This window comes from Arachis hypogaea, chromosome 16, assembly GCF_003086295.3.
Source record: "Arachis hypogaea cultivar Tifrunner chromosome 16, arahy.Tifrunner.gnm2.J5K5, whole genome shotgun sequence".
NCBI classification, from domain to species: Eukaryota; Viridiplantae; Streptophyta; class Magnoliopsida; order Fabales; family Fabaceae; genus Arachis; species Arachis hypogaea.
The window spans coordinates 138,431,758-138,494,417 of NC_092051.1; the positions used below are offsets into that span (position 1 = coordinate 138,431,758).

Consider the following 62,660-nt stretch of genomic DNA (forward strand, 5'->3'; position numbering starts at 1 on the left):
CAATGTAAAGTTCTATCTTTATAATACTATTCATACTTTTGCAGAGTTTCACGCTTGATGGACAACATATTAAAAAATCTGGTATATCTCACACTCATATATATCATATAAATATCACTTGTAAAAACAATGTTTTGATCTGGTGGAATTCTTTTGTCTTATTAATTCTGATATATTTCAAAAGCACTCCTTAATTTATCAAATAAAAAATACACTTACCTTACTAATCAAATGCTTGTTTAATCTAACCATATCTTAAAGAATACAGACCATTGTATAACATGAAGTTAATAGATTTAAATACGTTGTTGAATGATGGACAATTATAAAATTGTTAACATTACATTCTTTAGATGGTGAAACCTATCTTGGAGAGGTATATCTAATTATATGCCAAATATCTTTACAAAAACTATCTTTTTATTAGATGCTGAATTTCAGTCACTCAGCATAACTATTCTATTCGAAGTTTTATTTACGAATGGTAATATATACTTAGTCACTTAAAATATACATTTGGTCCAGTGGAATTGTTTTAATTAGTTTTTTTATTTTTGCCAATATTCCATATATGTATATCATATCTATGTCATAGTATAGACTTAGTTCTATTTCTTTGAGATATATAAAATTTTCTACATATATATCGGCTATATATAACATTTTTAAAGGGATTTAAAATGACAATGACCATTATAACCAATTTATAGTTGTACTACACCAACTTCTATTTTTGTATTCTTATTGTCTTATTAAGTTTCAGCTGCTAGGCTCCCATAATGAGATCCTTTCTATTTCTTAGAAGTATCCTGCCCAGCTCTATTATTAGCTTTTTTATTTATCACTTGTATCTAAAATTTATTCAACTTAATCCTTAGAGTTTATTGACATACTTGACTAGACACAAATTCATACGTATGACCATCAAATCAATTCCAATAATTCTAATGGAAAACACCAACTTTTTCTTTTTGTTCGTCACATTGTTTCCATTATAAGCTAATATCCTATAGGCCTATACAATACCCCAAAACTGTATCTATAATAATGTAAAGTCTTGAATAGCTTTGCAAGTAATGCCTATCTTCAAATCATTGTGATATAACAAATTTCGACAGGATCCTCCTGGCTCATGTTGTCTTCAGTTGATATCTTCCCTATTATAGTAGTTCAACTTTGAATTAAACAAAATTAATAGAGTAACCATAATGTAACAATACCTAAGTTTATCTTTTGGCGTGGCGAAAAAGTCTTTAAATATTTTTTAAGTATTTTTTAATTATTTGACATAAAATTTTGATGGTATGAAAATTATATAGTAACTATAAAATGAAAATAGTTAAGTATAACTTTAGTTAATTATAAATATTTTCAATAATTTTTTCACAGTTATTTAAATTTTTTTAAGTATTTGCCTGTACACTCATAAATATATTGGCATTATATAATGTCAACGTTTCATATTTAAACTTCTAATTTTATATATCACCTAATTTTCAAAAACATATTTATTTGGTTTGGTTTGACTTTTTCATTTCTTATCTAATGTTTTTAAATTAGTTTAAATATTTATTTTGATATTGTCTTTTATTGCTGGTCATCAAACAATTCCCATACTTCTATTGGGACACACATTATACGTCTTTATGTGATTATATAGTTTCTATTATAAGCCATTGAAAAAAATTTATGTACAATAACCCAAAATGTGCACCTTCACTCATATATATTTTGTTCAAAATTAATCAATTTTTCTCTCATAAAAATGTAACATGTTTCCACAATGGCATTGTTAAGTTCAATCTTTTTCATTTCAGAACTGTCCGGTTTTCAATATAAGCTTTCTTTTTACCTTTCTCTTGACTTTAGGATTTATGTCTCCTATAATTTAAGTTGAAAAAAAATTTCAAAATCATATTTAGAGGATCAGCTTGTTGGTAATATTTTGACCAAATTTATTTGAATCGTTTTTGAGTCTCTCAACATGTGCGGTATTTTTTCCTAATGTTTAGACCTTAATTCTCCCATTGTTTTTTAATTTACCAATAATGACAAAAATACCCTTCTGATCTGGCCCAGTCTATGTTATCACATTTGGCTCTATATTAATAACTAAACGCGACCATGATCATTTCAAAAGACAGACAATCTGTAACACCTCAATTAACCCAAGCCTTACCTCTAGCCATAAGGCAAGGGTTAATCAAAAGTTACGACAATTCTAAGGATTATACATATTTATATAGAAAGAATAATATAATGTAGAAGCCCGATGAAGGAATAAAGCTCAAAAACAGGATTTGAAAAGCGCAAAACGCGTAAACAGAGCAACTAACTTAAAGCACAAGAAATAGATACAATTTATATCAAAATATCATAGTATAATAGCATAAGGATCTAGCCACGACTCGCGGAGTTTAAGCCGGCTAGCCGTATACAGACCATACATGAAACCAGACAGTAAAAACAGCTTATACAAATTTTGTTCTCTCAAATAAAAGCCTCTAGGCAAAACAAAATACAAAAGTGAGAGTACAAGTTAAAAATAACCAAGATGACAACAAAATAGAATAAGATCCTCCGCTCTGCTACCATCACCCAACTCACTGCGGTGGGTCGCGACCTGCATCTGAAAAACAACAACGTATGGAATGAGAACCGGAGGTTCTTAGTATGGTAACAGTACCCAATGATGTAAGATGTAAGGCTCCGGGACGCCGAAGGCAATCCTAGAACTTCACATCACATACTGATATTCAAGCTTAGAACAAAATACATACAAGAACTTAAACCATAAAACAGGGTTATCTAATCTTAAGGGAATTCTAACTAAACTAGTCACACCGCTGTATCCCACAACCCTCGTCAACCTACCCTCCGCGTGATCCCATCGTCACCGCCTACCTAACCTCCTCAGCACCAGACAATCACAATATAAATGCAAGCAAGCTAAGTAAAACACAAGTAGAAGCATATAGAGCAAGTAGTTTAAGTAAGCAAATAGGCATGTTATTCATTTAGGCATACAATTACAAGTCGGCAAAGCATACAAACAGATAGAAAATGCACATGATGAATGTCTATCCTATTGGCTCGTGATATCACTTGTCGGTCCATAAATGCCAACCCGACACATCCTTTCAGATGTTGCTTTTCTGCCGCACCCACGAATATAGTGTCGGGCACACTCTATTGACCCACGGATATAGTGCCGAGCACACGCTATTCACCCACGGATACAGTGCCAGGCACACTTGCATGCATAACCCAAGGATATAGTGCATGGCACACTCTTGCAGCAGAAAAGATTATCAATCATAAGTTAATCTCAGGGACATAATTCCCTGCACACTGTCATTAGGGGTGGCAAAGCGGGCCGGCCCGCCCCAATCCGCCCCGCCCCGCCTAGGCCCGCCACATAAACGGGGCGGACCGGCCCGCCCCGCCAACTAAAATGGGTTCAAAATGCTAGCCCGCCCCGCTTTATGGCAAATTGGCGGGCTAGCCCGCTTGACTCTTTTTTTTTTTTTTGAAAAATAAAATTTATTAAAATTAACCAAAAAATAATAATTAAAAATCAAATACAAATAAAAAATAGTCAAATTATAATATAATTTTTTTACTATTTTTTTTAATTTTTAACTTCAATAAAATTGTTCAAAATAATATTTGTCAATAGAATCATCTTTATTTTAAAAAATAAGTCACATAATTTGAGCATATATACGAAATTGTAAAATAAAATAAATAAAGTTAATAACTCAAAAAAGAATAAAAACAAAAAATGAAAAAAAGTGTTTAAAAATTCTATAATTATTAATTTTATAATAGTAATCACTCTTTTATTTAATTAAAAAAAGAAAAGTAAAAATCTTCGACCCGGCGGACCAGCCCGCCCCGCCCCGCCAAAACCCACCAATTTGGTGGTGCGGGTTTGGCGGGTTTTTTTAATTTGGCGGGCTCCAATTCCTAGCCCGACCCGTCTTTTTTAGCGGATTTAGCGGATCGGCCCGACGGGCTCAACCCGTTTTGCCACCCCTAACTGTCATATTCAACCTAAGGATATAGTGTCTGGCACACTCTCATTATTCAACAAGATCATCATCCCAAGGATATAGTGTCTGGCACACTTTCCACATTCAACAAATCCATCAACAACCCCAAATCATCACCAGTCATTACCATTCCTCATCTCACATCTCCTTCAATTATCCATTTTCAACATTCCAAGGATATAGTGCCTGGCATACTTTACCTCAATAAACATCAAGCTCATAATACCCATCATCAGTTCTTAATTCCATTCCGAACTCATTAGTTCCTCAATTTCTCAATTCATTGTCAGTACTCGTCAAGTTCACTACTCTTCCTTCTCTCGCAACCACACTCATCATCCATACCCCAGAAACCTAGACCTCCATCTGCTAACTTTTCAAAATAATCACCAACTAAAACCCTTAGCTTATCTTTCATACTCCCATACTCAAAATTATACCCAAAAGCCTTAAAATGGTGTTATATAAGATTACAACCTTGTTGGAAAGGTGAAATAGTTGAAAACAAAGTTTAAAATTATGAAACAGGATGTGTGCGTGCGCACAGAGGTGTGCGTGCACACGCCCAGGAAGATTTTGAAAGTGTGCGTACGCATAGGGGTGTGCGTACGCACAGGTACGAAATTCACAAGCCTGTTCACTCGCACAAGCTGTGCGAGCGCCCCCAACAGACGACCCTTCCCGACTTGTGCGTGCGCACAGGGTTATGCGTCCGCACAGGTCGTAATTCTTCATTGATGTGCGCGTGCACAACCTAGGCTAGCGCTGCCACCAGAGCCCTTTTTCCTGCCTGTGCGTACGCACAGGTCTGTACGTCCGCACAGAATAACATTTTTACAGGGTTGTGCGAGCGCACAAGGCTGTGCGTGCGCACATATCAGAAAATCTTAAAATTCTGCAACTTAGCAGAATTTCAGATTTTCTACACCAACTTCGAATGTTCATAACTTCCTCTACAAAATTCCAAATTTCACAAACTTTATATCGATTAAAAGGATTTTCAAAGATCTTTAATTCTAGATTAGTTTCATCAGATTTTGAAAACCGAGGCAAAAGTTATTATCAGACAAAGTTCACCAAAAACCCACTTTTATCAAGAATCTCAAAACCTCAACATTACCAACATTTCCAACCAAAACCACTTAAAAAACCTAATTTCTATCATCACCTACCCTTTATAGCATATTATACCATTTCCAACCGCCAAACCTCAACTATATGATACCAAAGTCAATCCTCCACCAACACTTTCCTCAATCATAATTCAATCATTATCCAATATCAAAATCAACCCCATTTCATCCCAATTTCAATCTCTCACACCATCCTTACCAATTTCAACATCATAAATTCATCAACATATTCCAAACTCATCAACTCATCATAATTTACATCATGTATCAACAATCTTAACACTCACCTTCATTATACCAACAACATCACTAATCACCATCAATTACCAACCACATCAACAACAATAAATTACATATCCAATATCAAATATCATAATCCCTCAATACCACCCATCATTATCAAATTCACATATTTCTCATCAACTTTCATAATCATTAAATACCAACAACCTCATCAAATCATATAATTAATATTACTAGTATTTGAATTCGTTTCACACAACACCACCACTTCATTTATCAATCCTCATTAACAGCACCAATCATCAACACTCAATAACACCAACAATTTCCAATAATCATCATCAACCACAATAATCCAATACAACCCACAATTATCATCCATTCACATATAAATATTCATACACCAACAATATTCAATCCTATCTTAGGGTCAACTAACCTAAGTGTCCATGAACATTACATATTACATAAAGGAAACTGAAACCATACCTTGGCGATTTCCAAACGCACTAAACACCAAATAGAAGCCACCAAGCTTGATCCAAGGCCTCAACCAACACCAAAGCTCAAACTAACAATACATATATATACCAACATCAAAATCTAAGATACATAAAACAACTAAACACAAGGGTTTAGTGAAACCTTATCTTATCCAATGTAAGTAGGGGTAAAATCCAACAATTACCCGCTACTAGAGATCACCTAAACAACCAAAACTACAAAATCTACTCAAAATCATAACCCCAAAACGCAGAATTCTAGGGCTGGAAACTAGAAAGTGAGACGCGATTTCTTACCAGGTTTGATTATAGAGAAACGTAGAGCTCGACGAGAGCTTCGCGTGGCCATAAACGGTTCGTCAATCGGAGCTCCGTAGCTCAAGTTATGACTTCCGGAAGTGGAGGATGAATAGTGCTCACATGGCTTCTCTTCTCTCTTCTCTCATAACCGAACTCTCTCTCTCTCTCTTTAATGAAAATGAGCTGAAAGCTCATTAAAGGAGACTTATATAAGTTGGACTTGGGCCCAACTTCAGCCCGGTCCAATCTGTTAGCGTTTTTAGCCCGTTTGACCCAACTTTAGGCCAAACCTTTAACACTAACGCCCGGTTTTCCATTCCTAATATTTTTTTAAGGTTTTCGACTGTTTTTCACTTTTTCTCGCACAGTACCGGGCAGACTTGAATCGGTTCAACCGATTTAACTGCCGATTTGCAGTTTTTTACGGTTTTCGCAGAAAACACATTTTCTGACTCGGAAAGACCTACTGAGTCCAAAAATCATATTTAAATCCCCAAATTCTCATTTAACTTTCCGGAACTTAATTTGGGTATTTAAATTATTTTATTCGTGAAAAACCCGATTCTTACACAATCCATCCTTTCGCACATTAGACACAACAAAATTACTTTTTCAACTGGTCATTTGACGGTTTTCATTGCACTCTGATTGAGTATTTTCACATAAAACAACCCCAATATACCCTTTTAATCATCTATGCTACTACTTTTATTTTGCAAGTAATCCCTGCTCCAATACTATTATAGTATAAAAGTTGTATAGCCTCCTTAGACCATATCCAGTAGGAAACTCGTCCCAATTTCTATTTATGGCCCACATGTCATAAAAAGTAACTACACATCAGTTTTTGCATCATAAACAGTAAATAGGAACTCAAAGTATCTCTCTTTTTTTCATGACGAGAAACTAATTTTAGTCCCTATTATGACTCTACTTAATTAATTAATTAAAATAATTAAAATGAATGTAGTTACTATTTTTTTATAATAATATTATTAAAATTTATAAATTCAAAAATAATTTACTATTAAAAAAATATTAATATTAAAAAAAATTAATAACTTCGTATATAACAATAATACACAACATATAACTCGAGATTAAACGAATTTATAAAATTACTTACTATAAAAAAATATAATGGAGATCTATAGTTGACGACAAATATTATGAAATTAACATATGCGTTCAATCAAGTCTTTTTTTATGTAAACAAAAATAATTAATTATAATTTAATATAACAATATAAATAATATTTAATATTAATTTATCATAATTATTTATATTAATTATAATTTAAATAATTAAATTATATTTAATTAAATAAAGATATAATTATCTAATATAATTTAATTATTATTTTAATATATATGTTATATATTTTAATTTATTTCTTTAATTAATTTGTCATGTGTCAAAGCTCAATTAGATTGCAAGAATTCCTCTGAAGAGGGACTTTCCTCCTTGAACTCAATTCCTTTCTACTCAAATGCTTCAAAGTCCTTGTATGTTAGAAAAGGGACTACACTTTTACACTATTAGAATTGCTCTTAGGACTCATCCTTGCTTTAGCTTTTATCTTTCCTAGGTTGAATACTTCTTACTTATACTAAATAAGAAAATTTGTCTTGTATCCATAATGACATTGTTAATTTCAACCTTTTTGAACTAAAAAATGTCTAGATTTTAAAATAAGTTTTCTCTCTCGTACCTTCTCTTGCACTCAGCGATTATCTCTCCTATGATTTAAAATATTATACAATTCAAATGCATCTATAGAGATTCGATTATGATCCATATTTTTTCAATAACTCAATTATTTCTTACCTCTCCTGCATCTTGTCTTACACATTCTTGTTTGCTTTTTTTTTTTTTTTATCACCTTTGCTTATCTACATAGACATTTATGTGAGAGTAGACTCTCTTTAAGGAACTTCATATTTAGACCCTAATTCTCATTGTTTTTCAATTTGTCAATAATGACAAAAGTATCCCTTTGATCTAGCTCAATATATATTATTACATTTGGTTCTATATTAATAACCAAACGTGATAATGATCTTTTTAAAGATAGATAATCCATCTTTTCACATTAGACAACAAAATGAGTTTTTTAATTGGTCATTTGATAGTTTTCATTGCAATCTAGTTAAGTATTTTCATATAAAACAACCCCAAATGTACACATCTAATCATTTATAGTATTTACTCGTATTTCAGAAGTAATTCTTGCTCCAATAATATAAATGTATAACCAATTTTATAGCCTCCTTAGAACTCATCCTTGCTTTAGACTTTATCTTTCCCAGGTTGAATACTCCTTGCTTATATTGAATAAAAAAATTTGTCTTGTATCCATAATGACATTGTCAACTTCAACCTTTTTAAAATCTGAAATTTTAAGATTTCAAAATAAGCTTTCTCTGTTGCATTTAGCGATTATATCTCCTATAATTCAAACTATTATACAATTCAAACATATCTTTAAAGGCTCAATAATGATCCACTTTTTTCAATAACTCTCTTAAATATATATTTCTTTCCTCTTCTGCACTATGTCTTGCATACTCTTGTTTGCTTTTTTTTTTTTTATCACTTTTGTTTATCTATACAAACATCTAATAAAACATTTTTTTTTATTGTTAGCAAATGTAATCCATATTTAGACCTATAATCATATTTTATTTTGTTTTACAACATTTGCAAGTAATGCCCACTCCCACGCTATTATGATACACCGAATTCTCTAGTCTCTTCACGACTCGTTTTGGCTATTGAAATTTTTCCTCCAACGTAACATTTCTTCATCACCAAATACAGTCACTATCGTATCCTAGATGTCAAAGTTTCTATTACATATCTGTCTCTTATACACTCTGTTGTTTTGAGGTCTCATAAAATTTTTTCAGGATAATATTTGATTTTTTTCTAACTCTCTAACATATCCAATATAATTTGTCAATGCATATCATCAGAATAATTAGCTAGGATTGGCTTAGAAGAAGTTAGAGCTCCATAACGACTCAAGACATACTTTCTTCCACTCATATTTAAACTTTTTTATATATAAATGCACATTGATTTTAATCTTTAGCTGATCCCATGCAACTGTATATCACCCTGAGTTCATAACATAGAAAGAAGTGTATAAAACATATTTTAATTTAATGCAAATTGAATTCATTCCTTTCAAAGTGATTTTACCTCTTCTATGTTCGTGAATAATATCAGTTCACTACCAAAATATCACAATCATATAATTAGTTGTTCATGTAATAATCAATAGGGATGATATTCCAAGGCAACACGTTTAATACCAAAACACTAATCCGAAACATAGACAATATGCAAAGCTTTCTAGCCTTAGTAGCTAACAAATGAAATCCAAATACATACCATAAACATCAACAAATTTGTTGCTTCCATCGCTTCTTGCTGAATTTGTTAATTGATAACTGACCATCTTCATCAATCTCATTCCCAGATTGGGAGCCACACTTTAAGCCATTGGAAGGTCTTTTCGCTGGTGTTTTACATTTGAGGCTTGAAATAAATTTATCCATAGCATCCTAGATAAAGATAGATAAAATAGAGCATAGACATTAACAAATACATGCATACTTTTTATGCAAACATATCATGAAAGCATAAGCTATTTTTGAAAAACGACGAATAATCCACCACATACCAGATTATACTTAGGATCACAATCATTCTTGAGATTAACAACATTCCCTGAAACATGCACCGAGTTGCTACACCCACCTTCCTACACAATATCCATCATATTTTTTGGTTATAGATTATAAGCATCATCTTAAATGGAAAGCAATATAAATTAGTTTAGCAAATAAACAATAATTGGACATACAATGTTGTTAGTGGATGGTTCAGTTGATAGCACACTTTACATGTTCTTTTCAACAATCTCTTCATCATCACATATTTTCATCATGGTATAAATCTGATTAAACTGTTTTATATTCGCAGACTTTACATTTAGCTTAAGTAGCAATTTCCTGTCCATTATGTTATTGAGAGTGGATGGATACTCATCATCAACCTCGGGTTGCACAAATATACATTACTCAGCCAAACTTGTTATATACTATTTTGACTAACTATTTTGAATTAAGCAAAACGTACCTCTTGCTCCTTAATCTGCTCTGCTCGCTTACCGCACAACTGTACAATTTTTCTATCCCAAAGTAGTAGACTGATGCTTCCAGTACCATTATACACCATCACTTCAACCTTGAACCTGTTATTCAACAAGAAAGAAACAAATAATATATGATTTAAGTTAGCCATCATTTGCTTGAATCTGATTATATATTCATAATTAATTAAATACTGTTAGGCTGAGAATGGTTTGTAGGAATATAGCCGTAAATGTCACCTGAGTGCAGCACTTTCATGAGTATGGCCATACCTGCCACACTCATATCTATCCCCAATGGGAGTATCTACTTTCTTCGGATAGTTTTTACATGACTTGTAATACCAGTCTTTTTTATTAGTGTTAATAGTAATAATGGTTCCAACAATTCAAACAGGTCCTTCCTACAAAAGATTAATTTATTAAAAAAAAAAACTATCTTTCTAAATCTTGAAATTTGCATCACATGGTGAAAGTGTTTACCTTTTCACAGTGAATCACTTGTTCAATAGTTTTCACTGCTACATTACCTTGTGTTAGTTCATCAATAATAGTCCATCCGCTTTGTGATGAGATCTGGCTAATCCTGACTGAAGAAGTTGCTGGTGCATCACTAGAAACCTAGAACAGATTTAAAAAATTAGTTTTCTTGATTTAATTATTTTATTATAAGAAATTGAATATTCCAGTAACTAATTATTATATGTATATGCATATAATTTTTAACATTGATGGAACTTTTTAATTCACTTTATCTATCTATCAATCGATCCACAAATGTATATACAAACCCTTTTGGTACAATTCATGCTTATAAACTTGCAGATAGTTTCTTTTTTTTTTATGAGCATCAAGCACTACAAAAAAATGCCAATCACTATAAATACATAATAGAATTATGTCTCTACCAACTTGCTTCTAAAAGCCTCAATCTCTTTTAGATGTGAATCTTTGACACCTCAAAGTGACTCTGTGAAGAAGTTTTTCCTACATTTTGACATTATGATATGTTGGTCAAAAACATACTTGAACAAATATTTCATAACACAGATTAATGAAAAACAATCATGCAGGATATACCATTCTATCGTATAGCCTTGACGAATTGTAGCAGAACAATCATAGGTTCCCTAGTTCCATCCTCAAGGTGTGGGAGTATTTGATCAACCATCTTTTCAAACAAAATGCAGTCAATTTTATTGTGCCTACAAAAATTACCAAATCAGGTGAGAGATGCGTCCCAAGTGTTTTGCAGATAGAAAAAATCACCAAAAAAATTGTAATAAGAAAATATTAAAGTTAATGTATTGAATACATACTCTAAGTCTTCTAAAACAACTGCCAAACGTTTAGTCTCTTTTCCCTTAGTGGTAACTAAGTCTCTGGGGTCCTCCTTACCAACCACCTCCGCAATCACATCTTCAGAAAAAAAAAAGGAACATTAAAATGTACCCTAAACATCCCAGCTGTATAAATAGAAAGATTATTTATATCGATTAGGAGTGGAACATACCAAACAAATCACTCGGGTGATTCTTATCAACGTTGAGAAGCTCAACTATGGTTCTAAATCTAAAGGCTTCCAGTGGAAAGCTTGGTTCTTGAATATAATTTACTGTTGTCCTATGTGAAAATGTCAGTATCCACTGACTTGGAATTGTTTGTGTTATTCTGGTGTTCTTCACAACAATAAAATTGCTCATGGCATACATTTGGAAATGAACAATCAAACTACTCCACTTTTGGACCAGTGCCTTAGGTATTGAAGCAATCATCCTATTTCATTGGCATTTTACAAAAATACAAAAATTGTACGAGTAAGACATTATAGGTAAATGATTTTTATCCTTTTTAAATGCTCTACATATGTAAAATGCTCACCTTACTATCTTGTGGGATCATCTCAATGCTTTGCACTTCTTTCTCATTAAACTTGCTTAGAAGTTCCCATATCCTAATGATATAAACTTTGAAACTCCACCAAAACTTCTTTGTATTAATATCACCTAGATAGTTATAAGATTTTGCCATCTTAATGAGATTTTTGTTTTTAGATCACCAAATGATATACTCTCTCTTACTCCGACAGGAGATCTAATTTTTTTGTGAACAAATCAAAGTAGATGTATGCCTGTGTATATATAAGCACATTTGAAAGAAAATGTTGTTAACAGCAGGTAATTTTTTATCCATTAGGTTCTGTGTTAGTTGTCCTTATTTAGGTATATTTGAGATATAAAGAAAAAGTATAGGTAGACAATGAGAATACTAAATAATGTAAATAATGTTCAATTCAATAGGTATGCAGATAATTATGTTCATTATTTTTAATTGGATGGTTATTTTTTTTTATTCGATTTACTCATGCACAGTTAATAATGACTTGATGTTCAATTCACTAGGTGTGCAGATGGTTACCTTAATGTTAAGGTTTAGGAGGTAATTTGAGGGTAGAGTAGTTTTTTACTTTATTGGATCAATTCTAGAGCTCTTTGTTCACATTGTTTACAAAAGTCATTATCTACCTAGCAAAACCATAGGTAGACAATGAGAATATTAAACAATGTGAACAATGGATATGTCGGATGTTCAATTTAATAGGTTTGCAGATGATTATGTTTATTATTTTTAATTAGATGGTTATTTCTTTTGATTCGATTTACTCATGTACAGTTAACAATGACTGGATGTTTAATTTATTAAGTGTGCATATGGTTATCCTAATGTTAAGATTTAGGAAATAATTTGGAGTATAATATTTTTTTACTTTATTAGATTAATTTTAGAATTTATTATTCATATTATTTACAAAAGTCATTATCTACTTAATAAAACTGAAAAAAAAAAATTTTGTACACGTATCAACCATGGCACTTGTCGATTATTGGGATTCCAACCGTTATCCTTTTATATATTTATTATATATTTATATATAAAGGAGATTTGTTTTTGTGGTTATAGACTAAACGACGACGCCGTTTCAACAAACGACCGACTCAAATGATTAACTGTAGTCTTACTATCCCCTTGGCACGGCATCAGTAAAGAAAAAAAAAATTTGATAGTTGAGACTTTTGACACAAATTAATCACAGCAGAGGGAATTTGAGACTAAGCACAGCAGTAAGCAGAAGCAGAAGCGTCTGCCGCAAGACAATGGGTGTCCACGGTCTCTGGGAACTACTCGCCCCCGTCGGCCGCCGCGTCTCCGTCGAGACCCTCGCCGGAAAAACCCTTGCAGTCGGTACGTCCTCGTAAAACCCTGTCTCCTATTTTTCGCTACTTCTTTTTCCCGTTGTTCGCTCCATTATTGAACGAATAAACAACGCCACGACCCTTCGCTCTTTCTTCTGCAGATGCGAGCATATGGATGGTGCAATTTATGAAGGCGATGCGCGATGAGAAGGGCGAAATGGTTCGAAACGCTCACTTGCTGGGCTTCTTTCGTCGAATTTGCAAGCTCTTGTTCCTCAGGACAAAGCCAGTGTTATGGCAAGGATTCCTTGCTCCCACTTTTGTGTGGGAGTATGATTAACCTACAGTAAAATAATTACAAAATGTACCCCATTTTTTTTTTTAAAAATTTATTAATTAAATTTTGATCCCTTAACTTTTGTTATTTACACTTTTTCCCTTTATCTCTTAGTTTCAGATTCAGTTTCACATTCAACGAAGAAGAGAGGTCTGCTAGGGTAACGCCATTTTCTCATCTTCTTCTCTCTTCTCTCTGGTTCGCCTATCCTCGCCGCCACAACACGCATCGTCCGCCGCCCCTCCCTGCGTCCGCCGCCAAGAGAGATCTGCTAGGGTAACGCCATTTTCTGATCTTCTTCTCTCTGGTTCGCCTACCCTCGCCGCCACAACACGCATCGTCCTCCGCCGCTCCCTGCGTCCGCCGCCACTCCCTGCGTCCGCCGCCAAGAGAGGTCTGCTAGGGTAACGCCATTTTATCATCTTCTTCTCTCTGGTTCGCCTACCCTCGCCGCCACAACACGCATCGTCCGCCGCCGCTCCCTGCGTCCGCCGCCGCTCCCTGATGACACTGAAATAGGACAACTTTCCTCAACCCCACTTCTTGTTGAGGACGACAAACCCAACAAGGTATACTTTTTCCTCTGCCTTCTTCTCAGTTCGGTTTGATTCTTTTAGAATAGTCAAGATGATGAATTTTGAATCCTTAGGTTAGATTCATCAAAGCCTCCATAAATGCCTAGAATGTTACCATTTTGGTTCTCAAAAGAATGGCTTCTGCCATTGGTGCCATGTTCATAAGAAATACTGCCCCCTTCTGGTTTACTAATATTGTCACTGTCTATGGAAGAAATTAGTTTCTTTCTTTCTGAAATCTGCAATTGATGAGTTGAGATTGGCCATGTAAACATTTGCTATGAAGCACAACATAAGCATAGTTACAGTAGCCTTCTAGATGAACAAACAAGCATATATAGTACTCTTGGTACATCCATACTAAATATATCTAGATACATTGAATTGTGAGTGTACTGAGTTTTCAAGGTGACAGATATTTTGAAACGGATAGAGTAAATACAACACTACTTTAGGATAAAGCAGAATATACCTGTTGATGTAGGTCCCTTTGCAAAGCAAGAACCTTCTTCCTCTTTTTCAAATAGATCAAGCATCATGCATTGCTATTGTTGTTATTATTTTGCAGGAAAAAGCTATCACGGTGATTTCTCTTCACTTATTTTTATGAATGTTAAATAAGGGAAAACTTCAGATGTTGAGTAATAGAATTACCAAGAAATAGTGTGACAAAAAAGGAAGTAAACAGAATATACTTTCATAAATTTTATTTTGTAGCAGTGGAAACTCAAGTTTCTCTCTTTTTTGTTTCTTTTGCAGGAAAAAGTTTCAGGCCCTTCTTCTCGCCTTGCTGCTGCTCCATCCGATGTTGCCTCATCAGTGCCAGGAATGCCTTACAAAGGTCAGTTTCCATATCATTTTTCATTTTATTTACCTCTAAAAATATTGTGTATCTGCATTTCCTTGCTTTAGTGTTCAAGCATAAAGAACCTCCTCTGAACTTTGCAGTGTGTTTTTTTGCAGCAATTGGAGGTCTAATAGGTACACTCATGGAGCAAAATGCACAGGCCTTCAACCAAATCTAAAAAAATCTTGCTTCTCATATGGTGAGTCAAGAGTGTTTGTAACTTGTTGAACAATCAGATTCCTTTTATAAGTTTATTATTATTATTATCATCTAATCAAGCTTTCTCATCATTTGCCTCCTGTAATGGGTGACAGATATCTGAGGTTGTCAATACTCAATTCCACGAAAGATCTGATAGATATCTGTCGGAAGCACAAAATTGGGGCAATTGGTAAATTTTAAATTGCTTTTGTTACTATATTACCCTATTGGGACCAAATGGATGGATCGTTTGTGCCTAGAAACAACATTGAAGAGGCTATACTTCTTTTAATGATTTTGCTAAGAAAAGTCACTCTAAATAGAATTGAGTGGGATCCTTCAATTTTGGTTTCTGGAGATTTGATGATTTTAGCCAATCAATTGGAAGAATTGCTTCCTGGAACTATCCATCGAAAGGAGAGGTTCTATGCTTTAGCTCTTTGTTATTACGGAGCAGGGAAGAACGTGGAAGCGCTGGATCTTCTTAGAAAACTGCTGAGTAATAGAGAGGACCCAAGACATGTTCCAAGTTTGTTAATGGCTTCTAAGATTTGTTGCGAGAACTTCAGTGTTACAAAAGACCCTGGGGTAAGCTTTGCTCGGATGGCACTTGAGAACTTGGATGGAAGATGTAATCAGTTAGAAAATATGGCCAATTTCTTACTTGGTGTTACACTTTCTGCATACTCGAAATTGGCCATTTCTGATGCTGAGAGGGTTAAGAGACAATCTGAGGCACTTCATACCCTTGAAACTGCCTGCAAATTGAGCAGAATGGAAGACCCTGTTGTATTATACCATCTGAGTTTAGAATACGCTGAGCAACGGAAGTTGGATGCTACACTTCATTATGCTAAGTGCATTGTAAAACTTGAAGTTGGCTCTAATGTTAAAGGTTGGTTACTGTTATCTAGGGTATTATCCGCACAAAAGCGGTTCTTAGATGCTGAATCTATTATCAATGCTGCTTTGGATCAGACTGGGAAATGGGATCAAGGTGATTTGTTACGAACAAAGGCGAAACTTCAGATCGCTCAGGGCCAGTTAAAGAGTGCCATTGAGACATACACTCAGCTTCTTGCTGTTCTTCAAGTTCATAGTAAAAGTTTTGGTTCTCGGAATAAGCTATTTAAGGTTTGTTTTCTTAATTTTTCCAGTCCCAAAATACTTTTTCATAGTCATATTGCTTTAAGGTCCTTACCCTTTTCCATACCATTGGTGACAGGACAAAAGAGATCAGATTAGGAATTTGGAAGTTGAAGTATGGCATGATCTTGCTTATGTATACATCAGCCTTTCACAGTGGCGTGACGCAGAGGCCTGCCTTTCAAAATCTCGGGCCATCAAACTATACTCTTCTACTAGATGTTATGCAATAGGGTAATATAGTAACAAAAGCTTATTTGGGACAAGGATTCTGAACTTGGGTAGGATAATATTTATGCAGATGATGCCACTTTCATTGTCTTGTAATGGTCGAATTGCTTATTAATATACAGATCAAACCTGTTCTCACTTCTCATTTCACTTTTTTATATATTGCACTCACCTTCTCTGTTTTTTAATAAGAAAATAGAAACACATTTTCTTCTCTGTATATATCATCGTTATTTACAGAAATAAAATATATAGGTTATGAATAATTTATATTAACCGATAAAGTAAAAGAAATTAGTAATATAGAATTGTAATATATAGAAAGATAAATTAGTGTAAAAACTAATAAACATAGCTTAATAATTTGTCTTTCAAAAAAAAATATTAAAAATATTTAAAAAGATAATTCCTCATTTCTAAATGTCTTCATGCTCTGCTTCCACCTTGGTCCTATATTGCCAAGCATTTTCTTGTATTATGCGACACAAATCGTTGTACTCCTCTAAAACCAGATCCACGGCAAGTCTCATTCGTGTGGAGTCGTTAATCTACTTAGAGCACCAACAATATAATTCTAATTAGAAGTGTGTTGAAAAAATTATGTTAAAAATATTTTGTTATAAATCTGACCTGAATATTGAAGTCATCTGGTAAAGTACATTCTCTCATCCAACTAGTCACCCAAACTCCGCTATCATTCCTAAGATATAAAGCATTCCACAAATAGTTATTATATCCATATAAGATATAAACTATTGAACGTAATGATATTTAAAAGAAAAAATTAAATAGTAGACTTACGATCTATTTTTTTGAGTGGGTAGGCCAAAAGGTGTGATAGGCCAAAAGGTGGAGCAATCTATAACTTTAGACTTATCATCATTAAAAATATGATTATCTAACATCGCTTCTAAATAAGTTGCCTGTACAAGAGTAAATTCATGACAAAAAAAAAAGTGAATTGTAAAACAGTTAAATTGACTAAGAGTATTAGTTATAACAAATGGTTATTTAAATTGTTAAGTTGTTAAGTGATTCTAAATCATTGAGTACTGATTTAGAACAAATAATTACCACTTTAATTGCGTTCCTTTTGCGTTGTTGATGTTTTTCGACAGAAGGCAGTGAATCCAATATGATTAGGCGACGACTCGTAAAGTCAACAATAACCAAATACCAATGTAGTTCCTCACAGATAGGGATAAACACCTGCGATAAACCTTAAACCATTATAAACACTAAAAAAATATTGATAGTACATTAATGGAAAACAAATTGGTCACTCGTACCCTCTTGACGTGACTAATTTTCAGTGACATATATGCTCCAAGGAAATCAAAAATAACCTCTGACGGTGTATATTTGTCGCTTAAAGCATATCGCTGCATACAAATAAATATTGTTAAATGAAAATATGCTTTCAATTTAACAACTATTTTTGAACTGCTAATTTAATTATACACTTTAACGTGTGAGTACATAGCATGGTTTAGTCTAGAAAAAAGAACTTCTTTTAAATTAGTATATCCACTCAAAGACCAAAATATTAACTAAGAATTTAGAAATATTATAGGGATAACTTTACTGCAAAATGTGCAGGCATGAACCAGCAAATTGGATCTTCATTCCTACGTCGAAATATACTTGTCATCATAAGTGCCACCAGGTTTATAACCTACAATATGTTAGAATTATATGTAAAACATGTTTATAGGTAAATAGAGGCTTAAAAATATAATTACAAGAAAAAGAATAATATGCATTTACTCGTGATTCGACACATCTCTCTGGCACAAGACATCTAAATGTACTTCTGTAACCCTTTTCATCTGAGATTACCAACTCTTCAGAACTGCCAAATTCATAAAGTGGTTAGCTGGGAGAAGCATAGAATTTTTACACCATTACATTATACACATAATCATTAACCACACGTACGGATCTAATGTATCCGAAAAAATATAGGCTGCAATAGCTACTTGAGAATCGGTTAACATCATCGAAGCAGTAGGCTCAAATGCAATAAGTGTCCACCACTGCAGATGAAAAAATAGTTTCAATGTTACACTAAAAAATAAAGAAAAAAGAATAAATAAACGAAAGAAGAAAAAAATTAAAGTTACCTTTGGCAGTACAGCTCCTACTCTAACATGTGATTGTCCATTAGGTGGAGTTGTAGCTTCACGAGTAATATCCAAGTGGAATAAATTCTTGGGTTGAATTGGCATGATACCAGTAAGATCACTAGTTTTTGTACTTTCCGAAGAATGAGTAGGATCCAACATCGAACTATTTGTGGAAGTTTTCTGTTGTGCCATGATCAAATCAATTTTTTGTTGTAGAACATGAATGACCGATTCTAAATTTTCTATCCTTTTTGTTATATCGTTAAACATACTCTTGAACTGCATATTTTTCGGTGGAGCCATCTTCTACTACTCACTCAGATAGTAGTATATTGTCTTGTACGGTATCATATAACCCCTTGAGAAGAATATATAGCAAATTCGGTTACAAAAGATAAGCCAAGATAAAAATAATACAAATTTTAAGATATTTTATTTTCATCATTTTTTTTAAAACTTATATAACTAGAGTAAGAAGATAAGAAGTTAAGAATAATAAGATTGCATAAAAAAATCTAATATTACCTTTTTTCAAAAAGATAATATTAGAATTATGAAACAAAAATTTATTATTAATTTAATACAAGATAAAGGCTGGGTAATTTATGCCGTGGAAACTATTTTAATTTTGGGTATATATTTTTTTTAATTTAAAGTATAATGACAATTTTTTGTTATCAAATTTAATTTTAAATTTTAAAAGAGAATTAGATGTGTTAAACATAATCTTGTTCCTATATATAAACGCTCAAGCATAGAACACTATTAACTTTCTCTACTAAAACTAAAATTACAATCTAATAGAGCAATGGAAGAAAAAGTAGTAGACGATCACATTGGATCTTCTTCGATGGAAATTATTGAAAATTCTCCGTTGAAACAAATACTACATGCCATAGAGGTAATATATCCAACTCATGATAATATTGCAATGTTATTTATACATACCAATGCTAATTTTCTATTTTATACTGTAGTCTTTATCCAAGAGAGTTGATGAGATGGAGAAGGCAATGTGGATGGCGAAGAAGTCACTTGATAAATTAACCGCCCTTCAATGTAAAACCGATGAGAAGCATGAGAAATTCGACAATACGGACCTATATGAGATGAAGAATAAACCCTGTGATGATGTAACGAAGAAAAACTCTAGCCCGTTGCAAGTAAAGTCCGAAAATTGTGTGTTTACGGATTTATCCGACGAGAATAAGGACGTTGAGATTTTGCACAATCTGCCATCATCGTTCTACAAAGGCATGCAAACATGCTTGGATGGAGAAGAAAAATCGAAGCCAAAGTCAAGATTCGGTATTCATAGAAATAGCAAAACTAATAAAACTGTGCAAGAACTTCCGAGTACGTGTCTAAGGCAAAAGGACAAATTGGCAAGATTTAATAATCCATCATCTATCCAAAATATGGCGTTTGCACGACCAGCTAAAATGCCAAAAATTGAGCACAAAGGTCAACTATCAAGCAAGATGGCAGAAACTAGAGTACGCAAAGGGCCTTTAACTTTCACCATAGACAAAGAACGGTTAACGACCACTGCGAAACAAAAAAAATGGCTTTCAAGAACACTTCTATCCCAAAGGTATTTGATTTAGATAAAAAAATTTACTGGCATAGTATTTAAATATGTATATTGTGGATAACCTTTACGTTTTGTGCAGAATCTTAACTGTTCATTCAAACCACCACAAGATATGAGGTTGAGTGAGGATTTGGTCAACATGGCTATATACATCTTTGCTGCTGATAATGATATAGCGTGAGCATTTTTTTTAATCTTTTATTTTTAATTTTAGTTCTCTCTGTGGCTAACGTGTTGGCTTTGTGTTAGAGAGGATTTGGTTCATATTCACGATACAACTGTAACTAGAGAAGATCTGTTCTGTCTCGTACCTGGAAAGCAAGTGTCTGAACTGGTAATAAAGCTGATGGCATTGAAGATAACATCAAATATCAGCATGTCCAAATTAAAAAATGTTTGGTCCCTTCCACCATCATTTGCAGTAAGTCAAAATCTTGATTTTCTGGATATTAACTAAGTAAAATAAATAACCATTGTGCTCAAACATTCCCAGGATGACATTACGTTACATATGGAAGATCATGACCTACTAGAAAAATATGCACATTATATGCCACCAACCCGTGACCTTCAATTTGTAAGTTTTCATTAATTATTGGAATATTTTTATTATAATAAAAAGTACTCAAACTTGGACTTATACATATTACATCGTATTTGTTATACAGATATATGTCCCAATCAAGGATAATGATCACTGGTATCTAATGGTAATGAGCATCCCTGACAAAATACTTTATCATTTAGACTCTCACTGTAAGGTTGAAGATGATGAACCACGCAAGCATCATATTAGAAATATAGTAAGTTCTCCTACTATAGAAACAAAGTTAATAATAACATTACCTCGAATAATAAAGCACACTATTCTTATTTCAGGGAGTGGCTCTTTCTGAGATAATATTTTCAGAAAAGTATGCAAAATGTGGTATACAAGAAATAGTGAGTTTTGAGGGTTGGGAAGTCCGTAAAGCAATAGGTATTCCTAGGTGCTCAAATAGGTAATTATTCAAATTGTTGGTTATTTAATTTAATATTATATATATACTGTTTTTGACTTCCTTATGTTGTTCTGCATGATACGTTTTCACACAGCAATGATTCAGCTGTATGGGTTATGCAGTGGATGGATTTACAACAGGAATTCACTCCTGTGGTCCCTCCAAAGGTAACTTTTAACATAGACAATTTTCATCTTTAATTACACTAATACATGTGTTAACGTTTGGTAAAATAAATTACAGCTGCATGAAGAAAGGAGTAGAATGTATTTAGCATTAGATTTCGTCACCGGAGATTGGAATAAGATACGGTCAGATGTTAACGAGAGGTTTCAGTTATGGTGGCTTATGATACACCCATAACATCTTTATTTAAATTGAAAAGAATTATTTATATCTTCTTCTTAGACTTACTAAAATAGACGAATTTATTTATTAGATATTTTTTATCACTCTTGTTGTGTACTACCTTTTCCTTCTCCTGTTAAGAACTTAAAAAAAAATTTGGAATACTTTAGCTATTTTTTTTCTTTTTTATATTTATCTCCCAGCATTAATTTTATTGAAAGCACCTTTAGACATGCACCGAATTCATTGGGCTTGTTTACTTGTTATAGGATTTGAGAATAATAAAAACTATTAGATAAATTTCTCTTATCAAAGTTGTTAACACTTTAATGAGTTGCATCGTAACACTGGTACTTGATTGTGTATTAAGAGAATGATGCAATTGCTTTCAAGTGCGCGGTTGTACTTATAATGCAAGAAGAACTAAATCTTTTTATAAAGAAATAAATATATTTTTAATTATTTTTTTATTTAACTTTTATAATCTTTATCTTGATAAATTTTATTTCTCTTAAAATTTTATTAATTTTTATTAATTATTTATTTATTTATATTTATTTTTTATTTTTGTAATTTTTACCCAATGAAAAAAAAGACAAAAGATTGGAAAAGTAAAAAAATAAATAAATAAATAATATAAATTACTATAATTTTATTTTGTTAATATAAAAATTATAAAAAGTAAATAAAAAATAATTAAAGATATATTTGTTTTTTATAAAAAAATTCAGTTCTTCTTTTTAAATATTATAAAGAAATTTAGTCCTTTTTAATAATTTTAATATTAAAGGTCTTTTTTAATAATTGAATCTTTCTAACGATCCTTTACAATAATTTTTCTTAACTTTTTTAATGTGAAATATAAAAATATTTGATTATTTTAGTGTTTTATATGGTTGTGATAGTAGCACAAAACATCATTGACGTTTTATAATAAAAAAATTAATTATAAAAAGCAAAACATCACTGACAATTTGTAACAACAAATATTATTTTATAAATGAAAGTAGCAATGTTTAACATATAGTTTGGTTTATTATAAAGAATTTCACACCTAATAATACAATATAAAAAAGAAAAAATTCAGTATAATTCATCAAGTCCGAAAAAATAAAAAAGTGGTATAATTCATAAATAAATGTTATGAAACAACATTTTTCAAATTTATTTATGATTAGACTATTTTTGACAAAGGTTATTTATCATTTTAAAATTTCTTTTTAGAATTTGTTTTTGGTGGTTAACTCTATTTTGTTTAGTGTAAAGAATAAAAAATTGTTTTCAAAGTTATTTGATGTCATAAAAAAATGGTCAAATAGATTAGAGGTGTCACATTTTTTATGAACTGATTTCATGCCATAAATATGTTTGGAAATTAGGGTGATGTTACTTATAATATTTGATGGATTGAGTTGATATTACAAATTTTTCGAGAATTAAACTGACATTACATATATTTTTGAGAAACTAAATACTTTAGATTATAATTTATTAATCTATGGAATAAACATAATTTCATTTTTTGACATAGATTTACAAAGGGAGCGTAAATCTTAATTAACAATGTAGCTAAAAAAATAATTAAACTTTTAAAAAAATGCAAACCTATACTAGCCAGTGACGCCAGTGTTTGGTTCAGTTTTTTTTTTTTAATTTATTTATCAAAGACAGAAGTTTACTCATTGAGAAGAAAATTAATAATCAAAGGTTTTTGGTTGACAGCCAACTGAGCTGGTAGTTGGTGATTTGTGTTTTTATCTTTCATGAATGCCTTGCAATATCCATGTTTAAAATTTTAGGGTTCTGGGTCTTTAATGCTGCTTAGATGTATATTTCATATAATATTATATTATATGAACTATTATTTTAAAGTTATATCAGTGTTGTTCACTTGTTTGATCCTAATTATACAATACCTTATAAAAACTTTTTGAAATGTTAAAATTGCATTAAGTTACTACCAAAACAAAAGATTACATGAAATCAATTAAAATACCCAAAAAAAAAAAATTACATCACTCTCCGAAATTACCCATTCAAGTCCCCCAGTTACCCATTCTAAGTTGGCTATCTTAAGAATCAGCAGTTGAAAAAAGGTAAATGTTCAAAAGGGTGAGCTCCCCTGTACTCCTGTTCTGCTAAGAGCAAAGAAAATAACAAATGAGAATAAGAATGTAGAAACAAGTCTCAACTTAGATAATTGACAAGCATTATAGATTAATATTTTAAATACTATGACAAGCATTATAGATTAAACAATACTATGACAAGCGCAGAAGTGTAAAGTGAAAATCATATCATCAGAGATGAAAACATCCTAGCCTAGAAATAGTAAAAGCATATAATTTTCCTCAAGCATATGGTTCACCTTGGATCAACAGAAACAACAGTTACTTTTAAGTCATCATTTACTAGAAAACACAAAATCCAACAGCAAATCAAGTTCCATTTATTTTGACAGATCATCGGAGATATGATCTCCACATATATCAACCAAGATACCTTTTTCTTTTTTCATTTCTATGATGGAATAAAAAAGCAAATGCTTCACATTTCTATGATGCCATAACAAGAGTACGAACCTCAGCCTTTAGTTATAAACACGAACAACATCAACCATCGCAAAAGCTGAATTCGAATAAGATTAAATATAACAGAAATAAATTAAAAATTACACCAATCCCAAATCAACTAAAAATTAGAGGATACCATAAAATTAAAGCATTAACCATACCTTATTACAGCACCTCATTGCTACTGTAGGAAGCACTCTCATCATATACCTATAATATCAGCAATATAATATCATTAGTACTAGCTAATAAGCAGCAAATAAAACTTTGTCATACCTCATTGGTAAAGATACTTACAAATGAGTCATCTTCAATGTTCATGTGGTCATCCGAGTCATTATCAAATGTGTCATTTCCAAGGCCTTCTGACTGTGAGATGCCACGACGAACACGACAAGTTGTTCGATTGTGGCCCTCCATGCCACAATGTCCACATCGATGTTTTCTTTTATTGGACTGTGAAGCCCCCCCTTTTGTCCTACATTTTCTTGGGTCCCTTGGCATGCTATGTCCGAGATCATTGGTTGCGAGCCCAGCTCCAGAAGCATCCACTTGCACACCATCTCTTACACTATCTGCATCATTGACCCCCCCTTTTTGTGCAGCATCTTCCTCCTTAAATTGTTTCAACAAATTCATAGCCATTTCCCGTGTAAAGATAAATCTCTCGTTATCTCGGCAAGCAAAGTTGGCTAGTTGTCTAAACCAATCCATCAAACAACCGTACTGACTTAGCATCAAAGAATCCCAATGAAGCCCAACCGCATTTTGCAAACCCACTTTGGCAGTCTTGGTCCACCGAGGCAAGACTAATGACCTTGGCAACTCCTCTATATCTTCATGCACCAAGACGCAAACTATGTGTTCACAAGGTATGCCAAATGATTCCATTCTCATACATGAACAATTGAATTCCATCTCAATGTCACAACAGAATACACGCCACATCTCATTTGGCGTTTGGTCCAAACCGACAGAGTAAATCACATAAGAGCCAGTTTGCCTCATATTTATTACCTTCATTGATGCAGCCCGTACAAGGATTGGTTGGAACATATGAAATATTGATAGGGTGTAAACATTCGCAGCACTCCTCTCTAACTGTTGAAAACAGGTTTGCATAATGGGTCTCCCATTCACAGAGGCGAGGTCAGCCTGGACCTCTTTCCACCTTATATGGTCGACACAACGATTAAAGTGTTGTAGGAACTCAACCAGATTGTACCTTGAGTTGACATACTTTGCAATGATCGAGTTTAATCCCTCGCACCGAGAAGTAGTCCGAAAACCAGCAAAAAACTTCCCTCTTATATGTGCAGTTGCCCATGAATGTCTCTTTTTATACATATCTAGGACCCAATTCTTGTTTTCGACACCAAATCTCTCAACCATTTCAAACCACTTTTGACGAAATACATCAATTTCATAGTCGCCTAGCATACACTTTCTAAACATGGATGTAAACTGGGGCTTGCCAATGTTACTTGTTGCGTTGCGAATCAGATGCCATGCACATAATCTATGATGTGCATTAGGAAACTCTTTCTCAATGGCGAACTTCATTGATAGATCACCATCCGTGATCACCGAAACAGGTGCTTTCCCATTCATTGCTACCTTCAGTTGTTGTAGCAACCACCTGTATGTGTCTTTTTCCTCATCGCAAATTAAAGCAGCAGCAAAGATAATTGTTTGATTGTGATGATTGACACCAGAAAATACCACCAGTGGACACATATATTTATTCCTCTTATAGGTAGCATCAAACGCCAGCACATCGCCAAATAATGAGTAGTCGGCCCTGCTGAGACCATCGCACCAGAATAAATTGCGCAAAGTACCATCGGCATCCATGTGATGATTAAAATAGAGAGAAGGGTCATTTGTTGCTTGATCTTCTAAATACTTCAAAGCTGCATATGCATCACCGGGTAATTGGCGCCTCTGCTTTGCTATTTTATTGTACATGTCCCTTTGCGTGAAAGAGAGATACTCGTAGCCACCTGCCTGATTTGCTAATGCCCGATATATCTGCCCAACACTAATCCCACCCTTTTTCATGTTAACCATGTGGCCAATATCAGCCTCGGACATGAATCTATGCCCAGGGAGCAATCCAGTCAACCGAGGATCCAGAAGCGGATGATTGTGTTCATCAGAAAAATAAGAAATAAACCAACGACCGCTAGGTGCATCTACACGAATCTCCATCATTGCACTGCAGCCACACCTTGTCTCGGGTGTAGGTTTTCTCTTAAGGTTTCCGATGCCGTAATTATTTGGCGGTCTAAATCCTTCACGATGACATACAAAATTCTTCAACTTAAGTGCGCCCGCACGACTCTTCCTAGTCCTGTTCTTCCGAGCACTAAAGCCTCTTGTCCTTGCATATCTATTGTAGAACTCAAATGCAATGTCGACATCAGAAAAGTGAAAATGACATACATCTTCATCCCTGATGTTCCAAAATTCAATCATCCCAATGTCTTCGAGTGAGTCAATGTTATACCCTTCATCGAAGCCGTGATAATCGAACATTGGTTCCACATTTGTGTCGTCCTCATCCATATAATCCACATCAACTTCCTCATGTTTTCCTTCCTCCTGCTCATACTGATCATATGATGTATGCTCGCTATTAACCCCTTCATGAGAAAATTCCTGACCCATAACTTCCTAAACACCAATACACAATTCAAAATGAAACTTAAGTTTGTAAATAAATTGCCAAACACCGAGTACCAGCCATCACAAATCACAATCTTTTAAAATTGAAATCAATCCAATAGTGTCAATCTTAGGAATCATGGAATTGGACACGAGTTTCATTTATTGTATTAAGGGAAAATGAAGAAGCGTGAATCCAAAATCTAATGGTGAAACTATAAGAAAAAAAACAGAAAGACAAGAACAATTGGCAATGCCAGCTATGCATGCGGTGGGTGCAAAGGACAACAAAATATTAAAGAGTATATATCCTCTATCTATAATCTATCTATATTTCTGATCCCATGTCACAAAATCCCCGCCGCTCGTGGCCACTGAAGAACACATTGTTTTCCCTTTGAGAACCCCGCAAAGTTTGCTTGGCTGCCACCTCAATCCATAGAAATAGATTGTTCGCAAGATTAGATATGCATATGCCATTCCTGCTGAAATAATGACTTGGAACAACATGACAACTAACTTGGACAAACCATGTTCAGTGGCACCATTAAATACAACAACAGTACAATCCTTATAATAATTAATAACTATTCATTATTTCAGTCCTTTCATTCAAACTGTAAAATCTGCATATGTTTTAAGTTTTCAAACTTGTATCATGTCATTAAGATAGAAGGCCAGAGGACCATTTTGTGACACATGATTTTCTCTATAAGCATACGTATGGATTTAGATAGGTTGTTTGTAACTATACATTTTAAGAATACTGGGCCAAGTTGAATGAATAATATAAAACAATGGTGAGGTCAATTTTACATTAATCTACATATATGCTTACAAATTACAAGAACATAAGAAAAACACCTACTTGTAACATAGGATGGTATTGAAGTCACAAGATATGGAAGCTGTGATATGTTTAAGAACTAATAACCAGAGCAGAAATGAACTAGATATGTCACATATATGGTATACAATAAATCAAGTGCTACTTCATCCTAACCTTTTGATGTTATCAAATAGTGATATGCTAGAGTGAAGACTCAAAGAATCCAGATGAAGTATGATTGGCCCTGATTCATCACCTTTATCCGGGATACAAATAATGATCAAGCTCTAATTAAGACTGAATACATGAAACACTACAAGAAAAAAAAAATCCAGAAATGAGAGAATAGACAAGAGAGATTAAAATATAACAATAAAAATGACCCTGCTGCCAATATAAAATTGAGCATGAAGTGCATTCATAGGAGCACAGAAAACATAACTATAAAAATTTACAGTTAAATAACCCATTCTTCATTTGTTTTTTCTTACCAGTTTTTCTTCTCCCACTATTTCTTCTAATATGGAAAACTCATAAGGCAGAAGAGACTTAAAATATATCAAAGAAAAAAACTTTTTCGAAAATGGAATTAAGAGTCTGACAATTTTAAATAGCCATATATTAACAGATGAAAAATCAGTACAAATTTTGAAAAATAATATTCATCATTTAGAAGGTATTAAAGGATAAAACATGCACGCACGCACACACACACACTCACATCTTACACTAAAGTCTAAGCTGGGATAAAAGTAATAATATCAAAATTTAAAACACTCATGGAAGAGAAAGCTGTCGAAACTATTCCATTTGATTGACCAACAGATTCAATGTGGTTAGAATATGGGGGAATTTAGGACAACTTTCACAAACCAAAGAAATTTCAATTATAAGATAGCATTAACAGCTTTCACTAACCAATTACTAGAACGCGTGAACCAGAAAAAAGGGATAATAAACAAAAATTCAGTATCAGCATAGGAACTGAACAGGAAAGACATCAACATCTTGTCAAATGAGGAATGACTAGCATTTTTTTTAGGATAAGACATGAAAACAATGACATGCAGCCAAATAGGGTAATATAGTAACAAAAGCAATTTAAAATTTACCAATTGCCCCAATTTTGTGCTCCCGACAGATATCTATCAGATTTTTCATGGAATCACGCACACACACTCACATCTTACACTAAAGTCTAAGCTGGGATAAAAGTAATAATATCAAAATTTAAAACACTCATGGAAGAGAAAGCTGTCGAAACTATTCCATTTGATTGACCAACAGATTCAATGTGGTTAGAATATGGGGGAATTTAGGACAACTTTCACAAACCAAAGAAATTTCAATTATAAGATAGCATTAACAGCTTTCACTAACCAATTACTAGAACGCGTGAACCAGAAAAAAGGGATAATAAACAAAAATTCAGTATCAGCATAGGAACTGAACAGGAAAGACATCAACATCTTGTCAAATGAGGAATGACTAGCATTTTTTTAGGATAAGACATGAAAACAATGACATGCAGCCAAATAGGGTAATATAGTAACAAAAGCAATTTAAAATTTACCAATTGCCCCAATTTTGTGCTTCCGACAGATATCTATCAGATCTTTCGTGGAATTGAGTATTGACAACCTCAGATATCTGTCACCCATTACAGGAGGCAAATGATGAGAAAGCTTGATTAGATGATAATAATAATAATAAACTTATAAAAGGAATCTGATTGTTCAACAAGTTACAAACACTCTTGACTCACCATATGAGAAGCAAGATTTTTTTAGATTTGGTTGAAGGCCTGTGCATTTTGCTCCATGAGTGTACCTATTAGACCTCCAATTGCTGCAAAAAAACACACTGCAAAGTTCAGAGGAGGTTCTTTATGCTTGAACACTAAAGCAAGGAAATGCAGATACACAATATTTTTAGAGGTAAATAAAATGAAAAATGATATGGAAACTGACCTTTGTAAGGCATTCCTAGCACTGATGAGGCAACATCGGATGGAGCAGCAGCAAGGCGAGAAGAAGGGCCTGAAACTTTTTCCTGCAAAAGAAACAAAAAAGAGAGAAACTTGAGTTTCCACTGCTACAAAATAAAATTTATGAAAGTATATTCTGTTTACTTCCTTTTTTGTCACACTATTTCTTGGTAATTCTATTACTCAACATCTGAAGTTTTCCCTTATTTAACATTCATAAAAATAAGTGAAGAGAAATCACCGTGATAGCTTTTTCCTGCAAAATAATAACAACAATAGCAATGCATGATGCTTGATCTATTTGAAAAAGAGGAAGAAGGTTCTTGCTTTGCAAAGGGACCTACATCAACAGGTATATTCTGCTTTATCCTAAAGTAGTGTTGTATTTACTCTATCCGTTTCAAAATATCTGTCACCTTGAAAACTCAGTACACTCACAATTCAATGTATCTAGATATATTTAGTATGGATGTACCAAGAGTACTATATATGCTTGTTTGTTCATCTAGAAGGCTACTGTAACTATGCTTATGTTGTGCTTCATAGCAAATGTTTACATGGCCAATCTCAACTCATCAATTGCAGATTTCAGAAAGAAAGAAACTAATTTCTTCCATAGACAGTGACAATATTAGTAAACCAGAAGGGGGCAGTATTTCTTATGAACATGGCACCAATGGCAGAAGCCATTCTTTTGAGAACCAAAATGGTAACATTCTAGGCATTTATGGAGGCTTTGATGAATCTAACCTAAGGATTCAAAATTCATCATCTTGACTATTCTAAAAGAATCAAACCGAACTGAGAAGAAGGCAGAGGAAAAAGTATACCTTGCTGGGTTTGTCGTCCTCAACAAGAAGTGGGGTTGAGGAAAGTTGTCCTATTTCAGTGTCATCAGGGAGCGGCGGCGGACGCAGGGAGCGGCGGCGGACGATGCGTGTTGTGGCGGCGAGGGTAGGCGAACCAGAGAGAAGAAGATGATAAAATGGCGTTACCCTAGCAGACCTCTCTTGGCGGCGGACGCAGGGAGTGGCGGCGGACGCAGGGAGCGGCGGAGGACGATGCGTGTTGTGGCGGCGAGGGTAGGCGAACCAGAGAGAAGAAGATCAGAAAATGGCGTTACCCTAGCAGATCTCTCTTGGCGGCGGACGCAGGGAGGGGCGGCGGACGATGCGTGTTGTGGCGGCGAGGATAGGCGAACCAGAGAGAAGAGAGAAGAAGATGAGAAAATGGCGTTACCCTAGCAGACCTCTCTTCTTCGTTGAATGTGAAACTGAATCTGAAACTAAGAGATAAAGGGAAAAAGTGTAAATAACAAAAGTTAAGGGATCAAAATTTAATTAATAAATTTTTTAAAAAAAAAAAAACGGGGTACATTTTGTAATTATTTTACTGTAGGTTAATCATACTCCCACACAAAAGTGGGAGCAAGGAATCCTTCGCCTATATTTATATATAAAGGAGATTTGTTTTTGTGGTTATAGACTAAACGACGACGCCGTTTCAACAAACGACCGACTCAAATGATTAACTGTAGTCTTACTATCCCCTTGGCACGGCATCAGTAAAGAAAAAAAAAAAAAAATTTGATAGTTGAGACTTTTGACACAAATTAATCACGGCAGAGGGAATTTGAGACTAAGCACAGCAGTAAGCAGAAGCAGAAGCGTCTGCCGCAAGACAATGGGTGTCCACGGTCTCTGGGAACTACTCGCCCCCGTCGGCCGCCGCGTCTCCGTCGAGACCCTCGCCGGAAAAACCCTTGCAGTCGGTACGTCCTCGTAAAACCCTGTCTCCTATTTTTCGCTACTTCTTTTTCCCGTTGTTCGCTCCATTATTGAACGAATAAACAACGCCACGACCCTTCGCTCTTTCTTCTGCAGATGCGAGCATATGGATGGTGCAATTTATGAAGGCGATGCGCGATGAGAAGGGCGAAATGGTTCGAAACGCTCACTTGCTGGGCTTCTTTCGTCGAATTTGCAAGCTCTTGTTCCTCAGGACAAAGCCAGTGTTTGTCTTCGACGGCGGAACCCCCGCCCTAAAGCGCCGCACCGTCATCGCCCGCCGCAGGCAGCGTGAGAACGCCCAGGCCAAAGTCCGCAAGACTGCAGAGAAATTACTTCTCAATCACGTAAGGCTTCTAAAAAATTATAATAAAATGCGAGCTTTGATAGTGAAGTCAATTTTTGTTTCCACCCTTGGGCTAAACCACTTTTACTCCCTGCTGTGTAGTGTCGAAGTTATTTGGATCTTGACAGTGATTGTTTTCAGGCTTTGCTATGCCTCAGTTATTGAATCAAATGCTTTTCACCTTGATCCTTTACGGCGTCCTGTATACATTGAGTTTTGTTAGGACACTTGAACTCAATTATGTCTCGGCTAGCAAAGTATTGAAATTGAAAATTTAATTACGTTGAAAAAGTTGAAAATATGTAAATTTTTACTTCAAAAAGGTTAAAAATAAGTCATCTCTAATTCTATACAGATGGGGTCCTAGTGTTGGATTGAAATTTTTCCTGATTTTATGCATTACGAATGTCTGAGAATTGTGGGCTGAGTCTTGCTGTGTGCTGTGCTTGTAGTTAGTTTAAAATTTAGACACATAAATACAGGTCATTTGTTCTAATGGCTGAGTAGGTAAAGAATTAATGGTGCATTTTGTCTAAGTTACTGGCTTCATGTATTCCGTCAGCCTCACCTTCTGTTTTTTCGTTTTTCCTTTTCAACTTTGCTCTATAGTTAAAGGCATTGAGGTTGAAAGAAGTTGCTGATGACATTAAGAACCAGAGGCTGCAGCAGAAGAGTGATGCCAAGGGATGCAAAAAACCTGATCGGATGGACTTTGTCGATAGTGATCCAGGAAAAAGTAACATGAAAGAGATAAATGAAATGTAAGCAACATCTGTTGTTGTAAATCGTTAAAGCTTTCTTTTGTGTGAGGTATGCTTGCCTCATTATTTAAAATTATTCATTTAGGTCTTCAGCTAAACTTGCAGCTACAGAGGCAGGAAATTTCTTGCAAGAAGTTGTGTCAAGAAGTCGCAACCAGGAGGAACTTGATGAAATGTAATCCATGTATATAACATATTTACTGAAATGAAGGGGGCAAATCGTGAATGCCACTGTTAAACGTTTTGATATTTGCATGACTTAATTTAGGTTGGCAGCATCTATATCTGCAGAGGAGAATGGAATGCTAGCCGGGAAAGAAGTGCCATCTACTGTACCTAATACTTCAGAGGAGAAATTTGACACAGATGGAGAAATGATACTGGTAAATTTTGCAAATTTAGAAGATGGATTGATTAGAAGTAGCCCTTACTATCATATGGCCCATTCTTGATTGTAGCTTGTATTGTACCTTTCGTAGTGTTAGACACTGGAATAAGAAGACAATTTAAAGAAAAGGTACTGCATTATTATTGGTGGGGCCCAACAATGTGTTTGAGAAACCCATGAATCATTTGTATGACACGGGACTTTTAATAGTTCCTTGACCTCTTCCAAAACTCATGAAGTGACTAGACCTTCCCTCTTCTGTTTCCAGCCGAATGTAATGACGAAACTTACTTCCCAACATGCTCTATAATAACCTCTAATTGACTATTTGAATTCCCAATCTTCTACTCTCTAGCTACCTCCTTCTCTGATCCTATTTACAGTTGCCCTTGGGGATTATGTTTTATTGTGGCCCTCTTTGTTTTCTCCTGGCATGAACTTGCTTCACTCCTAAACACCTTTAAAGTAAATATCAGAGCTATAATGGGTAATAAGGCCATATTTGTTCTTCTATATTAGTTGTGACATCCTAAAGTGGTATATTTGTCAATGTTTATCCTTTTGCACTTCTTGCTGTCTGATCTATATTGTTTTTTTCTTCTCCTGCAGCCTTGTGACAATGAAGTAGATTTAGCTGTTTTAGCTGCTTTACCAGAGTCAATGCAACTTGATATTCTTGCACAGGTCAGTTTTTTACATATATATAGGATGATGATACAAGGAAGGAGGGAAAATGATCCTCCCAACAAAAAATTAAAACAAAAGATTAGTGAAGTGTAGCTTTCCAATCTCTCAACATGTTTGAGGGAAGTCCTCTAAAGAGATCATGAGCTTTACACCATATAGAGGCCAGTGTCTAATTGTATCCTTAAAAATGAATTATCTGAAAATCTAAAATTAGAAGTGCGAGAATTGCACATGCTCAAATACTCCTGAAAGTGGCATATACTGCCCAATGCCACAAAGATTTGCTTCTTACCTGCCACCAAAACTTGTGAACCTTGTTAATAGAACTTATCTAAGGATGCTCACCCAAGAATCTTTGAAGATGCTAATAGGGGTGCACATAACCCGGCCCGGCCCGGTCCCGAACACTTTAGGAACTAATTTGGTGTGATTTCATCGGGTTTAGGACCGGGTAAGGGTCTCAAAAATAGACCCGGTCATTATTTCGGGTCGGGTCCGGGCCATAACTCGGGTCACCCGAAGTCGGCCCGGTGGTCCGGTCATCATACACAATTAATATTTTGTGTTATTAGTGATGAATCATGACTATTCTTATGTGAAATTTAAGTATTGTAAACCTTAATATTTTGTGTTATTAGTCATTATAAGACTATAAGTTAATGTTTTATGTTTAGAATGCATAAGACTTTAGACAAATGCATAATATTGTGTTATTTGTATTGATTTAAATATTTGGTATTATTAGACAATATTAGTATTGATTGTGGTTATGCTTTAGTATTGATTGTGGTTATGCTTTAATTTTGAAGAAGGGTTGGTTCTTGTTATATTTTTTTAAGTGAATTTTACCATGTTAAATAATGGTTGAAGTCTTGGAAATTTGGATATTTTTACATGCTAGCTTACAAGAAGGTATCAACGTAATGTAATGTTAACAGTCCGGTTTTCACCCTGTTTTTACCCGGTATAATTGTGGCCCGAAAGTGTATTGGTTTCATCGGGTCTAGGGTCGGGTTCGGGTCTAATAAATAGACCATGTGTATATTTCGGGTCGGGTCTGGGTCACATCAAACCCGGCTTCACCCGGCCCATGTGCACCCCTAGATGCTAAAGTATCCAGAGAGTTAGCCATTGAACAACATTTTGGATGATATTCTTAATCTTTACAGCTTGTATTTTTATATTTTTTCTTATTTATTATATTGCAATGAAGGAACTGATAAAACATTTCAAAGATTATTCTCTCGTAGAATGTGTGTGCTTGTGCACTCTATCTTGAAAATATCATCTTCCTTTTACTTGCTTGTGCATTTTTTCTTTTTATGTATTGCATTTCTTTCATCAGGTTTAAATGTAACCTTTCAGCATTTATGCTTGTAACAGCTTAAAGGAAAGAAAACAAAAGCACCAGTGGAAGATGAACTGCAGAACCAATGTGAGGTCAATGATAGGGGCAAGGGTAAGGGGATTCTGTTCAGAGAAAGTGACTTGGGTGGTTGTAGCTCAAAATGTGACAATGTGATATCAACAAATGACAATCAAGACAAAATTGATGAAATGTAAGATCCATGATTTGTCAAAATTTTGACACAGTAGCATTTTAGCTTGGTTATAAAGTATTTTGTCTTGGAGTTTATTAGGTTAGCAGCCTCTGTTGCTGCGGAGGGAATTGCAAAGTCTATGAGTAATGCATCAACTTTTTTTGGGGCTTCAGCCATTGAGGAAGAGGATGGTGACTATGATGAAGATGAAGAGATGATACTGGTCAGCTTATATTTCTGTGCGTCAATTATGATATTTCATGTGTGTTTTATTCTCATAGTTCAGGCAACTGCTCTTAGTCATTACCCAATTTGGCAATGTTAACATATCTACAAGGATTTAAAACTTCATGCATGCACAAGTGAAGAAGCTGTTCCTAAAAATCTAGTGATGTTTGGGGAAAAAATTAAAGATTGCTAGCTAAAGAATGGTTTTAAGTGAATGCACTACTTAACAATAACTTTTAAGTGGATCCATCCAAACATAAACTGATTTTCATATACTTGATTATTTAAAAAAGTTATGTTGATAATTAATTATTGAAATAATTTGAATCTCAGGGTTTCCAAACGCATACTAAGAGTAACGTTTGTGTGAATCATATGCTTGGATGTTGTTTTTGCAGCCTGCAATGCATGGTGGAGTTGATCCAGCTGTTCTGGCCTCTTTACCTCCATCAATGCAACTGGATCTCCTAGTTCAGGTAATTGAGCTCATAAAGTATTGTCTATAGCCTAAGTACCGTTACATTAATTCTGATGTCGTTGTTGAATAATTATTCTGCAGATAAGAGAGCGATTAATTGCAGAGAATCGACAAAAGTATCAAAAAGTAAAGAAGGTTGGTAAAGAATTCATATTTATTTTTTCATGCATTGAAATAAATGTAAATGCCCATGCCCAAAATTAAAGTTGCAATTGTCATGAATAGTGTTGTGTACTTTTAGACACTGTTCCTGTTCGACTTATGTCGGTATATCTTGGGTAAAATGTGGCTACTGTTTGATTGGAGACCTGGTATTATTTAGGGTTGTATTCGATTTGGACTGATTTTGAAGCAGATAATCGCATATGGATGGGCATAGTGCAAGTGCCTGATGGGGTGATTTTATTTTCTGCCTATGGCAACTGTTATTAACTCTTTTCATTTTGGTAGAATCCCTCATTGCCTAGAGATAAGTCCTAGATGGCCTTTGTAAGAGCTTGTACATTTGTCACCTCATGAGCTAACTTTCTGGAGTTTAGTTAGGCTTACTCAATTCAAGTAGAAGTAACTTTCCTCATTACCATGTGCTTATTGTATGTGATCTGACTGGCCCTTTCAGGATCCTGCAAAATTTTCTGAGCTACAAATAGAAGCTTACCTTAAAACAGTTGCTTTTCGACGAGAGATAGACGAAGTGCAAAAAGCTGCTGCTGGAAGAGGAGTAGGGGGTATCCAAACTTCACGGATTGCATCTGAAGCCAACAGGGAGTACATATTCTCATCATCTTTTACTGGTGACAAACAGTGAGTAATCTTATTTTCAGTATTTGGTAGTGCTTCTCCTATGAATTGAATATGATGTCTGGTGGAGTTTTCATGTAAAGAACTTCCTTAATCTTTGCATTCTTAAATATCACAGAGAACTTGCATCAAGCAGATCAGAGAAAAATGATGATGCTCATCGAAAGGCTCAAGGAACACATCCTGTGGAGAACCTTGCTAATATTATTGCATCAGCTGGTTCTAATACTACAAGTGGATTGGTTTGCAATGAACCTAGTGAATCTGTTGATGAAAGAATTCAGACCTTCCTAGATGAGAGGGGTCAATTTCGAGTTAGCAGATCAAGAGCTATGGGGATGCGTATGACCCGAGATTTGCAAAGAAATTTGGACTTGATGAAGGAGATTGAGCTGGAAAGAACACACATCAACAAGGCTTCAAATATTGATGCAATTTTGAGTGCAGAGAATAATGGTCCATCAAAAAGTTCTGGGACCAATTCTGTTGGTAAATTAAAAACTATGAATGTTGATCTAGTTGGTGAGTGTGTGCAAAATGAGCAAGTGCAAAATGAGCAATCTGTCTTTGACAAGGATACTTCTATAGAGGTATCCTTTGAATATGATAGCAAGAATGCACTCATTGATGCTGAAGATGAAATATTTGCTAATTTAGTAGGAGGAAATTCAGGGACAGTATTTCATGCTGATGGTATTCCAGCAAAAGAACAACCTTCTAATTCAGATTCAGATTGTGACTGGGAAGAAGGAATTGTTGAAGGGAAGAGTACCTTCATTCCTGGAAATAATAAAGTGGAATGGAATTCTTCTGTTGCTGAAGGGGATAATAATGATGAGAGTGAAGTAGAATGGGAGGAAGGAGATTGTGATGGTGATAAAAGTACCATATGTTGCCCATCTGAGTCTGGGAAAAAGCCAACTCGAGGTCAATTGGAGGAGGAGTCTAATTTGCAGGAAGCAATTAGGAGAAGTCTTGAGACTATAGGAGATGGAGAGCTTAAGCACCTATCATCTGTAGATGAGCATTCAAATGCTGATGAGAAAAAATTGGATTATGGATTAACCCATGGTGATTATTTGGATGTTTCTGGTGCAATGAATTTAAATGGTGAAGATGCATTTGTGAAGATAAAAAATAGTATGGCTGTTTCATCTTCTCCTAGGGAAGATGGTTCTAAACAAAATATATTTCATGGAAATGTGGATGGCGATGGTTATGTCAACTCCCAAACTTCTGATTTTCCTAGGGGTCAGTCAAAGTCATATGTAGCATCTATTTCGAGTAACCTGGATATTTTGATTGAAAAGCCTAATGTACTGAATAGATGCTCTCATTCTGAATATTCGACTTCAGTTGCAAATATGATGAAGGACAATGACCATATGGCTGCAGAACAATTGTTGGATAAACATTGTGATGATACTAAGATGTCTTCCGATGGCAAAAATGTTTCCAAGGATAATCCACTTGGTTCCACTGGTAAGGAGAAACCTAACTATAATAATGAATCTCAGCCATTGATTAATTCTGATGATAATACCAAGTTTGCCACTCCTTTGACAGAATCATCCTTGAAGGGATCAACAGAAAATGTTGATATTGGGCCAAAGTTAGCTGCAGTGGACAATGATGGAAGTTTCAGAGGAGAAAGAAATATTGATCTTGTGAAAAATGCAGTTAACACCTCAGGAGATTTTCCAGCACATGTAGATGAGGTTAGATTGGAGGAGGAAATGCGAATACTTGGTCAAGAATATATAAACCTTGAAAATGAGCAGAAGAAACTTGAAAGAAATGCAGAATCTGTGAACAGTGAATTGTTCACAGAATGTCAGGTGTGTACTGAAACTTATGCATACAAGAGCAATATATTTTCATGACTTGAATATTGCTTTGTCAAAATGGCTACTGTTGTGTTTTCCACTCTTCACTTAAATTTGGTATTCTGCTATGGACTCGGATATCCACTAAACTCTTGAATGATGATTTTGGTGTAAACTGTGTATGAAGTATCACTGAGGTATAATTTGTATTTTGTACTTTGTATTTGCATCTTGTGGTGCAATTTGATATACACACTTTTGTATTTATAGGTTTTTTTTTTAACTTCAAAAAAAAAAATTCCAAGAATAAGTTGATAAGTTATCAGTATTGATAAAACTAGGATTCTTATGTTTCGGAGAAGAAATGTTTCTGGCATATAATTGGAGCAATTAAGTTAAAATAGCCAGTGAATAGATCAATTTCTAGTCTCTTTGAAGTCCCTGCATGGTTTGTTGAATTATAATGCTATAAGCTAAATATCAGTTTAATGTGTTTCCTTTTTTATGCTATTCAAACATCATTTCATCAATGCAGGTAAAGTACATTAGTTGGCCATGTCATTATACTTTGTATATAATTGTTAAAATGTTTAACATTTGCTTCTCCTCTCATTTTGTTTACTCATTCCGTATATGTGTATCTTTCTCCAAGTTTCTTGTGATCTCTTATGACTCTAATGAATCTATTACATTGTAGGAATTACTGCAAATGTTTGGATTGCCATATATTATTGCCCCAATGGAAGCTGAGGCACAGTGTGCTTTCTTGGAAACTACAAAACTGGTTGATGGTGTTATAACTGATGATTCTGATGTCCTTCTATTTGGAGCTCGTAATGTTTACAAGAATATATTTGATGACCGCAAATATGTAGAGACATACTTCATGGAGGTATGGATTTGTGCAGTGCTCTTAAATAAACTTATATTGCAAACAATCTTATTTTAACGTTTTTTATCATTTCTGGTTCAGGACATTGAGAAGGAACTTGGATTGAGCAGGGAAAAATTAGTACGCATGGCACTACTACTTGGGAGTGATTATACTGAAGGTGTAAGGTACGACAACTAGAACCTTGCCATTTCTAGAGCATAGTTATGCCTAGTTGTTGCAGTGCCTTTCTTCATGAGATGTTTTTAAAGGTCTATATTTGATTTGTTTCTATTATTTACTTCATATTAGAGTGAGAAGTACTAGATGACACTACAGAAAAAAAAAAGAAATTTATGATACTTTATGTATAGATATCCCTTGTATCTTGTAGTAGGTTTTCGGCGGCGTGCTTGGTGTAGATTCCACTTTTTTGCAGTTTACCAGATCAGTGTTTAATGTTAATGTAGTGGCATTGGGATTGTCAATGCTATTGAGGTTGTGAATGCGTTCCCTGAGAAAGATGGCTTCTTGAAATTCCGCCAGTGGGTTGAGTCACCAGATCCCACCATTCTTGGATGGTTGAATACAAAAGGTGGATCAAATACAAGAAAGAAAGGATCAAAAGAGCCTTCGTCGGATCAAATTAATAGTCATATTAAGGAACAAGAGGATTCGCTGGATTATGACCAAGAAATCAAGCAAACATTTTTTGAGAAACATGTAATTGATTTCCTGCTTACATGGTTTTTTTGGTTTAAATAATATATTGAAGGACAATTTCACCTTTATTGTTTTGACTTTGTATGGGAGTATGTGACTATTTTCATCTTCTTGTTTTGCTTTAAATAGAGAAATGTTAGCAAGAATTGGCATATTCCATCTTCTTTTCCAAGTGAAACAGTTATATCTGCTTATTATTCTCCACAAGTTGACAAGTCAACCGAGCCTTTCACCTGGGGAAAGCCAGATCATCTTGTTCTTCGAAAGTAAGTTTATATTCCTTATTGCTATACCTCTTACATCATCCAAATGAGCATTTGTTTCACTGTTGATTATATATGACTTTGGATGAGCCTTGAAAGGAGAGTATATGATAGAATAATATCTCATTTTTTATCATTCTGAGCTATTAACAGTACTTTCCTTCAAATGTTCACAATTTCAACAGGGTGTTTTGGTGTATTTTTCACATGCCCATTAGCCTGTTGAACTTCCCTAAAGAAAGGGCTATTCTTTATTTTATTTCTCCATACAGATAAAATGCCTAATTCTGGCTGTGTATTCAGGGGAGTTCAGATTACGAATATTATATGGACCAGGCATTCTGAGAGTTCTAAGTTATTTCGAATATGCATTGTGTATTCCTTGAATTCTGAGTTCTGTTCTCTATACAGATTGTGCTGGGAGAAATTTGGGTGGACTAGCCAGAAAGCAGATGAATTACTATTACCTGTTTTAAAGGAATATAACAAACACGAGGTTAGAGGCTTGCATTGACACCCCCGTCCTCTTCTCTTTCCCTTTTTCCTCATCTATTCTAGGTTCTCCATGGTTGCCAAGACTAAATTGTTATTTGGGTTTTATTAATGTGTTATAGCATATGTTAAGGCACAAAAGATAAAAGTGCTATAAAATGAGTAATACGAGGTAATAAAGATGCAAAAGCATTTAGTATTTTTCTCTTTAATTCAATTGAGTACTTAATATTATGAATTTTTTTCCTTTTGCATGTGTCATTAGGCTACACATAAAGAAAACCCCTTTCATTTTCTTTGTAATAAAGGATGACACTAATTGGCCATTAAAGGCAAGCGATCTAATTATCAATTATCTATTGTCATGTTTATATTCCGTCTAATAGATACCTTATATTAGTTGAACCTTTTAATACAGACTCAACTGCGTTTGGAAGCGTTTTATAGTTTCAATGAACGATTTGCAAAAATTCGAAGCAAGAGAATTAAGAAAGCTGTAAAAGGGATTACTGGTAAGCAGCCTTCAGAATTGAAAGATGATTTCAACAGTGGCAAGAGTAGGAGAGGAAATCATCTAGAATCTGAGGACAAAAATTTTGAGAATCTAAAGGGGACAAAGGAAAGTCTTGAAAGTTTGAAGAAACCTAAAGTGAAACAATCAAGGAAAAGGAAGAATGACGGGGACACTCTTGGGAAGGCAATGTCAAAGAGAAAGACAATCACTGATGGTCCTTCAGCTTCTGCTATGTCTGCAGTGGAGAATATACAGCCAGGTACTGAGTCTGAAAAAGACCAAAGTGATAGTAATCCATTGATTTCAAATAGAAGTGGGAGGGGCAGAGGAAGAGGCAGAAGTTTGGCAGTAAAACATGGAAGGAAAAAGGAAAGTCTCATTTATCAATCATCTGAAACATCATCTTCTAGTAGCGACACTGATGATCATGTTGATATGTCAAAAGTTCCTCAAGAGGTTCGAAGGGTAAGATTCATGCTCGCCCTTCAAATTTATGATATACAAATATATTATTGATCGTTCATTCTGAGTTGTTTCTTTGTTGGAGGCCTTATAGTTAATTGTTAGTTAACGTAAAGAAAAAAAGAAAAATAATTATTTTTTGGTGCTTCTAAATCCTGTGATGCCTGTAACCAGATTGTTAGCTGGGTCTGGTGGTAGATGAAAATGACCAAGAAAGGAACTTTACAAACCTTGATGGAACTTTATTTGAATAAATTGTCAATATCTATCTTAATTTGGTTCTAGATGTTAGTGTTTCCATTTGGCCATTTTACTTCTTCTGATAATGTTAGAATATTTCTTAGGTGATTTAAACATATGTGGAGGTCTTTAAAGACAGAGTTGAATAGAGACAGAGATAAAGAGAGAAATAGAAAAACCATAGGTAAAATTATAAAAAAAATGCTTTAGACTTTAGTGGTTTGAATGGAAACATTATTTACAGCATGACATTGAATCAGTTGATTTATCTAGCTGACTCCACAACCCACTAGTAGTGTAGTGGTGAGGGGTTTGAATAGTATGCGTGAGGTTGTTCAAACTTTGTTTTCAATGTTCCTAAAAAACTTGGCCAACTCCGCGGGACGCGGCATAATTGCTGTTATTTCTTTTACATATCCTGGTTTCATCTACAAAATGAAAGACACTTATCTTTTATTTTATGGAAAGTAAAGTGAAGGGAGTCTTCTATTTAAGCGATACTCTTAGGTTTTCAATGTGATTTAATCAAATGGAATTAAAAGGTTCCACTTACATTTTGTGCAATTTACAGTCCTCACGTTCCAGAAAACCTGTCAGTTATTCACTTGAGAACCTAGAAGATGAAGAACTCAATGAGTCATTTGATACGAGGAATCAATCATCCTTGTGTGAAGATCCATTAGAAGAAAATTTATCTGATATTCCTGGTGCATGTGGGGATTCTGCAACTGGTTTAAGCAGAGGTAAAGAGAGTGATATGATAAGTAGTGCTCCAACCAGGAACTTCCCTAGAGACGATCTTGGGTGGGAAGGTCAAATTTTCACAGATGCTGATGAAACTACTCATCCAGATCCAGGAATTGGTGATGGTGATATTACTGTTAATGCTGACTCTTGTGATGACTACCTTAAACTAGGAGGTGGTTTTTGTTTAGATGATAGTGATGAACCTAGCAATCAGAATGCAGTTGATGGTGTCAATACTGCTGATACTGAAGGATTTCTGCACTGTTCTGTTATGATGGATGAGACTGACCATCATAAAAATGGTTCTGAGATATTATTTTCTGGCACCGATAAAGCTCCCAGCGAGATGCAAGAGGGACGCAATGCCTACAATGTTGACAACGAGCCAAATGATAACCTTCCAAATGTTAGTGCCAATGATCAAAATGAAATGGGGGTCTCTGTACCTGAGAATGTTAATCATAATAATGGAAACTACAATGGGGCATTTAGTGCAATGCCATTTTTGAGGAAAAGAAGGAAGAAGTAGAATCTTTCTAGCTTTGAATGTCGTAGGTTTTTGTGAATATTTCTAGATTACTGACTATACTAAATTTTACCCTCCAAGTTGTTCCTTATAAATTATTTATGTTCTATTTTACTTGCTGGGGGAAGAGTTCTTGAAAACGCTGGCTTCATATCTCATGCCTCTTATGTTATGCTGAAAGTTATTGCTATTTAATTTATGTCATCATCGCCAGAGAAAGGGCAGTGCTTTATGAACACCATTGTCTCAACCACTATAAGTCACTACAAATGTGATTATAAATGTGAATTTGATTTGATCTTGATTATTAACGTGATTTGATTACACTAAGTTGTAAGCATTGGAATATTGGAATGCAATGTATTAAAGTTGCATTCGCGTAGTATATGCCTATCAGTCCAATCCACCATTTAATTTTCTATTTGGTTTCAGATTTAATACACATTTTATAAATAATAAAAAGAAAACAGCTGACTTATATACTAATTTTTTTGACATTCTATTAATATTTATACACATATACGTATATATTTTTTTGGTGACTTATTTATCGTTCTTTTTGGTGACTACACATATACGTATATATAAATTAGTATAATTAACACTTATATTTACCAAAATCCATATATAGGTTGACAAAGAGTTTGAGTACATGAGTTATTATATTATGTCGATGGTTTTCGGTAACTAAGAGAAAGGAGTTGAATCTTAGCCCTTTTTTTTACTTTAGTAATATTTAAGGACGGACCCAAGCATAACAATGAGGGGGCACTTGCCCTCATGATGTTTTTAATTTTTGTTTTAAAAAATATAATTATATATAATATGTTCCCACTTCAAATTTTAAATGATCCCATTACAAATAAAATAAATTCAATTTGCTAAAGTTTTAAATTTATTTTTTTATTATTTTGACTATTATTTAATCTAATCAAATTTAATTATTGTACCGTCAATTCTTTATTCTCTTAAACCCTCTTCTTATTTTTATATTTTCAACTTTCTTTTTCTATTCCTTGTCTAATGACCATCTTCTCTTCATCAAAAAGTAGATTCTAAATTCTCCAATTTTTTTATATAATTCTCCATGACTCTATGTATCTTTCAATTTCATTATTTTTGTTTTTTGATATTTTCAATTGCAATTTTTAATTCAAACAATTATAGTTTAGGTATCAATCTAATATTTTATTTTTTTCGTGACTTTATATATTTTATTTTATTCTCGATTTATTCATCCTTATTATTTATTTTTTATCTTTTGTTCTATTATATGTACCTATGTTGCATATAAAATTTTAAAATGAACGGATTAATTTACTAATTTAGAATATATTTTTTATTTTTAAAAATAATGATAAAAAATATTTTAATTATAATATATAATTAAACAGATACATAAAATATTTTATCTAACATTATATCAAAATTAAATTAAAAAATATATAACAAATTTAATTATTTAAAAAAATAAAAAATTGTAAAAATTATGTTTTTATTATTTTATATAAACATACTTTTTATATAAAGATTTAATTTTTCTAGTATTTATATATAATTCTAATTTCAAATTATAAATACTAATGTATCATTAGGCGCTAATATGCCAGTTAGTTCAGTCTTTTATTATTAAATGTGTATAAAAAGATTAGTTAGGATAATAAGTTATCTATAATTTAATTAAAATATTTTAATTTTAAATTTTAGAAATAAAAAAAATATTTTTTTATAAATTATATATAATAAATAGTATTTTAAGAATAAAAGTGTTCACTAACTCTTTTTAATTTTTATATCTCCATATAATTAATAATATTTAACAAAATTTATTTAATAGTATATTTTTTTTTGCCCCCACTCCTAAAATTTTCTGGGTCCGTCACTGGTATTATTTGTTGGTTTTTGATACAACTTCTAGAGACTTTTTGCCTTTTTGTCTCGTAGCCAGCCACGAGACTTTTTCTTTTGTCTTGTACCCAGTCACGAGACTTTTCTTTTTTGTCTCGTCGATTAGCACGAGATATTTTTCAGTTTTATCTCCTGTTCAGCAGAAACAGAAATGGAGTAGAAGAGAGAGAAAATTACACCCAGATATATCCTGATTCAGCTGCTAAGTGCAGTGCAGCCTACATCCAGTCTCCATCACAAAGATGATGGAATTTCACTATAATCATTCTTGATTACAAGCACCAATTCTCCTTAGGAACAACCCTTCCTATCTGGGATAAGTCCAGAATCTAAAACCCAATCTTGAACTTGACTTGGTCACTGCCAAGTTTTCCAACTGCTAAGTGCTAACCCAACTTACAAGGGGATTCCCACAAAATCATGAAACAAAACACAGATGTACAAAGGACCTTTAAGGACATCTATGACTTTTTTTTTTTAATTTTGCACTCTCTGCCTTTTCCGCTCTATGGCTTTTTCTTACAAACCTCACTGTTTGCCTTTTTTCATGAGATTCAAGACAGACAAAATTAAACAGAAAAATTACAAAATGAAGAACATTGAAGGAGAAGAACTTCTGTTAGCTTAGGTAGCTATGAGAACTCTGTGCCTTGCATTCTCACTCCTTACTTCAAGCCCTGGCTGTTCACCCTTATATATAGGGGGAAGCCTCCACGGTTGAAACCAAACAAACCAAGCTAATCTTCTTCTTCTTCAAACCAGAACAGGTTCGGCCAGAGAGAGAGAAGAGATAACCAATACAAAACCCAACATGCAATTACCTCTAGTCCTTCCTTGGTCACCAATTTTCATCAATCCGAGCCCTCCATTCTTGCCTTACTCTCCAAGATGGATTTTTTGCCCTTGATGCATGCTTGATGATGACAGTTTTATTTGCTCCAATCTCTGCCTCTTCCATCACGTAGCCACTGTAGCTACCTCCTGTGGTGGTTGAGCAGAATCAGAGTCAAGCCATCCCTCCAAGGATCTTCTTTTCTGACTGAGATCTTCTCTTCCATTTTTGGGTATGGAGAAGTCAAGATCTCTTCACTAAATCTTACCATAAGTGATGAGAATCTTAGCCACAGCATACTTTTAGTTTTCTTTTTTTTGCCATCATTGTAATGGTCTTGCTACTAGCTTCTTCTTCTTTCTGGTAGCTTGCTTTAGCTTCCATATTTCTTCTGTGAAATGACCGGAAGCTTGAAGAAAGAAGAGAGAGAAGAGAGAAATTGAAATGCTTTTAGTTGAATTAAGAGAGAGAAATGAAGTGAATTAAATTTCTGGATACCCATGCCTAGAAATGTGTAACACACTTAAGACAATCAAATCACTTTTTCACTTTCTCTTTCCTATTTTCAACGTCTGCATTAACTCCACTTGATAAAATTTGAATTCCACCAAATGAAAGAGGTGGTATCCGTGGAAGCATGCATGTTTCCCTCTTTCTCATTTTTTCAATTTGGACCAAGCTAGTAGATCTCTTTAAAGAGGATTTTGGGCTAATAGTAATCAATTTTGGCCCAACTTGTGTAATAATAATTCAGCCATATATCATAAATATTTTCTTGCACAAGGCTAATTTTACTGGGCTTGTTTACCAAGATATTGGCCCAATTAACAAAACTTTATTTCAGCCACCATAATCACAATAATTTAACACCAAGGCTGAAAATTAGCATCTCATTTGGCTTGTTATTTTTTTTCTTTTCGGCCCAACACAAATCTGCACAACAAAATTATTAATTTAGCAATTGTAACTATGAAGATCAAATTAATAATTTTGTGATTAATTGTTTTAATAATGTTTGATCATCATTAATTTAATTTTGAGTTTTCCAAACTCATCAATCTCCCCCTTGATGACAAACATTATTAAAAATTAAAATGGAAAGAAATTAAAGATTAGAGTACTCCCTTTTGTAGATTAGGATTCCTCCTCATTTCAAGTGATACCTAGCTCCCCCTAGATATATGCCATTTTTTCAAGGGAAACATTTTCTGTAACAATTTTATCAAGTCTAAGGCAACTATGTTATTCAATATATGAAATTTGAGATGTTGAATGACTTGATTTATGAGCAGAAGTAAAGTGATAAACAAAACTCATTTGTTATCATATAAATAATTTTCTGCTCAATAACAATAAAAAATGCTTTGAGTACATAGTACATGAAAAACAATTGATAATTTCCAAATAATTTGATTAAGTGAACAACATTTTCCAGCCATCATATCAGAGCAAAAATTATCAGTTTATAGTAAAAAAAACATTTTCATCTAAACAGAATCATATCAGAGCATAAGGAATATATCAATGTATCAAAGCTTAAAGAGATTATCAAGTCACAACCAAGTTCCAATCACAACAAATATTTCAACAATTCAAAAAGAATTATTCCAAATACAGCAAGCATTTCAACAAAACAGATCATAATCATTGGAATATAGAGTTTATGTACAGGGGTGATCATGAATCAAAAATAATTTCAGCCTCTGTTCTTTCAATTTTCCATCTTTTTCTCCCTCTTTTGTCATCAATGGGTCCTGCAAAATAAATGAAAACAACATACTAAACAGCAAAATATTTGTTTTCCACCAAAACACAATGGTCCAAAGTATCCAAGTACAATATCAAAACAAAAAAGCTAAAACTGTGTACAAAAGAATTCCTAAAAGATGAAAATTTCAAGGATTTTGATCCTTTAAGACTGAATCATATTTTCACAAGACAATGTTTTTCAAAACACCTTAATAAAATTCCATATCACACATGCATTTGAGCAAATAAATTTATCAATGATAATCAAAGTTCAAGTCGAAATTAATCCATAAAATGCTCAAAACAGAGCCAGATCAAAGCAAAACAAAACAGGACAACAAATCAATGAAACATAACAAAACATCAAATATACAGAGAGTAAAATAACAGAGCATTCAGCAGTAGTAGCAGCAACAGGGAGTATTAAATGCTGAGTGGAGAGAGAAGATTAGGTAGTTAATGACCATTAAGTTGAAATGGAGAGAGAGAGGGTTATGTGCGATTGTCAACAAAGAAAGATTTTCAAATCAAAAACTAAAAGGTTAGCTCCTAGAATTAAGGGATGAGGAAAGGAAAAGATTTGATTTGACAATATCCTCTTTCAATAAGATTTGATGAGACAATAAAAGAGATTGTGATTTACACAAGGAGAATCTAACAAAACGGTCAGAGTGGGGTCAAAGAGATTTGGTGGGACCCAAAAGAATTAAAATCTGCGCAGTCTCCCCCTTGATCATAGCCCTTTCAACACATCCTGATTTTTATCTCGTGCTTTCCTAGAAGACAAAACTGAACAGAATAAAAAATTTCACAAGTTATCAACAGAGTTTAATTCTATCATTCCCAAACTTTTTCTCAAAGAGTAGAGTCTGTCTTCACATAGGGATTTTGTAAAAATGTCAGCAAGTTGATCTTCAAATTTTACAAATTGAATATCAATAGTATCCTTTTGCACATGTTTCCTAATAAAGTGATATTTAATTTTAATGTGCTTGGTTCTTGAGTGCAGAACAGGATTTTTAGAAATATTTATAGTACTCATATTATCACAAAATAAGAGTATACTATTGATCTTTAATTTGTAATCTTCCAACTGCGTTTTTAACCAAATTAATTGTGAACAACATGCAGATGCAGAAATATATTCAGCTTCAGCAGTGGATAGAGCCACTGTGGCTTGCTTTTTGCTTGACCACATGTTGAGTGAGCTTCCAAGGAAGCAACACATGCCGGAGGTGCTTGATGAGACGCAGAAGCTGGTGAATTAAAAATTATTAAAATGGTTACGTTGCAAGTATAGTTCTTAACTCACCGAAAATCTGCCTATCAATTTAGAAGTATGTCACAGAGAGTTTGAATTAAAAATTACTGGGAGTTTTAAGTCCCAGGTCGTCTCCCAACGAGTTGCAGAAAAGTGTGCTATCTTATTAATCAGATGTTCCAAGAAGTTGAGCTAAGTAAATTGGAATGTAAATTGAAGAAATTTAAATAATATGAATAAAAGCCTTGAGTGGGAGTTGATCGGTTGGAATTTCTACTATTGATGGAGTGATTGTAAGATTAATTTATAATTAATGGTTGTTCTGTTTGGTTATCCTTTACTAGGTAAGGGAAAGTCAAACAAGTTGGAATGCCAGATCTGTTCACAAGTTGTAACCCACTTAGTTCAAAGGGATTGGCGTTGGTGACAGGATAGCAATCCAACATTTAACCCAATTACAAATTTTTCCTTCAATCCTTCCAACTCACGAGTTCCTTTTAATCAACTCCCCATCAAGTAAAGAAACTACTCACGCATTGTAAATAATAAATCCATAACACATGAAAGGGGATTAAAAGAAGACATAATTATTGGAATTGAAATTGAATTAAAAAGAAATAATCCTTGCATTAAATAATCATAAAAGTATCTAAATGACAAAATTGAACAAAGCAAAGGATATGGAAGAATGAAATCAAGTTGAAAAAATGAACTAGAATGACGAAGTCTTGATGAGGAAATAACTCTTCTCAATGTTCCAATGCTAAGACCAATTGAAAATTAAAATTCTAAAACCTAGAGAGAAAAACCTAAGAGAGTAAAACTAGGTCTAAAACTGTCTCTGAATGAATATGTTATTTGTTTCTGCATGTTCTCTGACTCTAGTCTGCTGTTCCGGGCCGAAAACTGGGTCGAAATAGGGTTCAAAATCGTCCCCAATGAATTCTGCAGATTATGCAGATCGCACATGTCATGCGATCGCGTCATCCATGCAGACGCGTCATTCGCGCTTTTCCTTGCCATGCGTTCGCGTCGTCCATGCTACCGCGTGAGCCATGCGACCGCGTCACTTTTCGCTGGTTATCTCCTCAAATTCTTGTGTTCCTTCCATTTTTGCTAGCTTCCTTTCCAATCTCCAACTCATTTATGCCCTGTAAAGTCTAAAACACTTAACACACAGATCACGGCATCGAATAGAATAGAGGAGAATTAAAAATAAATAATTAAAGTCTCTAGGAAGCAGTTTTCAAACATGTAATAAATTCAGGAAGGAAATCTAAATGCATGCTAATTTAATGAATAAGTGGGTAAGGATCATGATAAAACCACACAATTAAACACAATATAAATCATAAAATAGTGGTTTATCAACCTCCCAACACTTAAACATCAGCATGTCCTCATGCTTAATTGAAGGAGATAAGGAAATAAGTATGAACATGTGGAAACTCATGAAATGCAATGCAAACCCATATATATATATATATATATATATATAAATGCAACTATATGATTCTTGTCTACTTGATCAAAAGTAAATAAGCTCTTCAAAACAATTACAATTCAAATTTCACTAATTTTATCATTACACAATAAAATGGATAAAAATGCGAGAAGATAGCTCATGAAAGCAGGGAATTTGAAAATTCAAGTATTGAACCCTCACTGATAATGTATGTACGCTCTAATCTCTAGTGTATAGGGTGGTCACTCTATCCTTCTCTAATCATACTTTCTAACTTTTGTTCTTCTCCTAACCAATCAACAATAGTTAATATACCAATGCAAACATCATGAGGTCTTTTCAAGGTTGTAGTGGGGCTAAGGTATAGGTAGGGGTGTATATTTGGTCAAGTGAGCTAATAAATTGAATCTTTAATTAACCCAAGCTCTAACATAACTTGTATACACTTAATGTAATCTTTAAAGTTCATACCTAGCTACCCAGAATTCCCTTTTTCAATCCATACTCATGTATTAACTTATATTTTGGTTCTATTATATGTGCACTGATCTTTGAATTCTGAATTTAACATTGGGGTAATTTTGTCCCCTTATTTATTGATTTTTCATTTTTTTTAAATAAATAAAGCTTATCAATGCACATAGATTTTTCATTCTTATATTTTCACATGAATAGGTATCCAAATTCCCCTTAAATTTTTATGACACATTCCCTTAACAACTTTTGTTCCCACAATTTCCCATACTTAACTAGCACACACAATTCTATCTTAAGCTAACCAAAGATTCAAATTGGGATATACAATTGTTTTTCGGCTTAAGGTTAGTAATGTGGTAAAATATCGAACAAATGGGAATTAAAGGCTCAAAGTGGTTAACAAAGGTAATTGAAAAGGGTAGGCTTAATTTGGATGAGTGAGTTTAAACAAATAATGGCCTCAATCATGTGCAAGCATGCAAATATAATAACTATTGGACATATAAGATAAAACAAAATATAGATTACAATCGTAGAGAAGTAAACACACAAGAATGAAATAATTATGGTTAAATAATGTAACCATTCATAAAGGCTCAAATCTTTCACAGGTTGTGTGTTCTTTAACTCAAATATCATGTTCCAAATACAACTCAAGCAAATTTATCATAAGAATATTTGAAAAATTAGTGAAATTTTGTTCCAAAGATAGATTTTTAAAAGAAACTTATTGTCTTTTCAATCAAGTAGAACATGCATGCAACTATCCTAACCTATGCAATTTATTCTATTCTATAAAGGAAAGAAAATCTAACTAAAATATCCTAATTATTGGTGCTAGAGAAGAGAAATTACCTCCGGAAGTCAGGTACTGACCGACCTCCCCATACTTAAGACTTTGCACCGTCCTCGGTGCCATCTGTCAGGAACAGGGGTGGGCTGGTAGCAGTATCTCTACAGTCGGGGCCGTCATGGCTCCCTGTGCTTGTAAAGGAAGTGGAGTCTGGGGTGTCTGAGTCTTTGAAGTGTCCCTTGAGTAGCTCCTTGAGGTGTTTGAATCGGCGCTCTCTCATCTTTGCTTTCTGTTCTTGCCGATCCAACCGTTTGATTATCTGCTGGAGTAATTTCTCAGTTGTAGATGCTTGTGGTGTTGAAGAAGGATTATCTTCAACTGGAGCTGTAGGAAGGCTTGTAGTGGCTGCTGAGAGTCTGAGGTATTTCCCGTTAGGGACATACTGATCATTCCGTGGAAGCACGGCTTTGGTGTCCCCAGCTCTGTAGGAGACTCCGGCTGCTGAGACAATATCTGAGACCAAGACGGGGAAAGGTAAGTTGCTCGCAATTTGTACGTGTTCCATAGCATGCCGGATATGTCTTGAGAGATTCAGAGGTTGGTCTGTAAGGATGCACCATAGTAGAACAGCCATGTCTGCAATGAAGGAGGACTCATGAGTGCTCGGAAAGACGTAATGGGACATGATCTGCGCCCATACGCGAGCCTCCTAGGTAAGTGCTGAAGCCAAGATTCCCTTAGGGCAGGTACGGTGGTATCTGTAGATCCAACGGCTGCCAGGTAATGCGATGACTCCGAGAACGGAGTCCCAGTCGAATTGGTATCTCTGGCGCTAAAGGGCGGCTTCTTGAAAAGCGTCCATTCCTGCTGGAATAGGGGGAAGACTCAGAGCTTGCTGAATGGCCTCTTCTGTGATGGGGACTTGCTTCTGCCGAACATAAACAGACTGCAGGTCGGCATGTAGAAGTTGGAGTAGAACTCAACTACCCAAGAAAGATTGACCTGCCTTGGCTGTCTCCGTAGGAAACCCCATTGTCTTCGCTCAATTTGCGGCTCAACAAAGGTGGCAATATTGGACGGGAGGATAAGAAGGTATTCATTGTTATAATTTCTTTCTGCCATGATAGGGAACATCTGCTCACAGTAGCGATTGGGAAATCGCGCAGTGTCCTTTGCTGGAAAGGCTTTCTCCTTTTTGTCAACCTTTATTATCCGCTTAACTCTTTTTGTTGAGGGCTTGACGGCGGTTGAAGAAGGCTCTGCCACTAATGCTCTTTTAGTTCCTCTTCTTGCTGGTGGTTTGGAAGTTGCTTTCTCCTTTCCTTTCTTGGTGGCCATCCTGAAAGAAGGGAAGAGAAAGAAAATTAAATTTAAAGAGATATAAGAGGGTGATGGATGCACATTAAGATATGCTGACATTATCACATGCTCGCGAGTACGTGTGAGAAGCCAACAATGGAAAATAGCTAGTGCATATAAAGACAAATGAATGCAAGTTGTTTATTGGCATGCTGGCAAAGGGCATGAGTAGCATAGACCAAGCAATACTTTATAACAAACCATCACGTTTGTATTGACAATTAAATTCAATTAATATAATAATAAGGAGAATTTGTGAAAAGCAAGCATTGAATAGTAGAGTAAAGTGATGTAGAAAAGTGCATAGGGCTATATAGGCTTTTTCACAAACACATGGCATGCATGGTAAATAAGATATAAAAGTATGAAATTGAACATGCAAGCAATCCCTTAAAAATAATAATAATTGTCAAATAAATTATAACAAGTCACAAGCATATAATGAGGGATAATGACTCAAAAAATTTCTAGCACCATGTAAAAAGGGAAAGAAGAAGATGAAAAATTCATTGAAAAAAAATGAAAAGAAAAAGAAAAGAAAAAGAAAATAAAAATATATATAATATAATAAGAATGATGGAAAAGAGAAGAAGGAAGAAGAAAGTAAAACCTTGTTAATGGTGGTGAGAGGGATAGAGAGTGAAAGGTGAGATAGAAGGGGGAAGGAGGAAGGAGGAAGGAAGAAATAAGGAGGAAAAAGAAAAATTAGGATTTGGGGGAGAGAAAGATAAGATAATTTGGCAATTTAGGTTGAGCTGTGCGGCGCATGCGACGCGGCCGCGTGGGGCACGCGTTCGCGTGGGTGCGCGTCAGGTAAGGGGACGCGATCATGTCGGTCACGCGGTCGCGTGACCCGTGTTACGCTGCTGGCGCGAGTGCAGCCTTGCTCCAGCACAACTCTCTGTTCATTTTAATTTAATTGCCAAATTGGGGTGACGCGATCGCGTGGGTCACGCGATCGCGTGAGTGTGCGTTATAAAATGGGTGACACGGCCGCGTCGGCGACGCGGTCGCGTGACAAGGATTGTGCTTCCAGCACCAATCCAGCATCACTCTCGCACAAAATGTTACTGTGCACCCTTTTACGTCGAAAACTCAGGGCACGCGGCCGCGTGGGGCACGCGGTCGCGTGGAAGGCCATGATTCCCATGCGACGCGAACGCGTCAGAGACGCAGTCGCGTGGGCCGATTTGTGCCATTGGCACGCCTCCAGCCACGCTTCAGCCGGACTCTCTGTTCATTAATTTTTTTCTCCACCCCTTTTGCGACGCGGACGCATCGCTGATGCGATCGCGTCGCGTGGCGAAAAAACCTTTTTTTTTTAAGGAAATATAAAGACATGTAAATGAAAGAGCACGAAGGCACTAATAAAGAGAAGAGTTATTAAAGAAGAAAAACTAAAAGTGAAGAAAAGAACGATCATACCGCGGTGGGTTGTCTCCCACCAAGCACTTTGCTTTAACGTCCGTAAGTTGGACACTCCACTAGCTCAATCTGCTGCGATGTGGGGATCTTCCAAGCGGAAGATCCTAAGCTCCTTATTTTTCTGCACCTTCTCACCATGGTACAGCTTCAGGCGTTGTCCATTAACCTTAATAAGTTTAGAGCTTGAAGGATGGCTTAGGTGATAAACTCCGTACGGTTCAGCCTTCTCTACTCTGTATGGACCTTCCCATTTTGATCTCAACTTACCGGGCATGAGCCTTAGTCGAGATTTGTAAAGGAGGACAAAATCTCCAGGTTGGAACTCTTTCTTTTTGATGTTTTGATCATGCATAGCCTTCATCTTTTCCTTGTATATTCTGGAGTTCTCATAAGCTTCTAGGCGAAGGTTCTCCAGTTCCTGCAGTTGCAACTTCCTTTCAGCTCCGGCATTCTCAATTCCCATGTTGCACTCCTTAACTGCCCAGAAGGCTCTGTGTTCTATTTCAACTGGGAGATGACAAGCTTTTCCGTAAACTAAGCGGAAGGGGCTCATCCCAATGGGTGTCTTGTAAGCTGTTTTGTATGTCCACAGTGCATCTTGTAGTCTGGTGCTCCAGTCTTTTCTATGAGGCTTTACTATCTTTTGTAAGATACGCTTAATTTCTCTGTTTGACACCTCGGCTTGCCCATTAGTTTGGGGATGGTAAGCAGTTGCAACTTTATGGATTATCCCATGCTTCTTCATCAATCCTGTTAGTCTCCTGTTACAAAAATGGGTGCCTTGATCGCTCACGATCGCTCGTGGTGATCCAAAGCGACATATAATATGGTTTCTCACAAAGGAAACAACAGTGTTAGCATCATCAGTGCGGGTAGGAATTGCTTCCACCCATTTGGAAACATAATCCATAGCTAACAATATATAACAATATCCATTAGAATTTGGAAATGGACCCATGAAGTCAATGCCCCAAACATAAAAAATTTCACAAAAGAGCATATATTGTTGAGGCATCTCATCCCTCCTGGATATATTACCAAATTTCTGGCATGGGGGGCAAGATTTACAAAACTCAGCAGCGTCTCTAAAAAGAGTAGGCCACCAGAATCCGCAGTCTAAGATCTTTCTAGTTGTTCTTTGAGGGCCAAAATGCCCTCCACTCTCAGATGAGTGACGGGCCTCTAAAATGGACTGGAATTCTGATTGAGGCACACAACGTCTAATTATCTGGTCAGCGCCACATCTCCATAAATATGGGTAATCCCATATATAATATTTAGACTCGCTTTTCAGTTTGTCTCTTTGATGTTTAGAGAAATTTGGAGGAAATGTGCGGCTAACTAAATAATTAGCAACGGGTGCATACCAAGGGATTACCTCAGATACTGCTTGCAGGTTATCAAAAGGAAAATTATCATCTATAGGAGTAGAATCATCCTTAATATGTTCAAGGCGACTCAAGTGGTTTGCTACTAAATTCTGATTACCACTCCTATCCTTTATTTCTAAATCAAATTCTTGTCAGTAGTATCCAACATATAAGTCTTGGTTTGGATTCCTTTTTAGCTAATAGATACTTTAGAGCTGCATGGTCCGAATACACTACTACTCTAGTACCAAGTAAATAAGCTCGGAATTTATCCAGAGCAAAAACAATAGCAAGAAGCTCTTTCTCAGTAGTAGTATAATTGGACTGGGCAGTGTCTAAAGTCTTAGATGCATAGGCAATAACAAAAGGATCCTTACCTTCACGCTGAGCCAGCGCTACTCCTACTGCATGGTTGGAAGCATCGCACATGATTTCAAACGGCTGGCTCCAGTCTGGTCCTCTCACAATTGGGGCTTGAGTTAGAGCAGTCTTCAGCTTATCAAATGCTTGTTTGCAATCCTCACTGAACTCGAACTCAATATCCTTCTGCAGTAATCTGGATAAGGGAAGTGCCACCTTACTAAAGTCCTTAATAAATCTCCTGTAGAAACCTGCATGGCCAAGGAACGAACGGACTTCCCTCACAGAAGAGGGGTAAGGTAAACTAGAAATAACATTCACCTTTGCTGGGTCTACAGAAATGCCATTATTAGATACCACATGTCCTAATACAATCCCTTGTTTTACCATAAAGTGGCATTTTTCGAAATCCAATACAAGGTTTGTGTTAACACATCTATCTAATACTCTAGATAATCCCTTTAAGCAAAGGTTAAAAGAATCACCATAAACGCTAAAATCGTCCATAAAAACTTCCATACAGTCCTCAATAAGATCAGAGAAAAGACTCATCATGCACCTTTGGAAGGTAGCTGGTGCATTGCACAAGCCAAAGGGCATTCTCTTATAAGCATAGGTCCCAAAAAGACATGTAAAAGTAGTCTTTTTCTGATCCTTAGGAGCTATATGAATCTGGAAATAACCTGTGTAACCATCTAAAAAGCAATAATGTGATTTACCTGACAGGTGATCCAGCATTTGATCAATGAATAGAAGTGGGTAGTGATCCTTACGGGTAGCTTGGTTGAGACGCCTGTAATCAATGCAGACTCTCCAAGCATTCTGAACTCTAGTTGCTATGAGCTCTCCATGCTCACTCTTCACTGTAGTGACTCCAGATTTCTTGGGCACCACTTGTACTGGGCTTACCCATTCACTGTCTGAGATGGGATATATGATACCTGCTTCCAATAGTCTGGTCACTTCCTTTTTGACAACTTCCAAGATGGTGGGATTCAATCTTCTTTGGGGTTGACGGACATGTCTTGCTCCCTCTTCTAAAAATATTCTGTGCTCACATACTTGAGGGTTGATTCCAACTATGTCTGCCAAACTCCACCCAATTGCCTTCTTATGCTACCTCAGTACATCAAGTAACTACTCTTCTTGTTGAGAAGTCAGTTCCCTTGCAATAATAACCGGAAGCTTCTGCTCATCCTCAAGATAAGCATATTTGAGATGTGGAGGGAGAGGTTTCAATTCTAACTTTTGATCATAGGCAGGCTCTGGATTATCTGGGGCTTGTGAAAATGGCGAAGTGCTCCCATTGTCAGTTAAGAGGGTCCCCACACTTGGACCTTGTCCAGTGTGCCTCTCTTCAAACTCTTTCTTTTGAACTTCAGCCACACTTTCATCTATGATATCACACTGGAAGATAGAACGATCTTCTGGGGGGTTGTCAATGACTCCATTCAGATTGAAGATTACTATGCGGCCATCTATTTCAAAGGAGTATGTTCCTGAAAAAGCATCCAATTTGAATTTTGATGTCTTCAGGAATGGTCTTCCAAGTAGGATTGATGATGGTTTATCTGAATCATTGTGTGGCATCTCCAAGATATAAAAATCAGTGGGAAATGTGAGCCCTTTAATGTTCACCAAAACATCTTCAGCAACTCCAGCCACTGTAATAATGCTTTTATCTGCTAACACAAAATGAGCTGCCGACCTTTTTAAGGGATGGAGCCTCAAAACATCATATATAGACAAAGGTATTATACTGACACATGCTCCTAAATCACACATGCAATCATAAATTACTACACCACCAATAGTACAACTAACTATGCAAGGACCTGGATCACTACATTTTTCAGGTAATCCTCCCATTAAAGCAGATATAGAACTACCTAAAGGAATAGTTTCTAATTCATTAATTTTGTCTTTATGGATACATAAGTCTTTTAGAAACTTTGCATATTTAGGTACCTGCTGAATAACATCAAAAAGGGGAACAGTTACCTCAACCTTTTTGAATATCTCTACCATTTTAGGATCGGGTTCCAGCTGCTTCCTGGGCTTTCTTGCAAGTTGTGGAAATGGAATGGGAGTAGTGTTTTCTGTGGTGCCTGTGCTTTTTGGTGCTTCCTCCTGTGGTTGAGCTATCTCTTCTTCAGCTATGTCCTGCATATCCTCTTCCTCTTCAACATCTTCGATTTCTACCACCTCTTCAGCTGAGGCGTATTCTGGTGAGCTTGGTTCCTCCTGATTCCTCTCCTGTAGTGTGGTTCCGGACCTCAGGGTGATGGCATTAATGCCTCCCTTTGGGTTGGGTAATGGTTGAGAGGGGATTCCAGTGGTGCTTGAAGGTTGGTTATTGGAATTTTGTGCTGGTACAAACTGTGTCATAAAAGCTTGCATAGTAGAGGTGAGACCATTCAGACTGGCATTAATACTATTCATGATGTTACTTTCCATGGTCTGTTGTCTTTTCTCAAAAGATTGTAGTAGATCTTCAGTAGAAGATAAAGAAGAATGAGTAAATTGAGAGGTTTGCTGCTGATTGTTCTGTGGTCCTTGGTTTTGCCTCAGGTGAGGTGCTCTGTAAGGTTGATTTTGCTGCCTGTTGTTGTTATTATTCCACCTCTGATTTTCCTGATTATCTCTGCCTCCCCTGTTATTGTTGTCCCTCCAATTCTGGTTTGAATTGTCCTGCCATCCATGGTTATTATTTCCACCTTGATTGTACCCTTGGTTGGGGCGGTCATAGAAGTTGTGAATGGATGCCACCATGTTGTCTTCTTGTTGGAGCTGCGGGCATTCATCAGTGTAATGGCTATAATCAGCACAGATTCCATAAATTCTTTGTGGGACTAGTTGTTGGTTTTGCTGTGGTGGAGGAAGTTGAGCTTGCTGAGCTTGTTGATTCAACTGCATTTGCTTCAGTAAGTTGGTCATCTCACAGATGCTTTGAGTTAGAGCAGCAGTCTCTCTGCTAGAAGATACTTCTGCAACAGCTTTTGAGCGGCCTTGCTTCTGTCTGTGGTTCCTAGTGGATTCAGCTAAATCACTGATCAATTGCCAAGCTTCATCAGTGGTCTTGTACTTCTTCATAGACCCATTACTGGCACTTTCCAATTTGGTCTTATCTTGGGGCCTCATACCCTGTGTAATATAGCTAAGTAGCACGATCTTGTCAATCATGTGGTAGGGGCATGCTTCCAGAAGATTATTGAAGCGCTCCCAGTATTCAAAGAGAGTATCATTGTCATCCTAAACAATTGTGGAGATATCCTTCCTTAGCTTATCAGTAACTTCAGATGGAAAGAATTTCTCCAGAAACTCCTTTTTGAGTGTATCCCAGTTGGATACATTTGCTAGGGGTTGAGTGTAGTACCACTCTCTTGCTTTTCCCTCAAGAGAAAACAGAAAAGCTTTCAGCAGAATTGAAGTTTCATCAGTGCCATCAGGCCTGACAGTAGAACAGGCTGCCTGGAAATCTCTCAAGTGCTTGATAGGCTCTTGAGCAGGTAGGCCATGAAACTTGGGCATCAAATTTAGCAATGCGGGCTTTATTTCAAAATCTGTAGCTACCGCCGGATGATGCGCTTGAAACAGTTGCATTGTAAAATCAGGGGCTCCTTCCTCCTGGATGGTAACTCTCCTAGCTGCCATGTTTTCTGCATGTAAAACAACCGAATCAGTAGAACGGGGGCTGGTTTCTTCCTCAGATTCACTTTCAGATCTGCCCTCAGAGCGGGCTAACCGACGCTGTTCTCGCCTTATTCGTGAAATTGTCCTTTCAATTTCAGGATCGAATATTAGCAAGCGCGGATCAGGAAGTGAACGCGTCATTTGACGGAAGAAACATGCAACTCATAGTAGCAAAAAAAATAAAATAAAATGCAAATAAATAAATTCGAATTAATAAAATTAGCACTCTATTGCAACTCCCCGGCAACGGCGCCAAAAATTGATGAGACGCAGAAGCTGGTGAATTAAAAATTATTAAAATGGTTATGTTGCAAGTATAGTTCTTAACTCACCAAAAATCTGCCTATCAATTTAGAAGTATGTCACAGAGAGTTTGAATTAAAAATTACTGGGAGTTTTAAGTCCCAGGTCGTCTCCCAACGAGTTGCAGAAAAGTGTGCTATCTTATTAATCAGATGTTCCAAGAAGTTGAGCTAAGTAAATTGGAATGTAAATTGAGGAAATTTAAATAATATGAATAAAAGCCTTGAGTGGGAGTTGATCGGTTGGAATTTCTACTATTGATGGAGTGATTGTAAGATTATTTATAATTAATGGTTGTTCTGTTTGGTTATCCTTTACTAGGTAAGGGAAAGTCAAACAAGTTGGAATGCCAGATCTGTTCACAAGTTGCAACCCACTTAGTTCAAAGGGATTGGCGTTGGTGACAGGATAGCAATCCAACATTTAACCCAATTACAAATTTTTCCTTCAATCCTTCCAACTCACGAGTTCCTTTTAATCAACTCCCCATCAAGTAAAGAAACTACTCACGCATTGTAAATAATAAATCCATAACACATGAAAGGGGATTAAAAAAAGACATAATTATTGGAATTGAAATTGAATTAAAAAGAAATAATCCTTGCATTAAATAATCATAAAAGTATCTAAATGACAAAATTGAACAAAGCAAAGGACATGGAAGAATGAAACCAAGTTGAGAAAACGAACTAGAATGACGAAGTCTTGATGAGGAAATGCTAAGACCAATTGAAAATTAAAATTCTAAAACCTAGAGAGAAAACCTAAGAGAGTAAAACTAGGTCTAAAACTGTCTCTGAATGAATGTGTTATTTGTTTCTGCATGTTCTCTGACTCTAGTCTGCTTTTCCGGGCCGAAAACTGGGTCGAAATAGGGTCCAAATCGTCTCCAACGAATTCTGCAGATTATGCAGATCGCACATGTCACACGATCGCGTCATCCATGCGGACGCGTCATTCGCGCTTTTCCTTGCCACGCGTTCGCGTCGTCCACGCTACCGCGTCGCCTGAGCTTTTCCAATCCGCGCGGCCGCGTGAGCCATGCGACTGCGTCACCGCGATTTGCTCTCCTTCGCGCGGTCGCGTGAGCCATGCGACCGCGTCACTTCTCGCTGGTTATCTCCTCAAATTCTTGTGTTCCTTCCATTTTTGCTAGCTTCCTTTCCATCTCCACTCATTATGCCCTTAAGTCTGAAACACTTAACAACAGATAGGCATCGAAGAATAAGGAAAAAAATAAATAATAAAGTCTCTAGAAGCAGTTTCAACAGAAAAACAGGGTCCATGTTTATTTGAGGATCAGAACCCATCTATATATGGTCATGCTATCCACCCCATTCCCGCATAATCTGCATCACAAAATCCTACTGCACAAAAGTCATCAGATTTAGGATACCACAAGCCATAATCACTAGTTCCCTAATGTATCTAATGATGTGCTTAACGGCTGAAAGATGGGATTCTTTTGGGTGAGATTGAAATCTAAATCATACACCCACACTTTGAACAATATCCGGTCTAGAGGAGGTAAGGTACATAAGTGAACTTATCATTCCTCTATACCTTGTTTCATCCACATCTTTGTCATCATCATCCTTTTCAAGTTTTGTGTTTGGATGCATTGGTGTTCCCATTGGTTTGGACTTTCTGGCCAAATTTTTTTATTAGTTCTTGTGCATACTTTCATTGGTGAATGAAGGTACCACTAGGAGTTTGTTTAATTTGGAGGCCAAGAAAGAAAGTTAGCTCTCCCATTAAACTCATCTCAAACTCACTAGTCATGAGTTTTCCAAACTCTTCACACAAGGACTCATTGGCCGAACCAACACAATGTCATCCACATAAACTTGAACTAGGAGAATATCATCATTAGATGCTTTAATGATAAAGTAGTGTCGGTGGTTCCCCTTTGAAATTAATTTTCCAACAAGAAG

General features: G+C 35.3%; 3 protein-coding genes across 16 annotated transcripts; 2 read left to right on the forward strand and 1 right to left on the reverse strand.

Annotated features, from left to right (window-relative positions):
* The first annotated feature begins 13,891 nt into the window (after positions 1 to 13,891).
* Positions 13,892 to 16,932, forward strand: LOC112755249 (protein NPGR2-like). Its single transcript, XM_072220734.1, has 6 exons — positions 13,892 to 13,952; positions 14,040 to 14,494; positions 15,260 to 15,341; positions 15,464 to 15,546; positions 15,662 to 16,682; positions 16,774 to 16,932. Exons 5-6 carry the CDS (start codon positions 15,786 to 15,788, stop codon positions 16,930 to 16,932), a joined length of 1,056 nt encoding a protein of 351 aa, XP_072076835.1. The 5' UTR covers positions 13,892 to 13,952; positions 14,040 to 14,494; positions 15,260 to 15,341; positions 15,464 to 15,546; positions 15,662 to 15,785.
* A 6,890-nt stretch (positions 16,933 to 23,822) lies between these two features.
* LOC112755246 (protein FAR1-RELATED SEQUENCE 5) lies at positions 23,823 to 31,553 on the reverse strand. Of its 8 annotated transcripts, XR_003178952.3 has the most exons (10): positions 31,426 to 31,474; positions 30,881 to 31,335; positions 30,034 to 30,115; positions 29,829 to 29,911; positions 29,637 to 29,713; positions 28,238 to 28,376; positions 24,865 to 27,243; positions 24,729 to 24,777; positions 24,577 to 24,622; positions 23,823 to 24,129 (listed from the first exon to the last, which is right to left on the reverse strand). XR_003178952.3 is itself a non-coding variant. In XM_025803214.3 (9 exons), the coding sequence occupies exons 7-8, from the start codon at positions 27,235 to 27,237 to the stop codon at positions 24,733 to 24,735; spliced, it is 2,418 nt and encodes an 805-aa protein (XP_025658999.1). In that variant the 5' UTR covers positions 27,238 to 27,243; positions 28,238 to 28,376; positions 29,637 to 29,713; positions 29,829 to 29,911; positions 30,034 to 30,115; positions 30,881 to 31,335; positions 31,426 to 31,474; the 3' UTR covers positions 23,823 to 24,129; positions 24,729 to 24,732. The 8 variants fall into 8 exon arrangements, 2 of the variants coding, with proteins under 2 accessions (XP_025658999.1, XP_025659001.1); XR_011874591.1 differs by lacking the exon at positions 31,426 to 31,474 and having other exon boundaries at positions 30,881 to 31,417; XM_025803214.3 differs by lacking the exon at positions 24,577 to 24,622.
* A 49-nt stretch (positions 31,554 to 31,602) lies between these two features.
* Positions 31,603 to 43,871, forward strand: LOC112755245 (DNA repair protein UVH3). 7 transcript variants are annotated; one of them, XM_025803210.3, is made up of 21 exons: positions 31,664 to 31,821; positions 31,934 to 32,184; positions 32,793 to 32,944; positions 33,030 to 33,119; positions 33,213 to 33,327; positions 33,942 to 34,016; positions 35,403 to 35,578; positions 35,660 to 35,783; positions 36,187 to 36,264; positions 36,348 to 36,401; positions 36,886 to 37,070; positions 37,186 to 38,318; positions 38,424 to 38,549; positions 38,634 to 38,905; positions 39,591 to 39,785; positions 39,867 to 39,952; positions 40,235 to 40,487; positions 40,617 to 40,753; positions 41,162 to 41,246; positions 41,661 to 42,221; positions 43,030 to 43,871. In XM_025803210.3, the coding sequence occupies exons 1-21, from the start codon at positions 31,734 to 31,736 to the stop codon at positions 43,732 to 43,734; spliced, it is 4,941 nt and encodes a 1,646-aa protein (XP_025658995.1). In that variant the 5' UTR covers positions 31,664 to 31,733; the 3' UTR covers positions 43,735 to 43,871. The 7 variants fall into 7 exon arrangements, with proteins under 7 accessions (XP_025658998.1, XP_072077403.1, XP_025658995.1 ...); XM_072221301.1 differs by having other exon boundaries at positions 33,038 to 33,119; XM_025803213.3 differs by having other exon boundaries at positions 31,603 to 31,821; positions 35,660 to 35,799; positions 37,186 to 38,549.
* The last annotated feature ends 18,789 nt before the right edge of the window (positions 43,872 to 62,660 follow it).

Bases quoted from the DNA above. Each gene is read 5' to 3' on its own strand.
- LOC112755245 (XM_025803209.3), top strand. From the start codon at position 31,734: ATGGGTGTCCACGGTCTCTGGGAACTACTCGCCCCCGTCGGCCGCCGC. The intron at 36,265-36,347 runs GTAATTGAGCTC...ATTATTCTGCAG, and splicing joins AACTGGATCTCCTAGTTCAG to ATAAGAGAGCGATTAATTGC. The intron at 39,953-40,234 runs GTACGACAACTA...ATGTTAATGTAG, and splicing joins GATTATACTGAAGGTGTAAG to TGGCATTGGGATTGTCAATG.
- LOC112755249 (XM_072220734.1), top strand. From the start codon at position 15,786: ATGGATGGATCGTTTGTGCCTAGAAACAACATTGAAGAGGCTATACTT. The intron at 16,683-16,773 runs GTTTGTTTTCTT...CATTGGTGACAG, and splicing joins CTCGGAATAAGCTATTTAAG to GACAAAAGAGATCAGATTAG.
- LOC112755246 (XM_025803214.3), bottom strand. From the start codon at position 27,237: ATGGGTCAGGAATTTTCTCATGAAGGGGTTAATAGCGAGCATACATCA. The intron at 24,778-24,864 runs GTAAGTATCTTT...CTGATATTATAG, and splicing joins ACATTGAAGATGACTCATTT to GTATATGATGAGAGTGCTTC.